The sequence below is a fragment of the Nomascus leucogenys genome, chromosome 3 (genome assembly GCF_006542625.1).
Source record: "Nomascus leucogenys isolate Asia chromosome 3, Asia_NLE_v1, whole genome shotgun sequence".
Classification (NCBI taxonomy): Eukaryota; Metazoa; Chordata; class Mammalia; order Primates; family Hylobatidae; genus Nomascus; species Nomascus leucogenys.
Genome location: NC_044383.1, coordinates 142673330 through 142745418, shown reverse-complemented (window position 1 = coordinate 142745418; position 72089 = coordinate 142673330).

Sequence of the window (72089 nt, the reverse complement as noted above, 5' to 3'; positions counted from 1 at the left end):
AAGAAGCCTGCCCAAAATTATGCATGGCAGAGCTGGGCTGTCTGACTCTAGAGTCCACGCTCCTGCCTCCTTCCATACAAGTGCAGTAGTTAGCACCATACAACGTATTACTGTGAAAAAACAAACAATACTTTTCAATGTTTAATAGAAAGAAAAATCTGAACGCTGAAAATGTTTAGATTGTGCTTGAACAATTGTTGCATTTTTCTAGAAAAGCCAAGACTATAATATTAGGGCAGCCTCCACCTTTCTATTTTAAACAGTGCTGGGCTCATGAACAGCAAGCGTTCATAGTACAATCACAATGTGGTGAAATTGTTCACCAAGAACAGAGCACTAGATAATATGCCAAAAGGACAGCTCTCTTGTGGAGCCAACAACAGACATTTGGGTGGAAACGAGAAAGGCAACGTGGACATGAGTTTAGAGATGGAAATATCAGAAGAGCTTAGATAATATACTGTGAGTAACTGACATCTCTATCATTAACTTTCGCAGTAAGAGTCTACTATGCATTTTTGAATGCAGAATGGCATCTCGATACACACAATGTAAAAAAGGCCTTTCAAATTTTCCTCTAATGTCAGAAACATGTGCTGTACACGTTTTTTGTCTTGTTTTATCCTGTAAAACGTATGGATTTTTGAAACAAGATGAACTGATAACCCCAGTTTCTCCACTCCTAAGAGAACACTGTCGTATGATTAAGTATAAACCTTTCCATAGCAACAGACGTTATATATCAGACATGAACCCTACGTATTTCCCTTGAAGAAAGCTTTAAGGTTGTAACAGACAAATTCAAAATAAAGTCTATGATCCCATCACCCTGAAGCCTGCTTCCCCAATGAGCTCCAGAAAGGATACATTGACAAATGACTCACCATGGCTTCCTAGAGCTCATTTCTTTGCCTTCCTTTTTCTTTAAATGGCACTTCAACCTTAATAGTTACAAAGGTTTCAAGAGGGAGGACTGGTGCCACCTGAAAAAGAAAGGCCAAAAATCCAATACAATTATGGTTTGCAAAAGTTCAGCATTGGGCTTACTGAATAGTATTGAGGCATAGTGGTTTTTCTACTCTGAGACTAAAGACCTTCATTCTTGCCACCCGTTACTGTTTTATTTTGTGTATTTCCACTCTATGAACATTATATGAACACTGGCTACCCGCTTAGCTATAAATCCAAAATAGGTATTTCATAGAGGGGAAAAGGTAGCTTTGGGGACAATATCTTGCGATGTTTTCATAAATACATATCAGGAACATGATAGCAGGCCACTGGAAGTAGTGGCTAACACAGGGGCAAAACCAGGCTCATACATATAGTTGCATATGCAAACTAGAATTAGATTCCCCAAACACTTGCCTGCGCAGAGTGGTTGCCTCCCTTTGCTTACGCCAATTAGGCAGGAGGCACTGCCTAGGGCTGGAGAGTGAGTCTGCCTGGTGAGTCTATTACGACTCACTATTGTTTCTGTGTGGGGAGAAGGGTGAGCTGCTCTGTGCGGCTAACATTGGGCTTTGTTTTTAACATGCAGAACTAGGCTTGCAGACGCTATTGATTATGCGTAGGAGAGAGGAAGTTAATGATATGTTGTGAGCGTGTGTACTGTATTTCATCCCTATTCAGGTTTTAAATAGCATCCTCTTCCAAATTTTCTACTCCAAAGGTTGCATGTTGAAAAGGGAAACAGATGGTCCAGTTTTATATTTCTTTTCCTTTCGAATTTCTTATGCAGCTCAGGGACCTTGGCCTTCTGGGATCTCAAATGATATTTCAGCTCATTATACGTATATCAGTTTTGAAACTAAGATAGTAGGCAAGAATGATTCAAAATCTACAAGGCCACAGCCTTGCTGGCTCTTAGTGTGCCGTGAGCTGTTCATTTTAATTGAAAATATTCTAAAAGCAAGATTGATGTGTTTTCTATCCCTCTAAAATAGGAACAGGTTCTGGGCTCATAATTGAGCACTCATAAGCCCCCTTTCCTTATTAACATGCCCTCTCTAATTTGTGCCTCTGTTTGCACAATATAAATGGCCTTTAACAGCCCTTCATTCATACAATGGTCTCAGTAACCCAAAGAAAATTAGTAGCAGGCAAAAGCCTATTTTAACTGACACAGAGACAAAAATGCTAATTACCTTAAAATATTCTCAAGTGTATATCTTTGGCATCCTTCCAGGTAAGGCTCAAAAGTTTTTTTTTTTTCTCGTTATTTACTTGTAATAGGGGAAGTTGTTTTTGTTTTACATTCAGGCTTATACATAAGTAAGTTTATATGTGTAATTTGAAATCTTTTATTTTGGGTCAAAAGTACCGGTGATAGGTGAGGTGTTTGGTTTGCTTTCTACTTAGTCTTTGGTATACTTGAGAGAGTTGCCCATTTTGATCAATTATGCGATTGCTGTTTTGTTAAGGTACGCAGGGATATTCGGATAAAAAGTAGAGTGCCTAAAATTTTGAATTTCCTTTATTTAAACATATTAATTACCATAAGGTTTAGAGTTTCCTTAGAATTTTTAAAAAATATTTCTCTGATAATTAAATCTGTTTGTCCCAGTTTACACTCCGATATACTCCTTCTCAAAACTGTTTATTTATTTATTTATTTACATTGGGTTTTGGTGTCACCAGGCTGGAGTGCAGTGGCACGAACATGACTCACTGCAGCCTCGACTTCCTGGCCTCAAGTGATCCTCCTGCCTTAGCCTCCCCTGTAGCTGGGAACACTATGGGAGGCATTTGCCACCATGCGTGGCTAATTTTTGTATTTTTTGTAGAGGTAGGTAGGCTCTCACTTTGTTGCCCAGGCTGGTCTCGAACTTCTGGGCTCAAGTGATCCTCCTGCCTCAGCCTCCCAAAGTGCTGAGGCTTCAAAAATGATTTTAAAACTAAAGACTCTGATGTACACAATAAGCAATAAGGAAACAAAATTCAAGGCAACTTATTAAATTATGATACCAGATAAGCTGACAATATTTACATAAAGACAATGAGCTTTTTATTATTTGTCACAAGTATTTATTGAAGATTTATTATTTTCAGGGTAATTTGTTAGATTTGCTATAGAAGAGAATGAATAAGGTAGAAGTGCTCTTCTTAAGGGGTTTGAAAATCAAGGTTGAGGAAAGAAAAAATATGTACACTAAAAGTTAAATAATAGTACAGAAGTTCAATAACAGTGGAAGACGACAGAATAAAAGAAGCCACAAGACAGTGTAGGGTGAAGTGGCAATTAATGGGAAAAAACAAGTAATGTCTGCTGTCCAGGCTGGAGGGCAGTGGTACGATCCCAACTCACTGCAGCCTTGACCTTCGGGACCCAAGCAATCCTCCAGCCTCAGCCTTAGCTGGAATTACCAGTGTGCGCCACAATGCCCAGCTAATTTTTAAATTTTTTTGTAGAGACAGCATCTCACTATGATGCCCAGGCTGGTCTTGAACTCCTGGACTCCAGTGATCCTCCTGCCTCAGCCCCCAAAGTGCTGGGATTGCAGGCATGAGCCACCACACCCAGCCTGACACAGTTTTAATAATGGTCAAAAGATTTGAGTAGATACTTCAACAGAAAAGATAAATGAATGTCTAATAACCACATAAGAAGATGCTCAACTCATTAGTCATCAGGGAGATGCAAATCAAAACCACAGCAAGATACCACGACATACCCACTAGGATGGCTATCATAAAAAAGCCAGACAGTATCAGGCGTTGGTGAGAATGTGGAGAAGCTGGAACCCGCGTACATTGCTGGTGGGAATGTAAAATGATATAGCCACTCGGGATAACAGACCGGCAGTTTCCCTCCCTCCTTCCTTCCTTTTGAGACAGGGTCTTGCCCTGTTGCCCAGGCTGGAGTGCAGTGGTGCCGTCATAGCTCACTGCATCCTCGAGCTCCTGGGCTCAAGCGATTTTCCTGTTTCAGCCTCCCATGTAGCTGGGACCACAGGAACATGCCACCATGCCCAGCTAATTTTATTTTTTGCAGATACAGGGTCTCATTACGTTGCCCAGCCCGGTCTCGAAGTGCTGGCCTCAAGTGATCCTCCTGCCTCAGCCTCCCAAAGCACTGGGATTACAGGCATGAACTACTGTGCCTGGCTACATTGGTAGTTTCTTAAAAAGTTAAACATCAATTTGCTGTAAACCCAGCAATTAACTGCTAAGAATCTATCCAAGGGAAATGAAAACATATGTTCAAACAAAGATATGTATGTAAATGTTCACAGCAGCATTATTCATTATTGGCCCAAACTCAAAATAACCCAAATGTCCATCAGCTGGTGAGTGGATAAACAAAGTGTAATATAGTCCTACAATGGAATACTATTCAGCAATAAAAAGAAACCAAGATTGAAACATGTTTCAATATAGATGAATCTTTAAAAAATATGTTAAATGAAGGCGGGGCGCGGTGGCTCACGCTTGTAATTCCAGCACTTTGGGAGGCCGAGGCAGGCGGATCACGAGGTCAGGAGATCGAGACCATGGTGAAACCCCGTCTCTACTAAAAATACAAAAAATTAGCAGGGCGTGGTGGCGGGCGCCTGTAGTCCCAGCTACTCGGAGAGGCTGAGGCAGGAGAATGGCGTGAACCCGGGAGGCGGAGCTTGCAGTGAGCCGAGATTGCGCCACTGCACTCCAGCCTGGGCGACAGAGCAAGACTCCATCTCAAAAAAAAAAAAAATATGTTAAATGAAAGATGCCAGATGCAAAAGACTATATTTATATGACCCTATTCATATGCAATGTCCAGGAAAGGCAAATCTATAGAGACAGAAAACACATCAGGAATTTCTTAGAGCTTAGAGTGAGCGCAGAGATTAGCTGCAAACGGGCATAAGAAAATTTTTAGGGTCTTAGAAATGTCCTGAAATAGAATCTAAAATGGATTCTAAGATAGCTGCACATCTGTATGCATTTACTAAAAATCCTTGCGTTGTAGCCTTACAATGAATGGATTTTATGTTATGTAAATTAAACTCCAATAAAGCTGCTGAAGAAAAAACGAACATCACATGTTCTCATAGGAGAGGGCTGACATGGTCATCTGAACTTTTCATGTTTATTTCAATGCCGAAACGTAATTCAAACATGTGTTTATATCAATAGATGTGAATAGTTTTTCACAGTTTGCAATGTCTTTTACCATTTTCAAGTTTATTTGATCCTGGCACTAATTCTGTGAGTAGGTTGAGCAAGTATTACATAACATACAATAAGCATTTTCTTTTTCCTTTTACCTATGTTCTTAGGAAACTTCAAATACTGTAGAGATCATATAATTTGAAAATAAAGGCCATCTTAGATAATACAATCTGAATAAATTGGATAGAAAATATTATCATTGCCCTAAGTAACTCAGATGCTTTTACAAAGACGAGTATCCTCCACTGGCCAAACTACATTGACGGTTGGGGAAGCTCCTAGCTGGAGCCTCATTACAAGACACTGTGGACAGGCTTGGCCAGGTGGCCACACCCACAGATCCACCCACTTGTCCATCTTCCTCATTTAAGCCTGTGGTGGTTTCTCACTCTAAAGCATTTGCATTTACAAACATCAAAATGCGTGCAATATAATTGTATATACAATTAGTTGCACAATGACTACAATTACAGGAGCTAATATTCCATGGAAGAAGCAAAGCTGCCAAAAACCAAAATGGAGATTAGTGTATTAATTTGGTTCACAGCAGATTCTTCTCTAGGATTTCTCTTGAAAGCCCTAAAAGAACTTAAACAATTCCAACTTAGCTTGAATCAGAGAATGACATGTTTAAAGAAATGCAGCATTAAGCATCCAATTTGAAAACGTATGTTGGCATACACATAAATAATCTTACAGTACATAAAAGTCACACAAACCTCTCTTATTTTAACTGTACATACGTAACAGGCCAAAATCACAGACCTTTCTATTCGGCCTAAGATTTAATGCTTTGGATTTATGAGAAGATCTGTTTCTGGATTTGTCTCTTCCACAATTTCTGCTTGAGTTTCATGAAAAAAGTATTGGCCATAGGTGGAAAATATCAAACTCAACTAAACCAAAGCTTCAGCCTTCCTATCTCAGCTTCATTTGTGTGCTTGCTTATTAATATCTGCTTTACAAGGAAAGCGTGAATATGTTGCGTCCTCATCACTCTTTGGTTCTCTGCACCACCTCCTATACCTTTGCTCCTGAAATCTTTTTGGCAGCACAGCTGTGCAAGGACGCTAACATCCTCTCCGGTCAGACACAATGTATTCTCTTGACCATCTAAACAAATGTAGGAAGATCCAGCTGATTTCAGCCAATAGCTAATTTTGATATTTTCAAGTTGTAAAAATTGTACATTAATGTAGACATTGCAATACATGGAGTGTGGGATGCACATTCCATGTGCACATTTTTTTTTTAAAAACTTTGTACTGCAGTTTTTTTAAAAATGGAATTTGAAACTTATAGACAAAGAATCCATTATCTGTGTATTGCACTATCCTAAAATGCCACAAAAGTTACAGCTTGAAAGTAACAATGATAGACATAAGAAATGGATATTAATTAAATGGTATTTCGCAAACACACACGCATACATGCATGCAGTTGCAAGGAAAAGATATGTCATCTCAAACAGCACCTTTCATTTATTTTCTTTTAAATAAGCCTTACTACATCGGCTTTCAAGTTCCTACAGGTCCGGTGTTCCTCTAAGGGGCATTTGTGGCCCTTCAGAGGGTGCGGATCACCAACGCCCCTCCACTGCTCCCTCAACAACTCTGTTCACATTTGTTTTATTTGCTTGGCTTTTACTTAATATTTTGTTTGGAAAAGAGTCTGTGGATAAATGCAGTCTGAAAACCACGGCACAACATAAGGTAAAAGCTTTTGCTTAAATGTTGTACTTTAAAGAAGTGTTTCCTTACACCTACCACATAAACATGTCATCTTACAAGTGTTACAGCAAAGACCAAAGGCCAGGGTCCAGGAGCGGTGGCTCACGCCTGTAATCTCAGAACTTTGGGAGGCTGAGGCAGGCGGATCACCTGAGGTCAGGAGTTTGAGACCAGCCTGGTTAACAGGCGAAATCCCCTCTCTACTAAAAATACAAAAATTATCCAGGCATGGGGATGCATGCCTGTAATCCCAGCTACTCAGGAGGCTGAGGCAGGAGAATCAGTTGAACCTGAGAGACGGAGGTTGCAGTGAGCTGAGATCGTACCACGGCACTCCAGCCTGGGCAACAGAGCAAGACTCCATCTCAAAAACAAAACAAAACACCAAAGGCTAGAACATAATTTTCTATTTATACTCTTTTCCAATACTATAAATGGCATGTGATATTTAATTTTACAGAGCCCCTGTACAAATTATCAAATATTTTAATAACTATATAAATGTTAACATTTGATACACCAGACCTCCTAGATTGCAGCATAATCCTAACTCTGGATTGACAGGGTGCTAAATGGGAAAATTCCTGTTTAGATAGTTGTAAGATAAGGGAAATGTTTAATGAAACAAGTTTTATGGTCTTGTCATCATAAAACTGATAGATACTTGGCATACTTTAATTTTTGCCAAAGAATTTTGAGAAAAGGAACAATCAGTAACTTAAATTAATTCCCCCTACTTCCCCATCAGTCCAATTCATCTATCTCTTATTCTATGAATGGTCCCTTGGTCTGCTGATTATAACAAATTCTTTTTTGCACCATTATTTAAGCAATTAAGAGTTGTTTGGTGGCCCACGCCTGCAATCCCAGCACTCTCGGAGGCCGGGGTGGGTGAATCACCTGAGGTCAGGGGTTTGAGACCAGCCTGAACAACATGGTGAAACCCCATCTCTACTAAAAATACAAAAATTAGCCAGGTGTGGTGGCACATGTGTGTAATCCCAGCTACTAGGGAGGCTGAGGCAGGAGAATCGCTTGAACCCAGGAGGCGGAGGATGCAGTGAGCTGACATCAGGCCATTGCACTCCAGACTGGGCAACAAGAGCGAAACTACATCTCAAAAAAAAAAAAAAAGTTGTTTTTATTTTATTTATTTATTTTAAGGGACAAGGTCTCACTCTGTTGCCTAGCCTGGAGTGCAGTGGTGTCATCATAGCTTACTGAGCCTCGAACTCCTGGGTTCAAGCAATCCTCCTGCCTCAACCTCCTGAGTAGCTGGGATGACAGGCACATGACATCATGCCTGGCTAATTTTTTTTTTTTTTTTTTTTTGAGACGGAGTCTCGCTCTGTCGCCCAGGCTGGAGTGCAGTGGTGCAATCTCGGCTCACTGCAAGCTCCGCCTCCCGGGTTCACGCCATTCTCCTGCCTCAGCCTCTCCAAGTAGCTGGGACTACAGGCGCCCGCCACCACGCCCGGCTAATTTTTTTGTATTTTTAGTAGAGACAGGGTTTCATCGTGGTCTCGATCTCCTGACCTCATGATCCGCCCGCCTTGGCCTCCCAAAGTGCTGGGATTACAAGCGTGAGCCACCGCGCCCGGCCTAATTTTTTTATTTTTATTGTAGAGATAGAGTCTTACCATGTGGCCCAGGCTGGTCTCTAACTCCTGGCCTCAGGTGATTCTTCCGCCTCAGCCTCCTGAAGCACTGGGATTACAGGTGTGAATCACCGTGCCTGGTTGGTTTTTAATTTTTAAGGACATATGTCTAGTTTATTTGTAAGGGTTTAAGTAAAGGCTATTTCACTTGGGGTATCATTGATTTTCTAAATTAACTCAGCATAACAAAAGAGTAAAAACAAAATATTTGGGTCATTTCCCCCATGACTTTGAATCTATTTACCACCCAGATAGGTTCACTATGTTACTGAGAGACTTAGTAAAATAAAGAACAAATTATTCCAGCCAAAGGATTTTCTTATCTCAGTTCCCTAAAAGTCTACACTCTTCCCATAATAACAGACGGATTTGATTCCTCAGCAAAATGCTGTGGAGGACACTGAGATAAAGTACTATAAGCATGACCATTCTCTTGAGTAAAGTGGAAAGTAAAGTAAGCAGAACGACGATGACATGGTTTGGCTGCGTCCCCACCCAAATCTCACCCCCTTTTTTTTTTTTTTGAGACAGAGTTTTGTTCTTATTGCCCAGGCTGGAGTGCAATGGCACAATCTCAGCTCACCACAACCTCCACCTCCCGGGCTCAAGCAATTCTCTTGCCTCAGCCTCCTAAGTAGCTGAGATTACAGGCATGCACCACCACACCTGGCTAATTTTGTATTTTTAGTAGAGATGGGGTTTCTCCATATTGGTCAGCCTGGTCTCGAACTCCCCACCTCAGGTGATCCATCCTCCTGGGACCCACAAAGTGCTGGGATTACAGGTGTGAATCACGGGGCCCCCAGCCCTTTTTTTTTTTTTTTTGTGAGACGGATTCTTGCTGTCGCCCAGGCTGGAGTGCAGTGGTGCGATCTCGCCTCACTGCAACCACTGCATACCAGGTTCAAGCAATTCTGCTGCCTCAGCCTCCTGAGTAGCTGGGATTACAGGCATGTGCCACCACGCCTGGCTAATTTTTGTATTTTTAGTAGAGACAGGGTTTCACCATGTTGGCCAGGCTGTTCTCCACCTCCTGACCTTGTGATCTGCCTATCTCGGCCTCCCAAAGTGCTGGGATTACAGGCGTGAGCCACTGGGCCCCTCCCCAAATCTCATGTTGAATTGTGGTTCCTGTAATCCCCACGTATTATGGGAGGGACCTGGTGGGAGTTAATTGAATCATGGGGGTGGTTATCCCCATGCTGTTTTTATGATAGTGAGTGAATTCTCATGAGATCTGATGGTTTTAGAAGGGGCTTTTCCTTGCTTTGCTTGACACTTCTCTCTCTTGTGAAGAAGATGGGTTTGCTTCCCCTTCCACCATGATTGTAAGTTTCTGAGGCCTCTCCAGCCATGTGGAACTGAGTCAATGAAACCTCTTTCCTTGATAAATTACCCAGTCTCGGGCAGTTCTTTAGAGCAGCGTGAGAACGGACTAATATCACCTACTAGTAAATAACATGAGAAGAGAAGCGGCTGGTGTCACCATGAAGATCACTGGAGATTGCCTTGGATGGTCATGAGCAATGGAGCCATTTCTCAGCTTCTTTCAAACTTCCTGGAGCTCACAGCATGCTAGCCTCATTCATCCATGTGAGCTTGTATGTCTCCTGGATGTCATTTCCAATAGGTTTAGATCACTTTATGAAGCACAATGAGAGGTATTTCCTCTATCTGTGGAAAGTGGTTCACTTTCTCTTTTAGTTTTCTTTCAGAAGAAAGTCTCTGTTTTTTTATTCTAATTTCCAGTCCATTCAAAAAGAAGATGTGAATGAAATCGATAAGCTCAATCTTTTTTTTTTTTTTTTTTTTGAGACGGAGTTTCGCTCTGTTGCTCAGGCTGGATTGCAATGGTGCAATCTTGGCTCCCTCTGCCTCCTGGGTTCAAGTGATTCTTCTGTCTCAACTGGGATTACAGGCACGCGCCACCATTCCCAGCTTTTTTTTTTTTTTTTTTTTTTTTTTTTTTTTGTATTTTTAGTAGAGACGAGGTTTCACCATGTTGGCCAGGCTGGTCTCGAACTCTCGACCTCAGGTGATCCACCTGCCTTGGTCTCCCAAACTGCTGGGATTACAGCAGGTGTGAGCCACAGCGCCCAGCCTGTTTTTTCTTTTCTTTTTTTTTTTGAGATGGAGTGTCACTCTGTCGCCCAGGCTGGAGTGCAGTGCACAATCTCGGCTCACTGCCATTTCCGCTTCTTGGGCTCATGTGATTCTCCTGCCTCAGCCTCCTGAGTAGTTGAGACTACAAGCGTGTGCCACAGGCCCGGCTAATTTTTTTTTTTTTGTATTTTTAGTAGAGATGGGGTTTCACCGCGTTAGCCAGGGTGGTCTCGATCTCCTGACATCGTGATCCGCCCACCTCGGCCTCCCAAAGTGCTGGGATTACAGGCGTGTTGGCCGCCTCAGCCAATAAGCTCACTCTTTAGGGGGCTGATCTCACCATAGTTTATACTCCCACCTCCTTTTGGAGGTCATGCATTTTATTGTTTGTTTTGGCCTTGGGAATCTGATTTGAGTGGGCAGATCTTTCAGAACAGAATTTTGGTGTAATTGTGGGGGCATCCCATGGGTCTGGAATGAAGCAACCTTAAGAGAACTTCCTTCTGTTGCTCTCCATTCCCGCCTGTGTCTCAGACCCTACATACAAAATCCCAGGGTCTCTGCATTGTCCCTGGGGAGACAGCACCACCTGGAAAATGACACCAAATGTCACCTCTGCAGCCAGAATTCAAAAGCATGTTAGTTGCTATAGCCGCAGGGGATATGCAGGCAGGCAGTGTTCAGGAAAAAAAAACAGTAATTCCCCTCTGTTAATATAATTTTTAAAATCTCAGAAACAACTCTTTTGCTGGAAATGTAAAAACCTGAGAGCCAGGACAAAACGTGATTCCACATATAGATGAGAGAAACAGAAAAGTAAGAATTAGGCCAGGCGCGGTGGTCTACGCCTGTAATCCCAGCACTTTGGGAGGCCGACATGGGTGAATCACTTGAGGTCAGGAGTTTGAGACCAGCCTGGCCAACATGGTGAAACCCCGTCTCTACTAAAAATACAAAAATTAGCCGGGCGTGGTGGCAGGCGCCTGTAATCGCAGCTACTTGGGAGTCTGAGGCAGGAGAATCGCTTGAACCCGGGAGGCGGAGGTTGCAGTGAGCCGAGATGGTGCCACTGCATTCCAGCCTGGGTGACAGAGCGAGACTCTGTCTCAGAAAACAAAAGAAAAAAAAAACAGCAACAACAACAGTAAGAATCAATTGTTTTTTAAAAGATCAACTTAGATTTGTTCAGAATGTTCGTCTGACTACATAGTACTGTATCACTTTAATCAACACAAAGCATTAGCTTCTCTTCGAGTATCAGCTATCTCAAGAAGATGGGGGTGCAGGGAAGGCAGGGGTGGGGAGGTGTTGCATTCCAATCCTGCTGCCCAGAATTCGTGTCGACCCATTTCCTCATTCATGCGCCGGCCAGGAACACTCTGCTGGAACACTGTGAATTCAGCAACTTGCATAATAAAGACAGGTCGACACCACCTAGCTCTGGTGGCAACCTTGCAGAATTGCTCCTGAGAGACGCTGGCATATGCCACAGAGGAGGAGAAAGTTCCACAAACAACCCCCGGATCTCTCCACCCAGGTCTCTCTACACCTGGTTTCTCAAGAGCAGATTGCTTAGCCAACCTTAACAATCCCAGAGGAACGCCAGGGCAAGAAGCTGGGTTCCAAGTACCTTTGCCCTAATTTATTGAGGGCTTTAAAAGTAGAAAATAAAACTTTGAACTCAACTCATCTGAAGCTTTATGATTCAGGTGTGCTACTTGCCTTCGGGGGCACCAGAGATCACTGAAGTTAAAGTGACAAAACAATTCTGTGAGCTGCAGAACAGAAAAGCGTGTCCAGACCCGACCCAGCTGCTTCTCCTAGCGTATTAACTTGGCAGGAGAAGCACGGAAGTCCCCTGTTCTGCCCTTGTCCTTTTCTAATGGATAGGATTTCCCCTGCTTACGGGCCTCTAATCCTCTCTCCTCTCTGGCCTTCCAGAGTGTGGAGAAAAAGTGCTCTGGTTCAAGAAGAGGGTAGAAAGATGAGGGTGAGAATGGTAGGAAAAGGAGGAAATGAAAATGGCTAGTGAGAAATACTTGGAGAGAAAAATAAATCAAGGGTGAAGTCAGTTCTCATTTACATTGCATTGAAACTTAAGTTCAAATAGCTAGTCCTGCAATGAGCTCATCGACACCACTTTATACAAATATCATAGCCCACATGGGCCTTTTTCCTAACTTACTAGGGAGATATTCACAGCAACCCTATTCAGTTCTGTTAAGATCCACTGTGTTAATTTTTGTGGCAGTGTCCATGTGGTGCTTCTGCGCAGTAGGTGTTGAATGTAGTTCTGAAACTAAGATTCCACTATGACCAACTGCAAAGCAATGTAGTAATATTTCAGCTTAGATGATATTTAAGGATAAATGTAGCCCTTTTAGTGACAGGGAAAGCCAGGCCTAAAAGGAAGGAGAGATCTTTGGCCTAGCCAAAGGGGAGGTGGGCTGCTGTCCCGCACCCTCAAGCGAGAGAAGGTTCCAGGCTTTTCCAGAGTGACCTCTCTCTTCTTCCTGGGGAGGGCTTAGAGCAAGGGTTACCTTTGGATGATTTCTTCTCGCTGAATTCAGCTACTAAGCACTTTGCCTGGAAAGGAAGGGCACCTCTGAGCTATTCCCACCGAGGCAGTGTGTGCATGTGTGTGTCTGTGTGCATGTGTGTGGGCGTGTGCATGTGCGTGTGTGTTGCTCCTGACAGGTCCTGAGTGCAGTGCAGAACCACGCAGCGCGCAGCGGGAGGCCTGCAGCCGCTGGGCGTTTTCCCAGGCTGGCCTGCGGCGCGGACGGCCTCCTGGGCCGGTGCTGGGCGGCTGACACATGCACCAGTTTCGCTGGGCCGGCGCCTCCCCGGGGAGCGGGTGCGGGGCGGGAGAGGTGAGTTGAGCAACAGGGCCCGCCCCGCCCCCGTCCCGGGCCGGCTCTGCGCAGAGGAAGCGTCTGGAACGCCGGCAATGGTGTGTAGCTCCCCCGGGGCGTGTGGTGTGTAAACAAAATTGTTGTCAATCAAGTCGCGTCTTAGAGGCTCCGAGGGAGCCTGTGAGTTCCAGAAGCCCCGCGGTGGATCCCTGTGTGGACGCAGAGGCTTTTTGCCGGGCACACACGGGCCCCCCACCCCCCACAACGTAGATCTTTACTAATTTCAGGGTTTGTGACCTTTCAGCTTTAGCCTTTAGTTTCTCTCCTCAGCCCTCCTTTTTGATGATGTTTACCGCCCTGTAACCCCACGTTTCCCAGTCGCCAGAGCTGCTGAGACTGCGTGGCCATGAGGTGGAATTTCCCAGCTTTTTAAACCGGAGCTTTTACCCCCAAGACTGTGGTAGGTGGGTCACAGAAAGGACGAGAACGTCCCCAAACCCTCCAGCCTTTGAGACAGAGTGTGTGCTTTAAGAGGCGTCAATGGCCGGGCGCGGTGGCTCACGCTTGTAATCCTAGCACTTTGGGAGGCCGAGGTGGGTGAATCACTCAGGACAGGGGTTCGAAGCCAGCCTGGCCAACATGGCGAATTTTTAGTCTCTACTAAAAGTACAAAAAATTAGCCGGGCCTGGTGGCGGGCACCTGTAATCCCAGCTACTCAGGAGGCTGAGGCAGGAGAGTCGCCTGAACCCGGGAGGCGGAGCTTGCAGTGAGCCAAGATCACAGCACACTCCAGCCTGGAGTGTGGAGACAGAGGGAGACTCCGTCTCAAAAAAAAAAAAAAAAAAAAAAAGAAGTTAATGCAAAGAAACCCCCCAAAAACAAACAAAAAAACAAAACAAAACCAGAGTGTGGATGCCTTGGAACACCCACCTGTGATCCTTGCGGAGCGGGCGTCTTCACCCAGGGGGTTGGGCCCTTTGTGGATTGGGTCGCCCCTTATTTCTCCGGAAGAGACAAATACATAATTTAAATAGTGTTTTGGAGGTCCTAGGCATGCAAAATGCAGCTTGACTTGAAGGTGTAATTCTCCTTAAGGGAAAATGTGGAATGCATCGAGTGTTTTCCTTACCTGCTTTTCAAGCTAGCTTGACTCTGTGTCACTAAGGAAGCTGTTGAACCACGTGCAGATGTGTAATCCAGCCCCTGGCGGAGTCGGCCACACTGTGCTGATCGGCTCTGCCAAGCCTGGAAGCTGGGGTGAGTCACCCAGGGGCTGCTCTAGCCATGGATTTCCCCCTAAATTTAGAATATGTTGGTAGAATAAAATGACTACCACTTTTTACAGATTCAGTGTCTTCACTATCTCCCTCTTTTAGACATGTATTTTTTTTTTAGGAAGGGAAGTGTTTTGTCTTAATTTTTCCCTCTGGTGGAGACACTTTGGGTTTTAAACAAAATTGAGTAATAATGACAATAAAATATTGTCATTAAAAATCATTTCTGTTTTGGAGAAATTATATGTTCTGGTTTGGAAATCCTGTTTTTGCGAAAAATAAAAATGTAAAAATATTTTTCCAAATTATTCCTAAAGTTTATGATTGTACCTTCCAACTAGTTACATTCTCAGAGACACATTTAAATTAAATTTTAATTTTAAAATTTCATTATATGACTACTACTTTTAAATTATGGAACATTTCAGGCATACAGACAAAAACCTACAGAGCATTTTATAATAAACGTATGTAGGCTGAGGTGGGAAGATCACTTGAGCCAGGGAGTTTGAAGCTGCCGTGAGCCAGCATTGCGCCACTGCACTCCAGCCTGGGCAGCAGAAAGAGACCTTCCCTGAAAAACAACCCAAAACAAACAAACAAACAAAAACCCATATGTAGTCCACTACGTAGCCCAAGAGATAAGGCTTTACAGATGTAATCGAAGCCCCCACCACTGTTTCCTCCTTCCTAATCTCATTTTCCTTCTTCAAATTCCAGAGATAAACATTACCTTACATTGGGTGTTTATCGTTCCCACGCGTTAAAAGCTTTACTACATATGCACAGGCGTATACACATACACAGTACACCATAAAGTGTTAGTTTGCATTTCAAACAATTTTTATGTGAACGGTATCATACTGCACTTACATTTCTACGGTTGGCAGCTGTATCGCTCCAGCTATATCACAATGTTTTTCTGATATATACACATTGATGACAGCAGCTCTGCTGCCGAAGCGTCCGTTGCCTAGAATGGCCATGCTTCTGTTGATGGATGTAAGTTGTTTATATCATTTTTTTTTTTTTTTTTTCCAGACAGGGTCTTGCTCTGTCATCCAGGCTGGAGTGCGGTGGCATGATCTTCACTCTTTGCAGCCTCAACCTCCAGGGCTCAGGTTATTCTGCTACCTCAGCCTCCCAAGCAGCTGGGACCACAGGTGTGTGCAATTACGCCAGGCTAATTATTTTTTATGTTTCTTAGGGAGGAGGTCTCATATGTTGTCCATACTGGTCTCAAACTCCTGGGCTCAGGCAATCCTCTGGCCTCAGCCTCCTGAGTGTTGGGATTATAAGCATGAGCCACTGTGCGTGGCCTTGTTTCCACTTTTTCTCTGTTATAAACCGTGTTGGTGTGAACCTTCTTATATGTGTTGCATTGTGCACATGTAAAGATTTTCATCCAGGAGTGGCAATGTTTGAGGATTTTAAGTATACAATCTACAACCTTATTAGATACTGCCAAATTGTTCTCCAGAGTCACTAGTTTTACATTTTTACTATAGAAACATAAGAAATACAGATTAGATGAGAAAAAAAAGGAAAAGTCACTCCCCATCTCTTCATTCAGAGAAACCCACTTCTAACTACTTCAAAATCTTTTTGGTATATAAACTTCCAGGTTTTTCTGTGCCACACACACACACACACACCCGCACACAGAATCCAGTATACCATATATGTTTCTATATATGTAGATATAAATGCAGCATATCATATATGTACACATAAATACATTATATGTCATATATGTATACATTCATATATAATATATACACAGAAACATGTATATATGTGTGCATCTGTAGCTCTATGTTATGTATCTATTTATAATTATTAATGTTTGGGGATCCTATATTTTTAAGTTTAATATAACAATGTATAATAATATAGTGAACATTTCATCGTGTCACTAAAAATTCATTTAAAAATACAATTTTAATGGCTGCAAATGAGTTCAGTGTAAGAATATTTCTTTGGTTTATTACTATTCACCTATTAAATATCTAGGTAGTAATTTCTCACTCCTATACAAAGTGCTGTGATAAAGTTCAACATGGTTTTAAACCACAACTTTTTTTTTTGAGACAGAGTCTTGCTCTGTTGCCCAGGGTGGAAGGCAATGGCGCGATCTTGGCTCACTGCAGTCTCTGCCCCCCAGGTTCAAGCGATTCTCCTGCCTCGGCCTACCAAGTAGCTGGGATTACAGGAGCATGCCGCCACACCCAGCTAATTTTTTTTTTTTGAGACGAGTCTCGCCCTTGTCCCCCAGGCTGGAGTGTAGTGGCGCAATCTCGGCTCACTGGAAGCTCCGCCTCCCGGGTTCACGCCATTCTCTTGCCTCAGCCTTCCCGAGTAGCTGGGACTACAGGCGCCCACCACCACGCCCTGCTAATTTTTTGTATTTCAGTAGAGATGGGGTTTCACCGTGTTGCCCAAGCTGGTCGTGAACTCCTGAGCTCAGGCAATCTGCCTGCCTCAGCCTCCCAGAGTGCAGGGATTATAGGCGTGAGCCACCGCGCCCTGCCTATACTTCACTTTTTTTGAGTCTCAACTTACATCATCTGCAGAATGGAACAGAAGCAATAACTAACATTTATTGAAGGCTTATGAGAAAGCAGCAACTGCTTGGAGTACTTCACATGAATTACTTTATTTAATGCCACATCTCTGTCAAGTATATACCACTATTACTCCTATTCTACAGATGACTAAGCCGAGATAGAGAGAGCTTCAATAAATTACCCAGATTACAATCAATAATTGGCAGAGCCATGATTTAAACGTGCAGACTCTGCCCTCAGAGCCTGCCACTCCCTTTTAAAGACATTTTATCACATTTGTTTTCTCTGTTTCTCTCTTTCTCCTTGTCTCTCTCCACGTTTTCTTTTTTTTTTTTTTGCTGAGCCATTTAAAAATTGTAGGCATCTTGACATTTCACTCCTAAATACTTCACAATTGTCACACAATAAAATTAACGCCAATATCACCTAACCCTAACGTACAGTCCATTGTGTGTGTGTGTGTGTGTGTGTGTGTGTATCTATGTCTCCCAGAAACAGAATACCTGGGATAAAGGGTGTGTGCACCACCTTTACTAGGTAATACACATTGCTTTCCAACATGCTTTACCCATTTAGACACCTCCCCCTATACCAATTTGTATGAGAGTTTCTGTAGTTTTACATCCTCATCAACACTTGGTATTGTCAGACTACAAATTTTTGCTAATCGGATGGGGTGTGAAATGGTGTCTCATTGTGGCTTTAATTTGCACTTTCCTGATTATTTATGAGGTTGAACTTATGAGACTATTCTCTTTTCCCTCTTATGTGAAATGCCTGTTCGTTTCTTTTACCCATTAAAAAAAATGGTTTGTTTGTCCTGAAGGCTTTTCTTTTTAAGATGGAAACTGGCATGACGAATTCTTACTGTAACCTCTGGTTACTCAATGGCTTGGCATCACAAATAAATAAATGGTCCATGGAGAATGAAGTTGAAAATAGAGGAATGCTTTCCTAAAAGTGATTACTTGGAAATTTGGATTTCAAAGGTGGAAATGAAGCATACAGCTTCATGCTGAATAGCAAAATATACCAATACTTACAAAATTTCACAAGATAAGTAACAGAAATAGCAGCAGTGCTATATTTAAGTAAGAGAGATGAGTTGAATCCCGTGTCCTATTTCCCACCTGTCCTATTTCCAGGCATTAAAATCTAAGTCATGAGGATGGTTGTAAGGATGAACTCCAAGTGCGTCTCCTGCCTTTGTACCTGTCCTTTAGACAGTGAGGGGACTTCAGTCATTAGAGCTGAAGGCGCTCCATTTTCACCAGTACTCAGCGCTGAAAATCAATAGTAGGATCGTTTAATAATGCTCCAAAGGCTTGAAAAGAGCCTGTTAAGAGAGGCTTAAGCCAAAATAAAGGAACTTCAGAGTGAGGTGTTCCTGTATTTGTTGTTATTTTCCTTTGACTTAAAGAGAACTATTTGTAGCCCTGTACCCCTGTGGCTAGAATAGAATTCAGCCAAGGCTGTTAATCCAGATTTTTCAGATAGGACAGAAGATAAGATATATCGCTTATTCATGTAAGGAAATTTGAAAGAAATAAAGTATGATGAATCGCTTTTCAGCATATAAATGTTAAGATTTGTACTTGAAAGTACAAATCACTTTACAGTGATTTATAGCATTTACTGTTGCTTATCTAAGTGACTACGGAAAATAGAACTGTTCTTACAGATGGGGTAAAATGCACTGTTTGCCACACTGTCTCTCATTAGCTGTTAAGTCTTCGATGCTGTTTCTACCATTTCAAATACAAGATCTGGAAATTGAAGAAGTTACTGTGCTTCATTGCTATTGGGTCTATCCAGGTAATAAACTCCCTTTAAAAATGACTTTACACTGTATCCTGATTGAGATGGGTATACAGTTTCATCAAAATTAACAGAATTGTATATTTAAAGTATGTACACTTTATAATATGTAAATTATACCTCAATAAGAAAAGAGTATTGGGGAAAAAAATGCCATTTCAGAATCTCCCTCTGGCTGGAATGGTTGATATCATATAGTCTGGTGGTCCCCAAAGTACTCATGGTACCTTTCTGCAGTCGTGAAGGGTCTTACAGGACTGACCCAAGATATGTCTGGTGGTCTTGGTGTCTGGGTAAAAATCTTTGTCATCACTTTGAAAGAAGACAGAAGAGCAGAAGGTACATTTTTAGCTGCCATAAACTTAATAAAAACCAGTAGCAAAGTTCCCGCTGATAATTGATTTGAAAGAGAAGTAATTCTATCCTTCTTTCTCTTGACTCTGGCCAAGGTAAGGAAGAGCCAATACCTGAAGAAGAATTGTGGGAGAGGAAATGTAGTAGAAAGCTATCAAATTTATTCAAATTCTCTTTGCATCCAACTCTTTGCCTTAGTGAGAAATGACAGAGAACAAGTAGGTGAAAGTAGCAATGTGTAGGTAAAAGTAGTGAGTGAGTTAGTTTTACTTTTGAGCTCTTCCTCTTCTTCCTCCCCTTCCTCCTCCCTCCTCCTTTTCCTCCTCCTCCTCCTCTTCAGAATACTGACAAATGGCAGTGGGTGGAGGAACCTCCTTAGCTTGAGGCTTTTAGAATTGGCTCACGCCTTTAATCCTAGCACTTGGGAGGCTGAGGTGGGAGGATCGTTGAGCCCAGGAGGTCAAGAGCAGCCTGGGCAACATAGTGAGATGCCCGTCTCTACAAAACATTTTTTAAAAAATTACTGAGGTGTGGTGGCATGCATCTGTAGTCCCAGCTACTCAGGAGGCCAAGGAGGGAGGATTTTTTGAGCCCAGGAGGTCTGTGCTGCAATGAGCCATGATCGTACTACTGCACTCTAGCCTTGGAGACAGAGAGACAAAAAAAGAAAAGAAAAAAAGAATTGGAAGCATCCTGAGGTTGCTTTTACTTGTTCAACACCGTTTGCAGTTTTTTACCCCCAAATTTTCAGATCACTAAGTTTGAGAACCAGTGATCTAGTAGTGTACCCTTTTGCTTTCAGAAAGAGGTCCTTATTAAATTAGTCAAATTATTCTTATTTGTAAATATTTCAAGGACACAAGACTTTTCTAAAATACATACACTAAACTCTGTCAAATATTAAAATATCCTAGAGTCACATAGTCGCCCTTCACTCTAATATCAATCTTTTTTTTTTTTTTCTGAGACAGAGTCTTGCTCTGTCATCCAGGCTCGAGTGCAGTGGTGTGATCTCGGCTCACTACAACCTCCACCTCCCGGGTTCAAGCAATTCTCTGCCTCAGCCTCCCGAGTAGCTGGGATTATAAGTGCCCGCCACCACGCCCAGCTAATTTTTTGTATTTTTAGTAGAGATGGGGTTTCACTATGTTGGTCAGGCTGGTCTTGAACTCCTGACCTCGTGATCCACCCACCTCAGCCTCCCAAAGTGCTGGGGTTATAGGCGTGAGCCACCGTGCCTGGCCTAGTATCAATCTTTTTTAGCAAATTAAATCCATTTTCCAGTTAGGAGGTCAAAGCCAATACCAGTAATGGAAGACAAATGGTTTTTAAATCATCCTTCGTAGGTCTTATTTTGTACTTACTCATGCCTTATCTGTTTTTCTGTGCTTTTTAATTTGTTGAGGGGGCAGTTTTCTTGAGTTGCCTGTTTGTGTACAATTATTTGTGTTGGTCTGAATGGCTCATCATTGATCTTCCTCCCTTCCTCCTCTTCCTCTTCCTCCTCCTTCTTCTCTTTCTTCCTTTTTTTGGTTTCTCATTATAAAAAAAATGTGAAGGTACTCTGAAACCCCTTTGTACCTGTCTTCAATCTTCCTTCCCTGCAGGAGGGAGCCACTATCTTTCCCATCTATGTTTTTATATTTTTCTTTTTCTTTCCTTTTTTTTTTTTTTTTTGATACAGTGTCTTGCTCTGTTGCTCAGGCTGGAGTGTGGTGGCGCAATTTTGGCTCAGTGCAACCTCCTGGGCTCAAGCAATCCTCCCGCCTCAGCCTCCTGAGTAGCTAGGATCACAGACATGCTCCACCACACCCAGCTAATTTTGTTTATTTTTTGTAGAGATGAGGTCTCACTATGTTGGCCAGGCTGGTCTCAAACTCCTGGACTCAAGTGATCCTCCTGCCTCAGCCTCCCTAAGTACTGGAATTATAGGCATGAGCCACTGTGCCTGGCCTGTTTTTATATTTTTCTTCATATATCTGTCCATGAACAATATTTTGTATTGATTTATTTTTAAAAATATGTATGTATTCATATAACTTATGTATCACTCAACATATTTTTTAGGCTGTTAATTCAGATTTATTTGGAATTGATATAGATTTTATATTTCTGGGTATTTTCCCATTCCTCTCATTCCCGCCTTTCATTGAATTGTCAATATCTCATTGTTATATTCTTTTATTTTCCTTCTTTTCCCCTCTTTTGGTTAAGAAATTATACATTATAATTCTATTCCTTTAATATTTATTTTTAAAAATTCTTAAGGAATGTAAAGTTAATTAGTATCTCTCTTCTCCTCCAGACTAATATAGGAAGCTTAGGAATTTTTCATTCAGATTTTCCTCTGCAGTCTTCCATGTTGTTGTTGGCTGGTACTCAGCATTATCTTATTTTTAAAGTCCTCTCAAGTTGGTTATCAGTATTTCTTATTGTTATTTGACAATGTATGTACAAATTTCTTTATTCACCCTTGGATTTTGTCCTTGACTTCTTCTGTCTGGATTCTGTGGTTTTCCTTACTGAAGTAAACCCTTTAGTAGGTATTTTATTTTATTTTATTTTATTTTATTTTATTGTTATTTTTGAGGTGGAGTCTGGCTCTGTCGCCCAGGCTAGAGTGCAGTGGCATGATCTCCACTCTCTGCTCACTGCAACCTCTGCCTCAGCCTCCTGTGTAGCTAGTATTACAGGTGAGAGCCACCATACGCAGCTAATTTTTGTATTTTTAGGAGAGACGGGGTTTCACCGTGTTGGCCAGGGTGTTCTCGAACGCCTGACCTCAGTTGATCTGCCCACCTGGGCCTCCCAAAGTGCTGGGATTACAGTCGCGAGCCACCGAGCCCAGCCTAGTAGCTCTTTTAGAAAGGGTTATTGTGTGGCTAACTCCCAAGATTGTTGATTTAAAATGTACTTGTTTCATTCTCAGTCTTGAATGAAAATTTAACTGGGTATGGAATGAGCGTGATCTAAGATGAGAATTATCTTCCGTTAGCACCATGGGATCCAAAGATGCCATTCATTTCCTACAAACATCTATTGAGACTGATGACAAATTTGATGATGGTTTAATTGGATTTTTTTTGCTTTTTGCTTTTAGGAGATTTGTTTTTGTCCTTTGTTAAGATTTTTCTTCTTATCATTGACATTCTGAAGTTTCATCATAGCGTAGCAAATTGTGACATTTTAATTTTTGATTTTTATACCTCTAGGGCCTTTGTACGCTCCTGAAATCTGAAGACTTGATTATGTTTTTCTTTAGTTCTGAAAAATTCTCAGCTGTATTATGTAATGTACATAATTGTATGGGTTAGACTTTTATACAACTGGCAGCACAGTAGGTTTGTTTACACCAGCATCACCACACACACACACACACACACACATGAGTAGTGCATTGTGCTGCAATGTTATGACAGCTATGACTTCAGTAGGCAATAGGAATATTTCAGCTCCATTATAATCTTATGAGACCACCATCATATATGCAGCTCATTGTTAACCGAAACGTCGTTACTTGGCTCATGACTGTGTGTAAACTGTAATTTGAATTCTACAAAACTGGGATTAAGCTGCATTGTCCCCTTGGCCAGTTCACTACAGAGCAGAATCTGGTATAAGGTAATTCATGTTTAGACCTAATGTAGAGAAATTATGTTACCTAAAAGAACAAAGTAGATTCAAAATTTTGGGATGGTACCTATAAGGTAATGTTTCTGCATTTTTTCTGCATTCTGAGAAATTTCCTGAAACCTATCTACTGATTTATGGATTCTTTCCTCACTTTTCTCTTATCTGTTCATTACCCTGTTCATTGAGGTTTTCTTTTTCTTTTCTTTTATTCTTTTTTTTTTTTTTCTTAAGACAGAGTCTCGCTCTGTCACCCAGGCTGGAGTTTGGTGGCGCAATCTTGGCTCATTGCAACCTCTGCCTCCTGGGTTCAAGCGATTCTCGTGCCTCAGCCTCCCGAGTAGCTGGGATTATAGGCGTGCATCACTATGCTGGGCTAATTTTTGGATTTTTTTTAGCAGAGACAAAGTTTCACCATGTTGGCCAGGCTTGTCTTGAACTCCTGACCTCAAGTGATCCGCCCATCTCAGCCTCCCAGAGTGCTGTGATTACAAGCTTGAGCCACTGCCCCCGGCCCTGTTCATTGAGTTTTTAATTTCAATGACCACATTTTTCATGTATAGAGACTCAATTTTTTTTTCAAAGTTGTTTGCTCTGTGTTTATATTATCATTTCCTTTCGTTATAGTTTATATGCCTTTGTGTATACCTTTAGTCACGTTAGAGTTACTTCATAGTCTCTTTTAGAGTGTGCTTGCTTTTATATGCAGCTCTCTGAGGGCTGTTTCTTCCATTTGCTGTGTCTGTTGACTCCACCTCATGGTAATTTATTTCTTCGTGGGCCCTGTAATTTTTGACTGTGAACTGCCCTTTATTATTTTTTTCTTTCCTAGGGGATGTGAAAGTGTTCTTGTGGAATGAGTGTACATTTTTACTGCAGGAGCTGTAGAAGTTTCTCACTTGATTTTTTTTTTTTTGAGATGGAGTCTCGCTCTGTCGCCCAGGCTGGAGTGCAGTGGTGTGATCTCGGGTTACTGCAACCTCTGCCTCCTGGGTTCAAGCAATTCTCCCACCTCAGCCTCCCCAGTAGCTGGGATTACAGGTGCTCACCACCATGCCTGACTAATATTTGTATTTTTAATACGGACAGGGTTTCACCATATTGGCCAGGCTGGTTTCGAACTCCTGACCTCAAATGATCCACTTGCCTGCCAAAGTGCTGGGATTACAGGCGTGGGCCACCATGCCTGGCCAGGTATTTCTTTACAGCAGTGCAAGAATGGCCTAATACACTTCCCTTCTCCACAGCAGCCCTCATCTGGACTTATTTCAGTTGTGATTTCCTCTGGTTCATTCATCAATGGGATTCCATCTGCCTTTGTGTCTTTCATACAGCTTTCAAATTTTCTAATTGTCTGTTGGCACCCTTTTGTGTTTAAGCACTCTCATGGAAGTATTATTTTTTGCTTATCATCATTTTAATGGGATTTTTGGGGAGTAGGCTGAATAAATGCTTATAAGCAATTTACAATCTCGAACCAGAAGCTCCCTATATGTGGTCATGCATCCTATTTGCTCAGCACTGTGCGTGGAACTAAGAAAGTTACAAGAGAATACAGCCCAAGATACAATCCTTAGTATCAGTGGTGTGCCACAGCCAGCTTGCACCAACTCACAAGAGCTAATTGTTAAAATCTCAGGAGCTTTGAGATGACTGACTTTACTTTGATATCTTGAAATTGGCTGTGGGAGGAATGTTTATACCACTAAAATCAGCAAACACATCACCCTCCCCTCCTGGAGAGCTGGTTGTTAAACATTCATCAGCACACCACTGATCTTTACTCTTGAGCAAATAGCAGCATAGTCATAGTGTTAAGACAACATATACTGAGCCAGGTGTGGTGGCTCACACCTGTAATCCCAGCACTTGGGGAGGTTGAGGCCGGCAGATCATTTGAGGTCAGGAGTTTGAGACCAGCCTGGCCAACATGGTGAAACTTTGTCTCTACTAAAAATACAAAAACTAGCCTGGCATAGTGGCGCATGCCTGTAATTCCAGCTACTCGGGAGGCTGAGGCAGGAGAATCACTTGAACCCGGGAGGCAGAGGTCGCAGTGAGCCAGGATCATGCCACTGCACTCCAGCCTGGGTGACACAGCAGGCCTCTGTCTCAAAAAACAAAACAAAAAACATATACTGAAGAAAAACTAAAAGTGCAAGTAACCTAGCCCTTGCGTGCAAAGCAGAATAGAACAGATACCCCAATGGCTAAAACATTCAAGAGTTGGGGAAGTTTGGTAAGGTGGGAGCTGTGCAAATAGAGCACTTTTGGCCCTTAGCAAGATAGAGGGTGGGCTCTGACGCCAGAATTGGAATTCCAGCTCTTTCACTTGCTGCTGAGTGATCTGGGAAAATGACTAAATTCCTCTAGTAAGCATAACGACAGCCAATGTTTATTGAATCTTTATTATGGGCAGGCACTGTTCTAGGTGCTTTACATAAATTAACTTAATCTCATCATTTGCAAAATGTTGCTTACCTTACAGGTCTATTCTGAGTACTAAATGAGATAATGCATGTAAAGAGCATGCATAGCAAAACCTCCATAAAGTTAGTTTTTTACTGGCAATTTTCTTGTAGAAGGTAAAGCAATTTCAACATTAGAGTTTTCCTACTGGACCTTGAAAGATGGGTGACATTTAACTTGGTGAAGGGACTAGCAGAGGATATTTCGGACAAAGGAGAGATAGGTACCAAAGCACAGAGGGAAGGGCAGAGAGGAATGTGGGGAGCTGGTTCTGATGCCAGCCCAGTGGAGGAGGAGGTAAAATGATTGAATGAATTAACGGGGCCAGATTGTGGAATGTTCTGTGGTCCTTATTTATTTATTTTTATTTTTTTAGAGACAGGGCCTTACTCTGTTGCCCAGGCTGGAAGGCTGGAGTGCAGTGGTGTGATCATAATTCACTGCAGCCTTGAACTCCCAGGATCAAGCCGTTCTCTCTCCTCAGCCCGCTGGGACTACGGGCACGCGCTACCACGCCCAGCTAATTTTTTTTTTTTTTTTTTTTTGTAGAGATGGGGTCTTGCTATGTTGCCAAGTCTTGCTATGTTGCCAGGCTGGTCTTGAACTCTTGGACTCAAGAGATGCTCCCACCTTGGCCTCCCAAAGTGCTGGGATTACAGTTGTGAGCCATTGCATGGGGCTTTGTTGTGCATTCTAAACAGAACATTACATTTTATGTGCTGAAAATAGGGAGCCATTGTAAGTTTTCGAAAAGAGAAATGATGAAAGCAGGATTTTAGGGATAGGATTCTGGCAGGCTAGTGCTTGTGCAAAATGAACTGGAGAAAGGCAGGGGACAGAGACAGAAGCATGAGGCAGGAACAGTTTGAGGTGGCGGATGTGGGTGAGCAAGAAAAAGCCAGGTCTGGGCTGGGCGCGGTTGGCTCACGCCTGTAATCCCAGCACTTTGGGAAGCCAAGGGAGGCGGATCACTTGAGGTCAGGAGTTCAAGACCAGCCTGGCCAACATGGTGAAGCCCTGTCTCTACTAAAAATATAAAATCTAGCTGGGCGTGGTGGTGCATACCTGTAGTTCCAGCTACTCAGGAGGCTGAGGCAGGAGAATAGCTTGGACCCAGGAGGTAGAGGTTGCAATGAGCCGAGATTGTGCCACTGTGTTCCAGCCTGGGTGACAGAGTAAGATTCTGTCTCACAAAGAAAAAAAAGAAAGAAAAGAAAAGAAAAAGCCATGTCTGCAAGATTGTTCAAAAGAGGGACTCATCCAACAAAGAATTCTGTAAAAGACAAAAAGAGTCAGATTCTGTTATAAATGAATAAGCTAGAAATATGTAGCCACAATATTTGTAAGAGCAACCTGAACCAGAAATTAAGAAAAACCAGATGGGAGTATTCTTTCCCCCTCCAAAAATAAAACTACTATAAATTGAAAGTAAGACTATGTACTTTTTTTTTTTAATCAGTGGAAAGTTTTCTTTTTCTTACTTTCCTTCTTTTTTACATTGCATATGGTTTCTTTTTTTGTTTTTTTTTTTTTTTGTTTTTTTTTTTGAGACAGAGTCTCTCTCTGTCACCCGGGCTAGAGTGCAGTGGCATAATCTTGGCTCACTGCAACCTCTGACTCCCAGGTTCAAGTAATTCTCCTGCCTCAGCCTCCCCAGTATCTGCGATTACAGGCACCCCTCACCACATCCGGCTAATTATTTGTATTTTTAGTAGAGTCGGGGTTTCACCATGTTGGCCAGGTTGGTCTCGAACTCCTGACCTCAAGTCATCTGCCCACCTCGGCCTCGCAAAGTGCTGGGATTACAGGCGTGAGCCACCATACCTGGTCTCTCATGCTTTCTTTTTATTAAACAGATATGAGTAAACTTGTTGAAGGTTTGTTTAGTTTTATAGCTGGATATCATGGCATCTGTGTTAGTATTTAATCCTATTTTCCTAACTATCTGCAAAATGGTGTTAAATAATTGTTTTATAATGACTTGAGGCTATAATTTCCTTTTAACTTCTGGAGAAGATAAAGAAGGGGACCAGGGCTCCTGTGTCCACATAGGCTGAGGCTCATGGTAGTGAGCCCCATCAGGAGGACTTGTGTGTAAGAGGGTGATCTTCCTGCGGGCATACCGTGCACTGAGCACGCAGACCTCTCACTCATTGGTGTCCTTGCCGCAGCTTGCAGGGACTCAGGAGAGCTGTGTGTGGCTCTGTACCCGTGGACTTCTGCCTCCTCATTGTGGCAACAACCACTGTGGCAAAGGCCACTGATGCCCTTCATGTTGCTAAATCCAATATAAGCTGTTTGCTCCTTGTCTTTCTTGAGGTTTGAGCAGTCTCGACACTGTTAAGACTGTTATTTGCTCTGTTTCTTGAAAAATACTCTTGTCTTTAGGGGCTTCTGAGACATCATATTCTCCTGATTCTCTGCTCTCCGTTCTGGCTAGCCCCTCTTAATATAAATAAGTTTGTTACCCAGATGTTAAATTTTGGAGCTTCTCAACATTAGTCATGAAATCTCTCCCCTTCACTTTTATACCCAGACAAACTCACCACCACCTATAGCTACCATTACACATCAGTGATTCCTAAATTTTTATATCTAACCCAGTCTTTTCTTTGAGTTCTAGATTTGTAGCCACCTTCCTGCTCAGCATCAGTTGGCTGTGTCAAAGCTACCTCAGATTCCACATGTTCTAAACTAACTTCATGTTCTTTTCTCTCAAATATTGTCCTCCTTTAATTTTAACCATTTCATCATAAGTCACCATCATCCTTGATACCTCCATTTTTCCATCTTCCCTGCCACCCACAAAAGATCCATATATATCAGCAAGCCCTAAAAACTACCTCCTAAACAGCTTTTGGATATATATACAGCTTTCTATCTCTATGTTCACCATTGTCCAATTTATCATTATCGTCTATTTGTAAATATAATAACTGCCTAACTGGTTTTCCAGAATCCACTTTAGTTTTCTTTCAGTCTACTTTCTGAATAGCAATTACTCATCTTTTTAAAACACAAATTTCATTATTGTCGTGGACTGAATACTTGTTTTCCCCCAAAATTCTTTTCTTAAAAGCTTAATATCCAATGTGATGGTATTTGGAGGTAGGGCCTTTGGGAGCTGATTAGGTCATGAGGGTGAAGCCTGCATGAATGGGATTAGTGCCCTTAGAAGAAGAGACAGGTGACTTCCACTCTCTTTGCTCTTCACCATGTGAGGACACAAGGAGAGAAGATAGCCATCTGCAAACCAACAAGCAGGTCCTTGCCAGACACGGGATCTGCTGGCACCCTGATCTTGGACTTCCCAGCCTCCAGAACTGTGAGAAACAAATTTCTCTTGTTTATAAGACACCTAGTCTATGCTATTTTGTTATAGCAGCCCAAATGGACCAAAACAGTCATGCTCCCTTAGGCCTTGTAAAACCCTTTGTATTTGTCAGAATAAGTGAGGTAACACTGTGGTAACAAACAACCTCAGAAATCTTATTAGTTTTCAACAAGAACAGTTTATTGCTCATTCATGGTATGTCTGTGGCCCTGCTCCATGGAAACTTTGGAATTCAGGCTGAGGAAGTTGCCTCTATGTAGAACATTGCCGGTCAAGGTAGAGGGAAAAGAGAAAGGGCAACCCACATGCAGGGTCTTAAAGCTTCTGCCCAGAAGGAATGCTCATCATTGCTGCCTACATTTCATTGGCTAAAGTAGGTCACATCTTCTGAGTGTGACAGGGAGGGGATGCGTGACCCTCCCATAGGGAGGTGCACTGGAGGAAGTGAGACCAGAGTATTTGGTGACCAGTAATACAATTTGTCACAGCTGTCAGTGACTTCCTATTGTTTTGAGGATAAAACCCAAAACTCTAACAGGCCTTTAGGGCTCCCAAAAATGTTATTTCTGCTGGACTGTCTAACTTTACCTCTCACCTTTCTATCCCTCATTCTCTGTACCCTAATCATGCTATTCTCTCATGCTTTGAGCATGTCATGCACCCTCTCTTTTCAGCATCCATGACATGCTGTTTCCTCTATCTGTTCTTTTGTCTGTCCTCCCTTCTCCCCATTTATTCTGCTATTTCTTCAAGTCTCAACTCAGTCATCTCTTTATCAGAGAAATATTTCCTGGATTCTCAGAGGCAGGTTCCTTTGTCTTACGCTTGCATAGAATGGTGGTCTTTTCCTTCTGAGTCCTTATCTGAGCTTTTAATGACCAATCCACTAGTGTGATTACGTGATAAATGTTTTCCCTGTCTCTGAGCTCCATGAGAATGGGAACCATGTCTGATTTTGCTCATCATTATATAGAGAGCGTGCAGCACAATGCTTTAAACATAGTGGATCTTCAGTAAAAGTTGATTGAATGAATGAAAGAGAAGAATGTTGAAATGCCTAAAAGAACCATTGGAAGAATCGAGGCCCTTTGACTTGGAGAAGAGAATATTCATGTGGAACAGTGAAAAAGCTATGCATTTATGAAGGGCTTTCTTGGAAAATTGGGGGTAGATTTTTTTTTTTAATTCCTTCAGAGAGCATATTTAGGAGCAAAGTTTAGAAGTTGGAGGTAATGGGTCCGGGCGCGGTGGCTCACGCCTGTATGCCTATAATCCCAATACTTTGGAAGGCCAAGACGGGTGGATCACCTGAGGTCAGGAGTTCAAGACAAACCTGGCCAACATGGTGAAACCCCATCTCTACTAAAAATACAAAAATTAGCTGGACGTGATGGTGGGCACCTGTAATCCCAGCTACTTGGGAGGCTGAGGCAGGAGAATCACTTGAAGCCAGGAGGCGGAGGTTGCAGTGAGCCGAGACCATGCCATTGGACTCTAGCCTGTGCAACAAGAGTGAAACACTGTCTCAAAAAAAAAAAAAAGAAGTTAGAGGTAATGGATCAAATTTTTGTTGACTATAAGAACAAACTTTTCTGACAATGTGGACGTCAATATTAGAAATGTTACATTCACATTTCTAATATTGATAGAAATATTCTATATCACATGTATTTGTTGAGGCAAAGACTAGATGATCAGATGTAGACAATGTCAATGGACATTCTAGGTAGCAGCAGTAGTGGAAGGAAGGCATGATACTTGATCCCTTCAAACATCAAAGGGGTATAATTCTATTACAAAAAATAGAGATAGTAAAACAAGGAGACAAGAAAACACAAGGCGTCAAATATGAGGCACTATAACTGTGTCTATAAAGTGGCCCAGCTGCTAGGTGCCATACTGATGATGCTCCTCTCTTGGCTGGTGATTTTAAAACTTGTTACAAAAAGAATAATTAAATAGGTTATCTCCTAATCTATGCCTTCATCTATTAATGTAATTGTGAAAACTGAATATAGATATATCTCTTTTAGAGGGTTATGGAAGTAGGCAAAGTAGTTTATAAACATGAACAGCCTCAGAAACTAAGACCTCCAACACTATAGCATGTTATGTTAAACAGTGCTTAAGTAATGGTCAACATTTATATACACTACATGAAAACATAAATATTAGAGCCACTGTCTAATGCCACAGCATACATATATATTTCTCAAAAAAACTTTCCCTTTTTGCACTTTTATAAAAATAACATGCATGATTTCCTTTACATGGTAAAATTGTAAAAATAATATGGATGAAGTGATTATATAATACCATAATATACTCAATAGTTGTAATCAACATTATAATAAGTATAAGACTATTTTTCACACTGCCAGTTCAGAAGGAAAGTCACACTACATTGGAATAGCTAAGGGAGTTTTCTTGAAGGAGGAATGCTCGGATGTGTCCCTAGTCAATGGGGTAGATTTTAATAGATGGATGGAGAGGAAGAAATGCTGTGAATAGGGCTATCTCATGTTCTAGATCTTCTGGGATAGTTTTGATTTCAAATATAATCCAGGTTATGCAAGTATGGTCATAATTGTTAGAGTGGGTGCCTCTCTTCTGAGTCTGAAATATGGTCAATATGAACACGAACAAGTGCATGGAAGCAGGAAGAAGATGGCCAAGCAATGAGTCACGCAGAGCAGTGAGTATGTGCCTTCTCCCACCCCCCAGTCTCCTACCATCCCTCCCTGTTATATTGTCCTTTCTTCCATTAATAAACCAATGTAACATCCTCCTGTCCCAGAGGTAGAAACATTTACAACTGCTGGAAATGTGATAGAATCAGAAATGTACAACGTCTATGCAATCAGCTGCACAGATTGTGAAAGAACAGCCATGGTTCTATTTGTTCCGAGACAGGATAAAAACTGCAAATCTTTTATAAGACAGGAACTGAAGCCTAAGAGAAGCCCCAGCAGCATTCCCTGTGCTGTGGTACCATTTGGCTTTTTGTAATCTCCTCCCTCCTCCCTCCCTGAGTCCCATTTTTTTCAGCCAGTGTCTGCCCAGGGACACAGGGCACAGGTTTTGGACGGGAGAGAAGTTTGGTGAGATTTTGCATACAAACACTGTAGGTGTGTAGGTGTTTTGTTTTTCTTTGTCTTTCTCCTTGTTTTTTTTTTTTTGAAACAGGGCCTCTGTCTGTTGCCCAGTCTGGAGTGCAGTGGTGTGGTCATAGTTCACTGCAGCCTCTATCTCCTGGGATCAAGCAATCCTCCCACTTCAGCCTCCCAAGTAGCTGGGACTAACAGTTGTGTGCTACCATAGCTGACTAATTTTAAAAAAATTACTTTTAGGCCAGGCACGGTGTCTCACGCCTGTAATCTCAGCACTTTGGGAGGCCGAGCTGGGCAGATCATTTGAGGTCAGGAGTTTGAGACCAGCCTGACCAACATGGTGAAACCCCATCTCTACTAAAAATACAAAATTAGCCAGGAGTGGTGACACATGCCTGTAATCCCAGTTACTTGGGAGGCTGAGGCAGGAGAATCACTTGAATCCAGGAGGTGGAGGTTGTAGTGAGCTGAGATCGTGCCATTGCACTCCAGCCTGGGCAATACGAGTGAAACTCCGTCTCAAAAACAAAAAATTACTTTTAGTAGAGTATTTGCTATGTTCCCCAGAAGACTGGTCTCCAAATTTTGGTTTCACATGTTCCTCCTGCTTTGGCCTCCCAAAGTGCTGGGATTACAGGCATGAGACACTGTGCCTGGTGGTCTTGTTTTTCTTTCCTGTTATAGTAGCAAGGGCATAGAAATACCATAGAAAGAGGGAGGGTGGGACTCCCATAAAGCAGGAGAAACTGAAAGCAAATAGGGATTTCAATTTTTTGTTTCTCCAGATGATGAATAAAATGCTTATGAACAAAGAAAAATGTGCCTGTAGAATACATAATAAATATTACGTATTTAATAATATTAGCCCATTCAGATCATTCAGAGGAAGGACATGCTTAGGATGAGAAGGTTATTTCATTTTTAACTTTTCTTGGGTATCAGGTCCAAATTTCTTAGTAATATCTGAAAAAATATCTGTACTTTTTGTAAAACAGGAATGTTTATGTGGAGCTACCTAAATGTTTGAATAGTAACATAAGATTCATTGTGTTCATGTTGCTTTTCTTTTGTTGATTCCTACTTAAATTCGCATCATTCTACTATTTTGATCTAAGCAGTCTTGCTTCGATTAAGAAAATTCAGTGTCTGGCATCTACATGGTAAAATCACAGCAAGAAATTGGAACTCTAGAGATTGGAACTGTAGCCATGACAGAGGGTGCCGACTCCTGTGGTCCCCATCACACCACAGAATACCATGAGTGGAACTTTATCCACAAACACACATTTCCTTCCCAGTGTTAGTATGTTTCATCTCCCTCAGGCCTCCCTTTTAGAATTTCCTAGATTCCTGAAGTCCTCCTAAGTCTGCAATATTACCACTACATGTATATCAAATTAAAATAAAGATCTGTGTAAAAGCTAAAAGTAGCTTTTCTCTCTCTCTGTCTCTTCTGTTGCTTCTGTTTCTTTTCAGTTGATTCAGCTGTCAACTTCAGTCAGGCACAGCTCTGAACACGTGGTCATATAATTCATTAGCAGTTAGAAAGGGGCTCCGCTCAGCCCTGAACACATTCATGTGAACAGCTTTTGGAAAAATGTTTAATAAACATCTTGTAGCATTGGTCTGTGCTCTTAGAAAGAGCAACCTGTAGGAAACTAATACATATAGCTAATATCTTAATAGATAAATACACTTATTAAGCGTATTTAATTTTATGTTTGACTTAGTACCCCCCAAAATGCTGTTTAAGTTGGTAAGAAAGTCAGATTCACCAAAGCAGAAGGGAAATGAGATGCATTTGGTCCCAGTAGTACTGGCTTTGGGTGAATGATTTTGTATTTGCTTTTGGATGAATTGTAGAAGTTAGTGGTTCTCCCAGTCACCTCTCTAATTTGATCATGAAGTCAAATGATATGAAGAAAGTGTTATAGAGATTGTACTAGTTCAAACAGTGAACACAGTCAATATAACTGGTGGAAATGATATTTTAGTGTAAACTCATGTGGCAAAGCTTGGCCTAAACAGAGAACATTTGTTGTTTCTATTTAGAAACATCAAACAACAGTCTAAACAATACATTTTGATTTATTACTCACTTTTTTACTACCTTTTTTCACTTAGTTAATCAAATTATATATTCAAAAACATTTATTGAGTGCCTGTATTGTGCCAGACAGTATTTATGTTTACTCAGTCTTATTTTCTTTGTTTGTTTCTTTTTTTTTTTTTTTTTGAGATGGGCTGGAGTGCCACAGTGACGCGACCTGGGCTCACTGCAACCTCCGCCTCCCAGGTTCAAGCGATTCTCCTACCTCAGCCTCTGGAGTAGCTGGGATTACAGGCATACGCCACCACACCCGGCTAATTTCTTTGTATTTTTAGTAGAGGCAGCGTTTCGCCATATTGGCTAGGCTGGTCTCACTCCTGACCTCAAGTGATCTGCTCGCCTTGGCCTCCCAAAGTGTTGGGATTACAGGCGTGAGCCACTGCGCCCAGCCAATCTTCTCATTTTCTAACTCATCCGTTTCTCATTCTCTTCTTCCTCCTCCTCTTCCTTTTTCTTCTTTCTTTAAAGCCTCAAGTTTTCCTACTCAGATTTGTCTTGATTTTTAAAGCTTTTCTTTCATCTCTTGGGTGTGGAATTTTCCTATAAAAATCTATTGTTTCCTTGTTTCATCCCTTTTGGAAAGGAATATCCTTCAACTGGAAAAGTGAAAAATATCCACCAATTTTAAACATTAAAAATAACTGCACAAATATATAACTATGTTTTATCTTCAGTTATTGTGAAATTATTAACTCGGTCATTGATTTGTTTATTTGGCATGAGACCATGCTGTTCAGGGAATTTCTGCCCATTTCAAGAACCATCTTTCTTGCATGTCTTACTTAATGGGACTAAGCAACTTAGCTACAACTGAAATAATTTTAGCAAATACGAAATTCTACAAAAAAGCATGGCCAACAGAAAGCCTTCATTCACTGTGTTTATGTTGGTACTGATCTTCACGGCATGCTGTTAACTCAACATGAAGCTATGCTTTTTAAAACAATTCAAGTTCAAGGGCATCCCATTTATAACCAGTCGTGTTCCAGGCCTATAAAGCACTTGCAGTAACAATCCAAACTGGCATATAAGTTGAAGCTCACCCTAGGCAGCTTAAATTTATACGATTAGCCTGGGACTTGCTCATCCTTTAGCATCGGGAAGCCCAACCTCATGATCAAGTGCAATTCACATCTCACAATTCTAGCAATCGATGTACATGGATACACCATTATATTATTATTAAATCCAATTGCTTTGCAATTAACCCAATATGACACCCATACAAATGATTCAAATAAAGAGCCTCACGTTTCACAGGGGACAATCAATACAGTGAAATCACAGCTACTGACAATGCCAGCAATTTGGCTTGTTACTATACTGCTACATTTTTCTCAGGTTGACACTCTATTCCCGCTTCTGAATTACAGCTACCATAACTTTCAACTATTGGCAATGCCCACGCCTCACAAAAGCAGAATATTCAAACATGCTTGGCCATTCCTAACCTATGTTAGCTGAGTCATGAAAAGTTACACCCAGCCTAAGACGTGTTAAATCATAATTTTTTAAAATTTTCTTTCTTTCTTCCCAAAATGAAATTTGGACTTTTTTTTCTCCAGGAAAAGATCCTTAATGATGGAAAAGAAAATTATGAGACTTATCAATAGATTAAATAAGTTCTTAGGAAAAATGATTCTTGCCCTTCCCCTTGCACAAAACCCTTACAAGGAGATGCCTGAAGGCAAAACCAATCACAACAGTATCTTTCCCAATTACTATTATTGTTATTCTGTAGCTTTATCATCTCTATTTTAATTAAATGAAAGCACTTTACAGTTATAACCTGATCAAAAGCAACCTTTTGGAAACATTACAACCTTCATTTTATGTCACCCTCTTTTGGCAGATTTTGCCAGTTTATGTGTTTGTCAGACAACGTGGCTTTCAGCAGCATTTTCTTTCAGCCATCTCTACAGAGTTGCGTGCTGACATTCAATAGATATTTATTGACAGACTATTTGAGCGCTACTTTGTAAAGACCCCATAACTCCTTAGTTCAAGTTGACTGAACTTGACCTTATGGAGCATTTAGGACAGGCACTGACCAAGAAATGTATCTTTTCTGTGTCTCTTTCTATATTGTTTCCAAACAGAGACCGGTTGAGTCAGATATGTTTCTATGAGGCCATTTGCATCTACTAAATGGGGAGAATAGAACATTAAGTATGCAGTAAAATGCCTCTGTTTTTTAACATACAGTGTGGACGATTGAAAATAACGACTTACTTAATACTCTAATAGAGTCTCCATGAATCATACTATATACATAAAGGTGATGAAAATGTTCAGGTTTGAAATTTCTCCCTTGCCAGGGAGGAAACCATGGGGGTGAGTCATGGTTTTAGTGATGACTGGCCTGGGGAAGTGAAATTGGAAAGCCACAGGTTAAAAAAGGAGTGAGGAGTGATTCCTTAACAGGAATGCCATGGTCATAAACTCCAAGAAGGCAAGAGACAGTTCCTTATGCTGCGCACACCTAGGCAGGAACCTGCAGAAGAAGAGCTCCTGGCAGTTCACCTGCTGGAGAGAAATCCCGAAAGCCCAGGAAACCAAACATTTAAAGTCACCTATGGATTGGGAAAATAAACAGGACTTCTTGCTGGGGGAAGAGTGATAAATGACTGCCTGTAAAGGGGAACACAACTGAATGCAGTCACTCAAGTGAACGAAATTCATTTAAGAGCAATTGGATTAGAGATGGAGATTTACATGGATGACTTTAAAGAAGAGAAGCGTGCAAGAGACAGGAAAGATGCACATCAGTCATTTGCTACAAAACTGTAAACAGCATTGTTAAGTGGGAAAATGGGCCACTAAATTGTAATTAAACTATGACGATAATGATGTAAAATGTGTGCTATGGGCAAAGACTGATTGGGATTACATAGAAATTAACCTAGTTACTGTGCTCGTGGTAAAGTATTGATGTTATTTGTTTTCCATTGTTAAATTTTGTGGTGTGAACATGAGGGTGGGGGTGGGGAGAGACTATATATAGAGAGTTTAGTGATAAGACCATGGCACGAGGAACCAGGAAGCCGTCTTTAAGTTTCACACGGCCACGCCAGCTGCGATTGTAACCTCTCTGAGTCTCAGGGTCCATATATAGAAAGTGAGAATAAGAACACCTGCCCTGCACTAATAGGGTAGTGAAAGCACTTTGTAAATTTGAAAGTATTGTAGGAGATTGTGTAAGGAATGAAGGTCTGGGTGCTATCTAGATGAGAAACTTAAGAAGTCCAGACCTTGGCCGGGCACAGTGGCTCACGCCTGTAATCTCAGAACTTTGGGAGGCCGAGGCGGGCGGATCACGAGATCAGGAGATCGAGACCATCCTGGCTAACACAGTGAAACTCCGTCTCTACTAAAAATACAAAAAATTAGCCGGGCCAGGTGGCAGGCTCCTGTAGTCCCAGCTACTCGGGAGGCTGAGGCAGGAGAATGGCATGAACCCCGGGGGGCGGAGCCTGCAGTGAGCGAAGATCGCGCCACTGCACTCCAGCCTGGGCGACAGCGAGACTCTGTCTCAAAAAAAAAAAAAAAGAAATCCAGACCTCAAAAAGTTACACTGACTCTCTTTTCTTAGCAGTCACTGCAGAAGCTGGAGAACATGTGTTATCTCATTTAATTTTACAGTAAAACAAATTACAAACACTTATTGGGCATCTACTAATTGTTTCACTAACCAGGTTTTCCAATACCATTTATAGAACAATCTTCTTTTCCTCCATTGATCTGAAATGCTCCTTTTATCACACACCTGAGTTTATATTTGAACTCTGCTATTTTACTGCCCACCATTCTGCTTTAATTATTGTAGACTGGTGACATTTTTTAATCTGGTAGGGTAACTTTTTATACTTGTTGTTTTTTAAAAATAGGATCCAGGGCAGAGAGGGAGCTATTAAGGAAGATAACCAAGCTTGGATTCAAGGGAGTAACTAACCAGCCCAAAGGCACGTTGCAGTGTAGCAGATTCTTAGAAGACATTCTGGAATCAGAGGAAGCTTACTTCAAATCCTGGTGTATGATTTATCATCCACATGACCCAACGTATATCACTTAATTTCTTTAATCGTTTTCCTCATCTGCAAATTGAAGACAATATCAGCTACCTTGAAGTGTCCTGATGTGGATTAAAGTACAAAACGGATGTCAATTTCTTTAGGACCATGCCTGGCACCCAGCTGTCACATCCTTCCCTTCTTTTGAAAGTGTTCCTACTGGAAGGGACATGGCTTCCCTTTCTTAGGTTTTCTTACATCTGCAAAAAAGGAAGAAGAACAAAGAATGCTCACAGCATTCTGCAGGCTTGTTTCACTGAACGGAGATAGATACATGGTAACTGTCTAGGGGATTTCAGCTGTGCATGTGTATACGCTCCTCCCTGAACATGGCAGAGCAGAAGATACTGCATGTCATAGAATTCATGAAGGGCTCTGTCATCATCCAGCTGTGAACATGGGATGTCAAACCAGGTAGGAGTGCTTGGCGGTACATTCCCCTTGAGGGGAAGTGAAAGGGGAAATTGCCCTGGGCCGTGAGAACTGGCTAGGGAACAGGTGCAGAGTGATGGGGCCTCTCTTCTCTGCCAAGTTTGGACTTTAAGTGATTTTGGGGGCAGAACTCACATTGATGACCTCCCTTTTTGTAGTTTCTTAGAGATTATTGAGTAATATTTAAAAATATTTGATGATTAGAGTGAAGACATGTCACATTGGGCCTCAGAGCAACCTTCCACCTCCAGGAGTGGCCAGGATGACTTTGGAGGGACACCTCTGTCATCTTTTCTCCCTAAGTGATGGATGGATAGAGTCTGATCATAATTAATTTTAATAGAGACCTGATGTGCTGTGAGAGAATCTTGGCCATTCAAATGAAATAGAACTGATAGCCAGCCACGACAAAAATAATCTCAGTTCTATCTCACCATTGGCTTTAGAACATATTAAGTCTAGTTAGGAATTACTTATGGAGGGCTTCTGTGCCTAGTGCTATAGAAAGGGATACAAAAGAAGGACCTTGTCTGACATTCTCTGTCTGAATTGGACAGACAAGAAATATAATAAAATAATAACGTACTATCTGTGAGGCCCTGACATATGGTATACACTGAGTTATATGCTCAGTGTGCATTAGCCCTAATTCATTAATTCTTTCCACAGATGTTTCTGGAGTGCCTAGTATGTGCCAGGGATTCTAGTTGCTGGGAGAACCATAAGGCAGAAGGCAGAGCAAGTCCCTGCCTTTGGGGAACATTCTAGTACTCATAAGCAAATGAGTATGCATGAATCATTTCAGGGAATGATCAATGCTATAAAGAGCCAGGGGCAGTAGCTCATGCCTGTAATCCCCGTACTTTGGGAGGCTGAGGTGGATCACGAGGTCAGGAAATTGAGACCATCTTGGCCAACATGGTGAAACCTGGTCTCCACTAAAAAAAAAAAAAAAAAAAAAGAAACAAAAGAAAAAAAAATTAGCCAGGCGTGGTGGCATGTGCCTGTAATCCCAGCTACTCGGGAGGTTGAGGCACGAGAATAGCTTGAACCTGGGAAGTGGTTCAAGTGAGCCGAGATCACAGCACTGCACTCCAGCCTGGTGACAGAGCGAGACTCCGTCTCAAAAAAGAAAAAGAAAAGAAAAGAAAAAGACAAAAGAAAAGAAAAAGAAAAACAAGTAGGGTACAGGGATAGAGGGGCATTGGGGCCCAGCTAGGGGATATTTTAGACAGGGCTCTCTGACGGGGTGACCTGGAAGAAAGAAGTGAGCCCCAGAGGACGAGGGTCCAGGCAGAGAGAACAGCAAGTATAGAGGCGCCCTGGGAATTCCTGAGGCCAGGGCAGCTGGAATGGGGTGAGGCAGGAGGAGGGGCAGAAGAAGAAACAGGAGAGACAGTAAGTGACTCTGCCGTGTCAGGTCTTGCAGGAAATGACAATCATTGCAGGTTTCATTCTGAGGCCAATGGGCAGCTCTTGGAACATTTTGAAGCAGGAGAGGGTTACCTGGAAACAGACCCTGAGCTGGCGATGCACAGGCAGAAGCCCTGTTCTCCCACCACCAGAAGAACGAGAGAGAAGCAGGGCTGGGAAGAGGGAGAACGTGGGGTATCTCGACACAGACCCCAACTGATCCCTCCAAAGCTGTGGGGTTGGGAGGACCCTTCAGAATTTCCTCCAGTTGAGGCAAGAGGGCTGGACCTTATAAACCAGCATCAACCAGTTGCTGTCTCCCAGGAGGGGTTATAGACTTGGGCTAGGCAGCTCCTTGTGGGAGCGGATGCCTGGAGAGCGATGCAGCTGTAGGCTGCCCGCAGTCAATACCTCCAGCAGCTAGGGCAGTGGCACCTGAGTCCTGAAGAGTGGCTCTCCACAGAAACCGCTACAGATCTGTTTATGTTTTCATTCTTATAAAAATCCTCTAAGTCAGGTGTTTTTATTCCCGTTAGACAGGAGGAAACTGAGGCTCATGGAGTTTAGGCAACCTGTTCAAGGTCATACCTAGGAGATGTTGGATTTGAGATTAGATCTCTCCAAATGCAAAGACCATATCCTTTAAAAAATTGTTATAAAATATACATAAGTGAAATTTACCCTCTTAACCATATTTCAGTATAAAGTTGGTAGCATTAAGTACATTCACATTGTTGTGCAGCCACCCCACTATCCTTCTCCAGAACATTTTTTTTTAATATATGGAGTCTTGCTATGTTGTCCAGGCTAGTCTCGAACTCCTGAGATCAAGTCATCCTGCCGCCTCAGCCTCCTGAGTAGTGAGGATTATTGGAGTGCACCACCACACCCAACTAATTTTTATTTTTTGTGTAGACAGGGTCTCACTATGTTGCCCAGACTGGTCTCAGACTCTTGGGCTCAAGCAATCCTCCTGCCTCAGCCTTTGAGTAGGCGAGACTACAGATGTATGCTATCTCACTTGGTTTCATCTCCAAAACTTTTTCATCTTGCATAACTGAAACTCTGAATCCGTAAAATAATAACTTCTCATTCTCCTCCCATCTCTCTAGTCCCTGGTAACCAGCATTCTACTTTCTGTCTTTATGAGTTTGACTATTCTAGATATAAGTGACATCACATAGTATTTGTCCTTCTGTGTCTGGCTTATTTTACTTAGCATATTGCCTTCAAGGCTCATCCATATTGTAGCATGTATGCGAATTTCGTTCCTCTTTAAGGCTGAATCATATTCCATTGTATGGATATTCCACCATTTACCTGTTTATTCATCTCCCGTGGGCATATGGGTTGTTTCCCCCTTTTGGCTATTGTGAATAATGTTGCTATCAACATGGGTGTACAAATATCTCTTCATGGCCCTGCTTTCAATTATTTGGGGTATATATACCCAGAAGTGGGATTGCTGGATCCTATGGTAGTGCTGCTTTCAGAAAGTTTTTTGAGGAATCATCATAGTGCTTTCCTGGTGGCTGCACCATTTTCCATTTCCACCAGTATTGCACCAGGGTTCCGGTTTTCTACATTTGTGCCAACACTTATTTTCTTCTCTCTCTCTCTAATAATAGCCATCCCAATGGGTGTGAAGTAGTATCTCACTGTGGTTTTGAGACCATGTACTTTTCATGCCACCATGCTACCTCTCTGAAGGGAATCAAAGATTTCAAGCTTGCATCCAATCCCACCATTCCACTTGTGGGTGAAAATGGTGACAATGCTTAGTCAAGACAAAAGCTCGCTGAGCGAGGTGGCTCACGCCTGTAATCCCAGCACTTTGAGAGACTGAGGTGGGCATATCACCTGAGCTCAGGAGTTCAAGACCACCCTAGGCAACACGGTGAAACCCTGTCTCTACTAAAATACAAAACATTAGCTGGGCGTGGTGCCATGCGCCTGTAGTCCCAGCTACTAGAGAGGCTGAGGCACAAGAATCGCTTGAGCCCGGGAGGTGGAGGTTGCAGTGAGCCAAGATCACGCCACTGCACTCCAGCTTGGGCTACAGAGTGAGACTCTGTCTCAAAAAAAAAAAGACAAAAGCTCAGTTAATCTCCCTGGATTAAACAGCTATGGAAGACTACATTCTAAATATCCCCGGAGGCACCCAGACCACTAAAGAACAATACAAAATTTGTCACTGTATGCTGAATTAGTCTTTAAAGTTTTTGCTCAAGAACCCTAAAATAGTTTAGAAAACAATGCTCTTCTTTGCATATTTTTAAAGTGATACCTATAATTTTATCATACATTTGAATAGTTATAAACATGTGAATTCTAGCATATTGTAAATGTTGACATTTTAAAAGAAAACTGTGACATCACTCTTTTAAATGCATCTCAGTGGAATTCAGATTCCATCATAGTTTGTTACCCACCATCATCTATTTAAGAAATACACATGCAAGCTCATCTTCAGCAAGCACAAATTGTATTCCATTTTCTCTTTGAAATTTTATTTCCATTCTACTTCCCCTTCAGAATTTTATGCTAATGTAATATAATGATAGAAAGTCTTTTACTGAATATCTCATTGTACTTTTATCCATCAAACATATGTATACAAACTAAAATTTATACACTTTGAAATTCTTGTGACCATAGGCTCTAAGTGTTCTCTGAATTGAGTTATCATTGCAATGACTAGTGTTACACAACTGATCCAAACAACCTAAAGGAATACCAAATTTTCATAAATGCTAACATGAAAAGTAAAGTTTTATTGGAAGTTTGCATTTCTTTTCTTTTCTTTTTTTTTTTTTTTGAGACAGAGTCTCGCTCTTGTTGCCTAGGCTGGAGTGCAATGGCGCCATATCGGCTCACTGCAACGTCCTCCTCCCGGGTTCAAGCGATTCTCCCGCCTCAGTCTCCCGACTTGCTACTCATTGCTAGATTGCTAGGATGACAGTGTGTGGCATCAATTCTATTTCTATTTCTCATTTCTTAGAGATAAGAAATCCTTGTTCTTATAAATAAGGAGAGGGGAATGGAAAAAGTTTTGTTGTAAAAATGTCTTTCGAGTTTTGTCTTTTGGGGCAAATAAGTCAAAAATTGTCTTTCAATCACATGGTAATGTATGATCAAAGATGATTTTCTAATGATCTGTCAGCTGACAACTCTACTAGATCCTCTCCTTCAGTTTTGTTGAAATCAAAATATTGGAAACCGTGTGGTTTGCAAAGGCTTTGTTACCCAGTCTGTGAAGGACTGAACTGTGTTCCCACACACGCATATGTTGATGTCCTAACCCCTAGTACCTCAGAATGGGCCCATATTTGGAAATAGGGTCATCACAGATATAATTGGTTAAGATGGGGTGATTAGGGTAGGCCCTAATCCACTATGACTGGTGTTCTTATAAAAAGAGGAAATTTGAACATAGGGACAGACACATCTAGAGGGAAGATGATGTGCAGAGACACAGGAGGAAGACAGCCATCTACAAGCCAAGGAGAGAGGCCTGGCACAGCTCCTTCCTTAGGGGCCTCAGAAGGAACCAACTCTGCCAACACCTTGATTTTGGACTTCTGGCCTCAGAACTGCAAGACCATAAGTTTCTGTTGTTTAAGTCCTGCCGCTTGTGGTCCTTTGTTAAGGCAAACTTAGAGCCACTCACTCCCTTACACCTACACCAATATTTTCCATGTTTCTTTTATTTGGTGTCCAGGAGGGTTTTTTAAACCCCAAAGCAAGGCATCCCAGGAAGACCGGAAATGCAGGAGAGGGACGCTTCTCTTTTGTAAGTGGAATAGGAGCCACTGTGAAAGGGACATGGGTGTTTAATAAAAAGCAGATATTGAATTTGAAGGTCTGCATGTTGCTTTCCTTCAAAATATCCTTGTCTATGGGCCCCTTTGGAAAGTCTCAGGCCCAGAGGACTAGGTGTGGTGCCTTGTTTGAAGACGGCTGTGCTGAGCCATAAAATACCTACCGAAATTCAGGGGTATGGAAAAGCCTTTGTCCGTGGAGAGGTCAATGACATTTTCATGGAGGCTATAACATCTAACTGGCCTTGTGTAGAATTTTGATTTGTGGCAGAGAGAAGGAAGGACATTCCAGCCAGGGTGGAAGCAACTTGGAAATGGACGTTTGACTGAAGTAGGAGTTGGTAGGGTGGGACCAGTCTTCAGGGGTCCATCAACGATGGGCCTAGGAGCTTGTACTTAGGCACTAGAAAGCGTTTCATGAGCACTGCCACGACGACAGTGGTGCTTAGGAAGATGAGTCGGGCTGCAATGCAGAGGATGGGTGGGTGTGTGCAGAGCTGGGGCAGGAGCAATCCAGGGGTGTGGCTCTCCAAGCATGGATCCGTGCAATGGAGCTAGAAAGGGGGAGGCAGCTGTGTGTTGGTTGTGACAGAAACAGAAGTCGAATGCCCATGTCACAGTCAAATTATGTGCCCACTGCTTAATGATCTTCATTTGCGAGGGGCTGCCAAGTCCCTGAACTAACTCCCTGTCTTTCCTCTGCTTTTCTGCTGTCTTCTGTAGTGGTGGAGGGCTTAAAAGTCTAGAAAGACTAACGATTTCCAGCGAGTCAAGTAGAGGCACAATGGGGCAAAACTTCTCTGTTACGTGACAGATCCTTTCATTGTCAGGATGAAATGAGTCAATGTGTGTGAAGCCACTTGGTTAACTAGAAAGTGCCCTGAAATGTAAAGCTATGGCTCCTCATTACTCACTGTTGCACGCTACTCTTTCTCAGAGGTAGTGAAGAGGTTTTCTCAGTGCCTCACTTCCCATGAGGCTTTAGTAACTGAAATCCAGGTAATAGAGACTCCACTGTGCATTGCCTGAGAATTTCTCTGGGCTTATATCCCTCTCCAAATTGGGAAGGTGTGACAATACCCCCTGCTGAGCCCCGCTGGGGAGAAGAGCCACGCATTGCACTCCTGGATTCTCTGAGGTGTCTGTCCTCATGCCAAACACCCTCAGAGGACTGTTCATTTGCTGTCAGAATTGCAAGCCTTCCTGATTAGGTAATAATGGATACAAAGCTTTCCTATGCCCTGAAAACCAGATTTTTTTTTTAAATGGCCACATGCTCTCCACTCCCTAAGCAGGGGAGTCCACAGAGCATCAGAACAACCTGACACACAACTCTCATTCACACACACACACACACACACACTCAATACCACTTGCATTTTTATGACCCAGAGAGGATAAGAAAACTGGTTTATTCTAGAAGAAACTGGTGGTCACCATCCTTATAGCCATCTCTCTAAATCTCATTCATGTTCTCTGTGACCCTGAGGGTCACTGGAACCTTCTGGTGTTCTTAGTTCTCCAGAGGACTCCCTTGGCCATCATGGTAGAGACCTGTCCTACTGGCCATGTGGCTGCTAGGACATGAACATTTGGAATTTCTTCCAAGGATGAAAAGGACATGGTAAATAATGTCTGAATGAGTTTTCTTACCTACATTGCCTCTGCCATCTCTTATTCAGAGGTAGTATCTCCATTCATATGGCTGCCATAAAGCAAATCCAATGGCAGGAAGACAAGGTGGAAGCATCAGATGATCTCCTCGGCATTGACACCTGCTCCCATTTAAGAGATGGGGAGAGAAGCCAGCGTGTGAAGTGGTAACAGTTCCTGTCATTCCACATATACTTACCAGGTGCCAGGATGTGCCAAGCACTTTGGACATGGAACTCATTTTGCCCTCCAACCCTATGGAATAGGAATGCTAACACCTAGATTTTACAGGGGAAGAGATGGCAAACTGGAGCAGGTGGGTCACTTTCTCAAGGTCACGAAACTAGTAAGTAGCTGTGTCAGTCAGGATGACTTAAACTGGGCTTTGATAACAAAGAGCTCCCAAATCTTAGTGGCTTACAATATCAAAGATTTATTCCTCCCTCCTGCTAAATGTCTACCAAGGTCTCTGGAGGCTTCTTCCTCAATCTAGGACCTCGGCAGACACTACCGGGACACTGCTGGTTGTCATGCAAGTGGAAAAGGAGAAGACGGCAAAGTGCTCAATGCTGGCATATGTTACTTCTGTTTATTTTGTTGGCCAGAGGCTGTCACATGGTACCTGTAACTTCAGAGGGCCAAGGAAGTACACTCTTATTATCTCAAAGGGAGAGGAGGCATTTTTGCAAACAGCTCTAATGACCACCACAGTGGTAGAGGAAGGATCCTAGAAGAAAGGCATTTTCTAAAGTCTATGCTCTTCGCTCCTATAAGAGCTTCCACTCACGGAGCCCTGGGCGCCTCGTGGGGGTCTGAGCACTAAGCGTTTTACAGGTATCATTTCTGGTCTTCACAGACACTTGTTAGGTAGATGCTAATATTCCCTTCATTTCGAGATCAGATTACTGAGGCCCAGACAGGTCTTGAAGTAGCTTGAACCAGATGGTACAGAGAGTAACAAAGAGCACGTGTGCAGGCCTCTAATTAGTGTGACGCGGGAGGCTCTCTTCTTTCCTTTTTTGCCTTGAGGATTTCCAATGCCACAGACAGCATTTCAGTTTCACAACAGAAAACCCACATACATTTTCACAAGATTAAAACTTTGCTTAATCGTGTGTTCATTTATTTATTGTTTTATTAATTGCTCATTGTAAAAATTTAGGTAATACTTACAGGCATGAAGGAGAAAGCGAAAAATCACTAACAATCAAAACATCAAGAGAGAGCCGCTGCTAACATTTTAAGTATGTGCCTCCAGATCTGCTCATCTGTAACTTGTTTCTTCACATAACAATAGATTGTGAACATCCTTCCAACAAATACACTGCAGTTTTAATGACTGCATAATACTCTATGGAGTGACTGTGCTACAATTTATTTAAAATTCCTTGATGATCCACATTTATCTTCTGTTTAATCTCTCCCTCTTCTCTTAATTCTGAGTTCCAGCTCTTTCTTAACAATGATGTCTAAAATCTCCTGTGTCTCTTATGCTTTCGCATTGTTATGGTCAAAGATCTTTAATTAAAACACTAGTTCCTCTTTGTTACCTCTTTTCTTTCTCCCTCTTTCATAAAGACCCCCCACAAATGGGATTAAATATTTTGTTCTGGGAGTTTCAGGCCAGGGATTTTCCTTGACATTTCTTTTTTGTTTCATGTACTTTTTCTGAAATTCCCCAATACACTGTCCCGTTTTTCTTTTTACTTTTGTTTTTGTATATCCACTTTGCTTATTTTATTATATATTTGCATGTCCATATTCCAGAACCACCAAACAGCATGTTTTGTGCTTTTCCTGGCTGTTACCTGTGTGGCAAGGTATTCAGTGGCTTCCTGGCTTCCTCCCCTATGCCCCGAGTAACCCCCTATGCAGATTCACCACTTTCCTACTCATTGTACGTTCCCTGCTTTGCTCATGCTGTTCCCTCAACCTGGAGTGGCCTTTACTGTCATCTAGCGTTGGTCATCAGAATCCAGCTCAAATGCCTGGCCTTTCACAAAGCACCGTCTGACCCTTTAACTGTTCTTTCCTCTGTGCTTGGCAGCATTTTACTATCACCTCCAATATATACTCACTTAGGAGGCATCTACTGAGCACCTATGGTGTACCCTGGAGGGCTGGGGCAGAACAGACAACAATTAGCCTTGGTATCCACCCTCTAGGAGTCCGGGGAAATAGGAAAACAGAACTGGAACCCAGTGTAGTCCAGGCTGAAATGGAGGTCAGCAGAGACGCCAAGAGAATGACACGGCCACGCCAGCGCTCGCTGGCTTTTCTTTAAGGCACGTTTTCCCTTAGTAAAAGTCAAGATCCTGAGGGAGAAGTGATCCTTTTTAATTCGCCTTTTCGGGACTTTGTTTGTGGCAGCGCTTAACGCGCCTAATGCTAATGGCACACGTCGGGGGGCTCCCGGGAGAGGACGGGTGGGCGGACCCCAGGCGCAGGTCCAGTCCCATTACCCACATTTCCCGGAGCCCAGTCTACTTTTCACATCTTTCATTCTCCCTGAAATAGATGCACATTCGCCTCCAGATTTAGAATAGGAGCAATGACTATTTCACGAAAGCCTGGAAAATATGACTTTTCCAGAAATGGCTTAAGTCGGTCATAGATCTTCAGGCTCCTGGCAACTGCGGGACGGGGGTGTGCCCTAATTGCATCCATTTCCTCCCAGGCCTGATTGGGAATCTTGCACCGGCATCGCGAGCCCCGCTCCTCGGCCTCCACGAGCGAGGGACGCGGGAGTGGGGCTTTTCTTCGGGGTGCGAGTCCCACTGCCGCCGGCTTCTCCAGCTCCTCGCCGGGCCGCGCTGCCGCCCAAACTCCGCAGCGCCGCCCGCTCCGCGCCCGGCTCCGGCCCAGGTTTTGCGGCCCGCCCGCCGCCGCGCTCGCCGAGCCGGAGGCTGGCGCCGCCGAGGCCGCCGCGGCCGGGGCGTGGGGGCCGCACCGCGCACGCGCGCCCGCGGCGTCTGCGGCTCCCTGCGCCCCGACTCCGCGCGGCCGGAACCCTCGCGCCGCCGCCCCGCCCGGAGCCGCCCGGGACACGGACCCCGCGCGCCCCGCGCCGGGCGGGGACTATTTTCTCTGCCCGTGTCCTCTCCTCTCCCCACGCCGGGAGGAACATTCCTGGCTCTCCCCGCCCGGTTGCGTCTGTTCCCGCTCCTCCCCCGCCGCGTGTTTTCCGCCCCAGTAAAGATCGTGCCACACAAATAAGCCTCGAATGCCCTTTGCCGAGCAGGCGGGAGGGCAGCAAGCGCAGAGCCCGAGCGGGCCATTTTCAGGGCGCGTCTCTGGAGCCGCTAAAAGTCTTGTTTTCTCCCAAAAGTGGAAGGTGGGAGGTGGGGCGGGCGTGGGGCCGCTTCCAACTGCTACACACGCTCGAATAGTTGTCAGTAAAATCAAACTGACGTCAGCCCCGAGGAAAAAGATAGGTCTCTTTTGTTCTCATGTTCTCCCCCCGCCCCTTGCGATCAAAGGCAAAAAACATTTTTTGGAGGTGGGGGGAAAGACAAAAGGGGGAAAAAATTGCAATGCAGAGAGATAGCTTCCATTAGAGCTCCTGCCCGGGCGATGGGAATGTTTAATGAATGCATCAAGCCTTTTGATCACCCTCGCTCGGTTGGGTTCAGTAGTGCCGGAAGGTTAGTTGCATCTCCTGTGGCTGATCTGAAATTCGATCAGCAGAGGGGGCAAAGAAAAGAAAAGCATTTTAATGGGAATCAATAGAGGATCATAGGTCTTGGAAGGAAATACGTGTTAATTAAAAATGCCACAAGATTAAAAAATGTCCACGACTTGTTTAAAAAGAGAAAAAGGAAAAAACAGGAGAGAAAGGAGAGAGAGAGGAGAGGGGGAGGAGGAGGGAAAAAAACCCTTAGCAATCTATTTTCTCTGTGTGTTGCTGCCAGAGAGGCAGTCAGCAGACCAACAGTTTGTGTAATGCTTCAAGCTACAGCGGGCAAATTTAAAGCTGTATGCTCAGAACAACATAATAAATACTTATTGAAAATGCATTTCTATTTCTAAGCGGGGTTCACTCATGCATTATACAAAGCACCTAGGGCTGCAGTAGAGAGACGCAAGGGGACAAATAAGGTGTACTGTGGCTCAAGTTCTTAAAACTAAACTCTCCAGCTTTTAACAGTTGACAGCAAGAACATAGACACTTAAAAAATGTATAAAAAACTAAACGAATAGCTTGAAAGATACCACGGACTTAAATTGTCTGAAACTTAAAGTTGTAATTTAAAAAAATCTGATAACTGAGGTTGAGGAGAAGGGTAGCAAGGGGAGTTAGTGGTAGATAGCATATTGATTGGGTTACAGAGTGGAAAATTATTGCCCTGTAGGTAGAGAAAGTGATCAACAGTGTGATAAAAACGGTGGAAGGTTTTATGACTATCCATCTACTACAGTGGGAAAGGGAAAAAGGTTTTTTAAACCCATTCTTTGACAGAAAAACACAAATATACACCCTGTTTGCATAGCCTTTTAGAAAGAAATCAATTTACATTTTTACATTTTTGCATGTTAAACAAAGTTTCTTCATTATTGCAGTGGTGGAGCCTTCCTTTCAATAGCCTTTTAGGGGCTCCTCCAGAGCTCCTGCATTCTAGTCCTACCCTTTACTCATCTTCCTTATTTTTACCTTTTCTTTCAATCTCTTTGAAGGACATAAAAATCGTCAAAGAGGTTTCTCAGGGCAATTTCCCTTGGGTGTTCCTAATATTTAATTTCAGTAGTTTGGATAAAGGGGGATCTGTTATAAAGGAGGTTTCCTTGTTGAGCCACGAATTATCTTACTTCAATATTTTTGGTCTCTACTAGATTATAAAATCCTTGAAGGCAGGGGATATATCTCGTCTATCATTCATATTTCCAACAATGCCCCTTAGAACAAAACCTTGCACCTGGGAAATAGTAGAGATAGCTCATTGAGCACTTTGGGTTAATAGTGGTAGATGGCCCATTGGATTTTAGAGAGGAAAAGTCATTGCTGGGTAAACTCAGAGAAGTGACTTAGCTTCTCTGAGCTTCAGGTTCGTCATCTGTAAAGTTTGAATGCTTATATCTAGCTACCAGGACTCACTTTGGTGAATGAAATGTTCGTAAAGCACACTGTGTAATGTGTAATATCTGGCTATATATACATATATATCTAAATATATATACATATATAATGTGTCTAAATATATCTATAAATTTTATGTTCTATCTATCTATCTATCTACCTATCTTGTTCCTTCTAAGATTTCTCCCACCCAGAAGCCCTGACTCCTTTATTCACACTCTGGTGTGTCCCCTCCTTGAATCTGGACTGTAGCTGGATTGATGCTTTATGACGTTCAAGGCTAGATTATAAGAATCTTGCTGCTTCTACTGGGGACTCTTGGAGTGCTCACTCTTGGGACATTCCTTCCCAGGACCCAGCTGCAATTTTCAGGAATCAGGGATCTTGTGTAGGTGAGATCAGGTGGACAGGTTGATAGTGTGCAGCGAACTCCCAGCCAACAGGTAACATCAACTGCCAGCCATTCACTGCCAGCCAAGTGAATAGGCCATTTTGGATGGCCAGGCCTGTGGAAACTTCTGATGACTCCAGCCCCAGCTGTTGTCTGACTGCAATTGTATGAAAGACCCCAAGCAAGAACTGCCCAGCTGAGCTTAGCCCATAGAACCATGAGAGATAATATATAAAATGTGCAAATAAAAAAAATTTTTACAGTAGGTACTAAACCTGCTTGTTGAATAAACAGAAATGAAATAAGCTAGCTGCTTGGCAATCTCTTCCTTACCTCTTCCCTCCTGCCCCTGTTATTCTTTGACACCCCCAGTGGCATGCCAGCCCTTATTCCTGAGGTTATTAAGCTAGCTGTGACTACATTAAAATGGAATTTGGTAAGCCCTTTCCTCAGGAGGCTTAGAGTCCAACTGGGCAAGAAGAAACCTTTTTCAAAAGGGGAAGCCATTTATGCACTGCTAGATCCTGGCATGGAATAATGATTGTTAAACTATCTGTTGTTAAATGAAAACATTATTTATTTTCTGTAACATGCTGATTGGAGGGAGGAAAATTTATCTAGGGTTTGAGCTGGCCTGTGCTTATAGGGATTTTTTTTTTCTTTCAGCTTCTTTCTGATGTAGTTCTACCTTTCCTGGGAAACTCTGAACAAATTTCTACTAGTTCAGAAGCCACCAAAATGAGAAGATATAGTATCTTGTTTTATTAATTTTGATATTTAGGCACTAGCTAATTACTTGGAAGATACATCTTCTTGTTCGTAATACAGTCAGTGCCATTTGGCCCTTGATCAAGTGTAAACAATGATTTTCATGTGGAAGGGCTAGAGCTTGGGCTGCATCTGCCGTGCACTTCATTTGCTAGGGCTACAGTGGTCACCAGAGATTTTTCTTCCATCACAGGTGATTCTACCCAAGAATGATTCGAGGAAAGGGGAGGTGTGGGCAGGAAACCAATTGGGGTTCACAAATAAATAAAGTGCAACTCAATTTTTTTTAAATTTTTGAAAGAAATTCTAAACTTACTGACTTGCTTTAAAAATTAAATAAATAGGCTGGGCGCAGTGGCTCATGCCTGTAATCCCACTTTGGGAGGCCAAGATGGGTGGTTTGCTTGAGTCCAGAGGTTTGAGACCAGCCTGGCCAACATGGTGAAACCCTGTCTTTACTAAAAATACAAAAAAATTAGCCGGGCATGGTGGCACACGCCTGTAATCCCAGCTACTTTGGTGGCTGAGGCACAAGAATTGCTTGAACCCGGGAGGTGGAGGTTGCAGTGAGCCGAGATAGTGCCATTGCACTCCGGCATAGGCAACAGAGTGAAACTTCATCTAAAAAAAAAAAAATTAAATATTATACATGTAAAAAAAAACCCCCAAAATCTCAACAATGACAATTTAAAGGCAGAGATGGACAAGGAGAAGAGAAAGGTGGGTGCTTTGAGTGTGGAGAGAAGAGGGATAAGTGGCTTGGTGGATCCCAGGATGAGTCTGCGTCACTTGGATATTTACTTGAATTAGGGGTGTAGAGATTCTGGGAATATCTTGAGTTGCATGTTTTTGTGTTTTTTCTTACTTTTACAGTAAAATGTTTACATAGATGAAACACAAAGCCTTTTCTGATTTTGTCGATACGGGTATACATACACATAATAAGCCCAGTGAAAAATATTTTTCATGAGCAAATGGGACAGCTACTCTACATAACTCTTCATAGGACTTTCAAAGATTATATTCTGAATGCGACAATTACAACGACGTTCCAGAACAGAAATTGCATTCTGGAATGCACCAGTTGGGAAGTGTAATATCTTCTGATGAGCTACTGGCTAAAGTTGCATTCCAACCTCTTGCTGCTATGTCTTGGTTTGTATCATCTCCATGGTGGCTTTTAATACTTCATTCCAATTGGATGGATTGTGTCCCCAGATCTGTCTTTGGCTTTGAGCCTGTCTCTTGCAATTGACCCCTCTTCAAGAAGCTTGATCCATGTGTTCCATTCATTTAATCATTCATTCCTTCAACAAACATGTATTATCTGTCTACTATGGGCCAAACACTGTATTAGGGGCCGGGGATACACTGATGAACAAGGCACCATTGTAGCCTTCCAACAGCTTCCAGGCTTGTGGGAAAGACCCACAGGTACTCAGGGGAACACTGGTAGGGAAACTGGAGTGATTTTGAACACTACGGAAGCCATCAGAGAAGGGAAAAGTGGGGAGCGTCCTCAGAGAGTCTGAGTTGAGACCTAGATAAATGAATCAGCCAGGTGAAGGCCAGGGCATGGGGAAACATAGTAAGAAGAGATATTGGAATTGCAAGTATTTGAGATGTTGTATGGAGGTTCCTGATTTTGCCCTGGGATCTGTAAAGACAACTAGGTGTAGTGATGCTTAAGCTAGTCCTGATTAAAAAAAATAATAACGTAAGTGGAGTGATTAATTCAAGACTTAGTCACCTTTTAAGCTATGAGCTTTTTTGCAGACTAAATGTGCTCTGCTTGCACTTATGTCTGTCAGCAATGCTTATCCTGAATCTGACTGACCCTCTGAAGCCAAGTTTCATCTGTATTGGTGGTGGTAGTAGCTGCCATTTTGGAAAAGGGATTTTTTTTCCTTCACTTTTATGGTGCATCTCAGTGCCATTGTTGATGTTGATTATGTTCTGTAATCTTAGTTGCTTCCTTTTGTACCTACAAACATTCCAAGATGTTAGCATTTATTTCTAGTTGCAGTATTTTCATTTCATTTTAAATTTTTTTTATTGTGGTGAAATATACACAACATAAAATTGACCATTTTAACCATTTTAAAGAGTATAGTTCCGGGACGTTAAGTACATTTGCATTGTTGTGCAAGCAATAGTCACCATCCATCTCCAGTAATTCCCCATTTTCCCTTCCCCCATCCCCTGGCAACCAGAATTCTACTTTCTGTCTCTATTAATTTGACTACTCTGGGTATCTCATATAATCATTTTACATTTTAAACTTTTCGGCAGAATGGCTGTCAGACTTGAAATGTTATTGGAGAAAGATTGTACAGGATGAATTACTGAAAATTTTAATGTACTTAAGTGTTCTACATACAGTTTTAAAATTTTCTGTGGGCCGGGCGCGGTGGCTCACGCTTGTAATCCCAGCGCTTTGGGAGGCCGAGGCGGGCGGATCACGAGGTCAGGAGATCGAGACCACGATGAAACCCTGTCTCTACTAAAAATACAAAAAATTAGCCGGGCGTGGTGGCGGGCGCCTGTAGTCCCAGCTACTCGGAGAGGCTGAGGCAGGAGAATGGCGTGAACCCGGGAGGCGGAGCTTGCAGTGAGCTGAGATTGCGCCACTGCACTCCAGCCTGGGCGACAGAGCGAGACTCCGTCTCCAAAAAAAAAAAAAAAAAAAAAAAAAATTTTCTGTGGCTGTGTAATTTATTCTGAAGCTGACTATAGCAGTGTGTCTTAAGTCAGCGTTGATGGGAGAGGTCAAAACTTTTTGCCTGATAAAGACTATTAAACAATTAAGATGACATAATAGCACTACAGGTATAAATTATGTCATGAGATTCTATCTGATTTGATTGGATCCTTCTCCCATACGTAAAATTAAATGTCCTCCAACTGAAACAGTCTTATTCAATATCCCTCAGTGCAACTTTGTTAGTAGCTCCCTTAATGCATGAAAGAAGATGGTAAACGTTATGATGTTTTTTTGTAATCACTCATTTTACACATTTCTGAAATAGTAAAAATAATATTTTGTTTCAGTTACAGATATCTGGGAAACAACACTTTATACTCTACTGTATAAAAATTTCTTAATGGTAAAAGTGGCTGAGAAATAAAGATAGAAAACTATAGCTCACATTGTCTCAAACCTTTGTAAAAAATATTTCATAGTAAAATTACAGACAGATTATAAATAATTTTATTGCCAAGTTATCCATGTGAAAATTTAATTAACATAAATTACACGTTGCAGTAAAAATGATCTCTATAATGGCCAAATTTCGGCTTTTACAGTCTTTTGCTTTCAATATGATGTCATCTTTGCCAGAATGATCTGAAAAAGGGCCTTCACTCTTAGAGCTAATTTCTTTATAGGAGTTCTAGTTCTTAGGTTGTAGTAAAGATAGAGGAACCTCATTAATTCTCACTTTGCTAATCCATAAACTCTGTAATTTCCACAAAAATTCCTCAGCAATATCATTTTACTTTACAGGAAACATTTTATAGCCAGGAGCTCTAGACAAATCTCCAATCACTAAGAATCCATTATTTTTGCCAAATATACTACAGGCCATTCACTAGCTGTCATAAAATATTATGACTCAACTACATTTATCTAAGTAAACTAATAAAGCAAATATCACGATTCCAAATTCAGATGTGAAAAAATCATGTGCACATATTCACATATTTCCCTACATTATGTGTGTGTATGTGTGTGTGAGATTGTTACAATGATAACCCCTAATTGTGAATTACACTTCCCTGTATTCATGTCTCTTTGCTACACCTTCAAACATAAGGAGAATTACATTTTTTCCTATCCTTTGACTGCAAGCTGCTCTTGTGACTTGATTTGACCAATGGAATCTGGCAGAAGTGACACTGGATGTCTTCTGAGGCCAGGCTTATAGAGGCTAGGGAGCTTCTGCTTTTGGTCTCTTGTAACCCTAAGACTCCCATGCTGTGAACAATTATGCTCACGAAGAAAGACTTCTGCAGAGAAAGGCCCAGGTAAGCTCAGTCCTAGTCAACTGCCAGTGGACTATACCCAGGCAAGTCCAGAAAAGAATTCCTCAGCCAACCTATAGAATCATGACAAATAATAAATTGCGGTTGTTAGAAACCATGAAGTTTTAGGGTGTTTTGTATGAGGATGTCCAATTGTTCCAGCACCATTTTTGGAAAAGGCTATTTTTGCTCCATTGTGTTGCCTTTGCTTTTTGTCAGAGAAACTGATGTAGAAATTGTTATCTGACACTAGATGCAAGTGTAGCAAAATCCTAAAACATGTGATAATGGTTTGGTGACTGGGCGTCAGGTAGAGGCTGCAATAGAAGCAAGAAGTTTGTTAGCAGATGCTGGAAGAACAATGAGGAAATGGCTATTGTTAAGACTTCAGAAAAATTTAAGGAGGTACCTGACAGACTCTCTCACCAGACAAAGAATCTTAAGGGCATTGTTTCATAGCAACTCAACATGTTCAAAGTAGAGGTATGTCTTGAAAATAATTATACATATACCTTTTGGGCTTGGAGAGAAACTATAAAATTAATAGGAAACCCACAGAGTTTTTCGAGAGTATTGTATTTATGAGAGCACTGTCAGCTTGGACTGAAAGGGAAAGAGGGAATTCAAAATTAAAAAGACGCCTCTGGACTCCCAACTTTCCACCGGCGGAAAGAAGACTAAGAAAGTTTCTTAGCTGCAAACGTGGGCCATTGTTGGAGATAAATGAAAGGTGTCTCAGAAGGTAATGCCACAAGGCTAGGGCAGAACCAAGAGCTGGGAAGAATAAGAATGGAGAGAACCAATCTTAGTGAGCAGAATTGGCCCCCAGTAAAGGAACATTCTTTATTCCCAGAAGAGAAGGTCTGAAACATGTGCCCAGCTGGATTTCAAGAGTGTTATGGGCCAGTGACAGTTCCGTGCCTCCCATCCCCTTGTTTTTGAGTGGAAGTATCCAATTGCTGTTATCTTATCCCTGTCTTTCCATTGTATATTGGGTGTCTGTGGGGCAGATAACTGTTTTTAGTTCACAGAGCTCTAGATTAAGTGTTGCTGCATCAAAGAGCCATTCTTTGGTAGCCTCATCTGTATTGGTACTTGATGATCTGCATGAGATCATGGGCTCTGAGCCTGATGCTGGGATTGGATGAGACTTTGGGGATTTGCATGTGAAGGAGACATGAATCAATGGGACCAAAGGAAGCTGTGGCACAACAATATTTAAAATAATGGCCCCTGATGAATCATGTCTTTTTGTGTTCATGCCTTTTGGCAATGTGACTTTGCTGCTCCTCTCATCAAGAGGTGGCATCTAGTTTCTCACTCCTTCAATATGGGCTGGGTGAATGGACTGGCTCTGACTAGTGGAACATAACAGTAGCACACTGTCCAGCTTCTGAGGCTAGAGCCTAAAAGGCTTGGAGCCTCTGCTTTTATGGCTCGGACTTTGGAGGTCACCGTGCCGTGAAAAACTCAACATAAAAGACTGTATGGAGAGAGAGAGGCGCAGCTCTTTCAGCTGACTCAGCAGAGCACAGTATCCAGCTGGTCCACCAGCAGAATATGGTTGGATAAGTCAGCCCAGTGGGAGCAACGGAACTTCTTGGCCAAGCCCTAGAATCACAAGTAATAATAAACTGTTGTTATTTTAAACCACTAGATTTTGGGTGTTGCTTGTTATATAGCAATAGATACCTGGTACGAATTACAATTTAGAACTGGTTGTTGTGAATAAAGATTTCCTTAATTATTTTATTTATTAACGTTTAATTTAATTTAATTTTTTTGAGATGGGGTCTCTCTCTGTTGACCAGGCTAGAGTGCAGTGATCTCGGCTCACTGCAACCTCTGCCTCCTGGGTTCAAGCAATTATTGTGCCTCAGCCTCCTGAGTAGCTGGGATTACAGGTGCCCGCCACCATGCCCGGGTAAATTTTGTATTTTTAGTAGAGACAGGGTTTCATCATGTTGGCCAGGCTGGTCTCGAACTCCTGAGCTCAGGCAATCCACCCGCCCCGACCTCCCAAAGTGCTGGGATTATAGGCGCCCCTGGCCTCCTTAATTATTTTTGCCTGCTTGTAGTAATATAGCTCCTTGATGTGTGGCTTGGTTGATAGTGTGATGCCCTTGGCTGCTGGAAGTTAAGTTAAAGCTGGAAAACCTTAAGAAGAAAGGGTCAAAGAAACGTAAAGTGTTACAGGGTCCAAATTTAGTTGCTCGGGAGCTGCAACTATAATCTCGGAGACCTGCTGGCATTGCCAAATTAAGCCACAATTTTAGAGTTGACTCCATCTGAAATAAAATCCTAGCTCTGGCACTCATTAACTTTTTAAACAAATTGGTAAATTTTATATTTTAGGGCAGTTTTAGGTTCACAGAAAAATTGAGCTTAAAGTACAAAGAGTTTCCATATACCCCATCCCCATACACGCATACCTTCCCCACTGTTGACATCTCCCAACACAGTGGTACATTTGTCACAGTTTGTAAACCTACAATGACATGTTAATATCACCCAAAGTCCATATTTTACATTAGGCTTCACTCTTGGTGTTGTACATCCTATGGGTTTTGACGTGTATAATGACATGCATCCACCATGGTAGTGTTATACAGAAGAGTTTCACTGCTCTAGAATTCCTGTGTGCTCTCCTTGTTCATCTCTCCCTTCTTCCTAATCCCTGGAAACCATTTGTCTTTTTACTCCATTGTTTTTCCTTTTCCAGAATATTATGTAGCTGGAATCACACAACTTGTGGCCTTTTCAGATTGACTTCTTTCACTTGTAAAATGCATTCAAGATGGGGCGCGGTGGCTCACGCCTGTAATCTCAGCACTTTGGGTGGCTGAGGCGGGCGGATCATGAGGTGAGGAGATTGAGACCATCCTGGCCAGCCTGGTGAAACCCCGTCTCTACTAAAATACAAAAAATTAGCCGGCATGGTGGTGAGCCCCTGTAGTCCCAGGTACTCAGGAGGCTGAGGCAGGGGAATTGCTTGAACCCGGGAGGCAGAGATTGCAGTGAGCTGAGATCATGCCACTGCACTCCAGCCTGGTGACAGAGCGAGACTCCGTCTCAAAAAAAAAATGCATTCAGGCTTCCTTCATATATTTGCATGGCTTGATAGCTCTTTTTGTTGTTGTTGTTGCAAAATAATATTCCACTGTCTGGATGCACCTCAGTTTATTTATTTATTTATCTATTGAAGGACATCTTGGTTGCTTCCAAGTTTTGGCAATTGTGAATAAAGCTGCTATAAACATTCATGTGCATAAACATAAGTTTTCACTTAATTTGGGGAAATACTAAAGATTGCCAGATCATATGATAAGAGTGTATTTAGTTTTGTAAGAAACTGCCAAACTGTCTTCCAAAGTGGCTATTTTGCATTCCCACGAGCAAAGAAGGAGAGTTCTTTTTGCTCCACATCGTCACCAGCATTTGGTGGTGTCAGTGTTTTGGATTTTGGCCATTTTAATAGGTATATAGTGGTATCTCATTTTTATTTTAACTTGCAATTTGTCCTAATGACATGTGGTGTTGAACGTATTTCCATATGCTTATTTGCCATCTGTGTATTTTCTCTTGTGAGTTATCTGTTCAGGCTTTTCACCCATTTTTTAATTAGGTTCTTCTTTTTTTATTGTTTAATTTTAAGAGTTCTTTGTGTATTTTGGATAACAGTCCTTCATCATATGTGTCTTTTGCAGGCCAGGTGTGATGGCTCACACCTGTAATCCTAGCATTTTGTAATCCACCTGCCAAGGTGGGCAGATTGCCTGAGCTCAAAAGTTGAAGGCCAGCCTGGGCAACATGGTGAAACCCTGTCTCTGCTAAAATACAAAAAATTAGCTGGGCGTGGTTGCATGTGCCTGTAGTCCCAGCTACTCAGGAGGCTGAGGCATGAGGATTGCTTGAATCCGGGAGGCAGAGGTTGCAGTGAGACGAGATTGCACCACTGCACTCCAGCCTGGTCGACAGAGCAAGACTCTGTCTCAAAAAAAAAAAAAAAAAAGATTTGTCTTTTGCAAATTTTTTCACCTAGTGTGTGGCTTGTCTTTTTATTCTCTTGACATTGTCCTTCCCAGAGCAGGAGTTTTACCTATTTAAAATTGATATATCATAGTTGTATACATTTTGGGATACATGTGATATTTTGATACATATACACAATGTCAGGGCAATTAGGCAATTGGGATATCCATCACCTCAAACACGTAACTCTTCTCTGTGTTGGGAGCATTACAATTCTTCTCTTCTCACTATTTTGAAATATATAATAAATTATTGTTAACTATACTTTTCCTAGTATACTATCAAATACTAGAACTTATTCCTTCTATCTAACTATATTTTTGTACTCGTTAACCAACTTCCCTTCATTCCTCCCACCCCATTACCCTTCCCAGCCTCTGGTAAACACCATTCTACTCTCTACCTCCATGAGATCTGCTTTTATGGCTCCCACATTTGAGTGAGAACATGTGATATTTGTCTTTCTGTACCTGGCTTACTTCACTTAACATAATGACTTCCATTCCATCCATGTTGTTGCAAAAGACAGGACTTCATTCTTTTTTATGGCTGAATAATATTCCAATGTGTATATGTACCACATTTTCTTTATCCTTTCATCTGTTGATTGACACTTAGGTTGATTCCATATCTTGGCTATTGTGAATAGTGCTGCAAGAAACATGCAAGTGCAGATATCGCTTTGATTTACTGATTTCCTTTCTTTTGGATGCATACCTAGCAGTGGGATTGCTGGGTTGTATGGTAGCTCTATTTTTAGTGTTTTGAGAAACCTCTATATTGTTCTCCATAGTGGCTGTACTTTACATTCCCACCTACAGTGCATGATGGTTACCCTTTCTGCACATCCTCCCCAGCATGTTATGCCTTCTTGATAAAAGACATTTTAACAAGCAAGATGATATCTCATTGTACTTTTGATTTGCATTTCTGTAATGGTTAGTGATGCTGAGCATTTTCTCATATACCCAGTGGCCATTTTTATGTCTTCTTTTGAGAAATACCTATTCAAATCTTTTGCCCATGTTTTAATTGGATTATTTGTTTTTTTTCCTATTGATTTGTGTGAGCTCCTTATGTATACTGGTTATTAATTCCGTGTCAGATAGGTAGTGTGCAAATATTTTCTCCCATTTGGTGGGCTGTCGCTTCACTTTATTGATTGTTTCCTTTGCTGTGTGGAAGCTTTTCAGCTTGGCGTGATCCCATTTACTTATTTTTCCTTTTGTTGCCTATGCATTTGAGCTCTTTCACAAGAAATCTTTGCCCAAACCAACATCCTGGAGGGTTTCCCCAATGTTTTCTTCTAGTAGTTTCATAGTTTTAGGTTTTGGAGTTAAGTCTTTAATCCATTTTGATTTGATTTTTTTCTATGGTGAGAGATAGATAGGGGTCTAGTTTCACTCTTCTTCCTATGGATATCCAGTTTTCCCAGGACCATTTATTAAAGAAACTGCCCCTCCCTTAGTGTATGTTCTTGGCATTTTGGCTGAAAATAAGTTGGCTGTAAGTGCATGGATTAATTTCTAGGTTCTCTATTCTGTTCCATTGGTCTATGTGTCTGTTTTTATTGCAGTATCATGTGGTTTTGGTTACTGTAGCTTTGTAGCATAATTTGAAGTCAGGCAGAGTGATAGCTCTAGCTTTGTTCTTTTTGCTCTAGATTGCTTTAACTGTTTGGGGTCTTTTGTGGCTTCATATGAATTTTAGGATTGTTTTCCTATTTCTGTAAAGAATGTCATTGGTATTTTGGTAGAGATTGCATTGAATCTGTAGATTGCTTTGGGTAGTATGGATATTTTAACAGTGTTGATTCTTGCGATCCATAAACGTGTCATATCTTTCCATTTTTTGGTGTCTTCCTCAATTTCTGCTTTTTTTTTTTTTTGAGACGGAGTCTCACTCTGTCTCCCAGGCTGGAGTGCAGTGGCATGATCTCGGCTCACTGCAAGCTCTGCCTCCCGGGTCCATGCCATTCTTCTGCCTCAGCCTCCCGAGTAGCTGGGACTACAGGTGCCCGCCACCACACCCAGCTAATTTTTTGTATTTTTAGTAGAGACAGGGTTTCACTGTGTTAGCCAGGATGATCTCGATCTCCTGACCTTGTCATCCACCTGCCTTGGCATCCCAAAGTGCTCGGATCTTCCTCAATTTCTTTCATCAGCATTTTATGGTTTTCATTGATGAGAACTTTCACTTCTTGAGTTAAGTTTATTTCTAGGGATGAGGACTTTCTTAGTTAAGTTTATTTCTTCAGTTAAGTTTATTTTTAGATATTTTATTTGTAGCTATTGAAAATGGAATTACTTTCTTAGTTTCTTTTTCAGACTGTTTGCTACTGGCATATAGAAATGCTACTGATTCTCGTATGTTGATTTTGTATCCTGCAACTTTACTGAATTTGTTTATTGGTGCTAATAGTTTTGGGTGGATGCAGTCTTTAGGTTCTTCTAAATATAAGAGCCCATCATCTGCAAACAAAGATAACTTGACTTCTTCCTTTCCAGTTTGGATTCCCTTTATATTTTTTTTTCTTGTCTAATTGCTCTGGCTAAGACTTCTAGTGCTGTGTTGAGTAAAATTGGTGAAAGGGGGCATCCTTGTCTTGTTCCAGATTTTAGAGTAAAGGCTTTCAGTTTTTCCTCATTCAGTATGACAACAACTGTGGGTTTGTCATATATGGCTTTTATTGTGTTGGAGTATGTTCTTTCTATACGGAGTTTGTTGAGAGTTTTTATCATGGAAGGATGTTGAATTTTATTGAATGTCTTTTCAGCATCTATCAAAATGGTCATGTGGTTTTTGTCATTCATTCTGTTGATATGATTGATTTGCATATGTTGAACCATCTATGCATCCCTGGGATAAATCCCAATTGATCATGATGAATGATCTTTTTAATGTGTTGAATTCAGTTTGCTAGTATTTTGTTGAAGATTTTTTTTTTACTTTTTAATATTCACCTTTATCCAGCAACCTCACTATAATCACGTTTTAGTTCTAGAAGGGGTTTTTTTTGGTCTTTAAAAATTTTTTTCTAGACAGTCATGTAATCTGTGAATGAATACAGTTTTATTTCTTCCTTCCCAATCTGCATACACTTTATTTCCTTTTATTGTCTTGTTGCATTAGGTAGGGCTTCCAGTATAGCGTTGAAAATCAGTGACGAGAGGGGACATCCTTGCCTGTTTGTGATCTTAGTGGGAAAGTTCTGAGTTTCTCATTATTAAGTATGATGTTAGCTGTAGGTTTTTGGTAGATGTTCTTTATCATGTTGAGGAGCTTCTCTCTATTCCTAGTTTGCTGAGAGTTTTAATCATAAATGGGTATTGGATTTTGTCAAATGCTTTTCCTGCATCTATTGATATGATTACGTGATTTTTCTTCTTTAGCCTGTTGATGTGATGGATTACATTAACAGATTTTTTGAATAGTAAACTGGTCTTGCATACTTGGGATAAATTCCACTTGGTTGTGCATGATTCTTTTTGTACATTGTTGGATTTGATTTGCTAATATTTCGTTGAGGAGTTTTGCTTCTGTGCTCTTGAGAGATGTTGGTCTGTAGATTTCTTTTCTTGTAATGTCTTTGTCTGATTTTGGTATTGGGGTAATACTGACCTCATAGAATGAGTTAGGAAGTATTGTCTCTGTCTCCACCTTCTGGAAGAGGGTATGTCTATATTATAAATTATATAGGTATAATTTCTAATTTAACTATTTGGTAGAATTCATCAGTGAACCCATCTGGGTTTGATGGTTTCACTCTTACAAGGTGCTTTATACAAGGAAATTTTAAATTATTGATTCAATTTCTTTAATAAGTATAGGTCTATACAGATTGTCTATTTATTCTTGTGTGAGTTTTGGCAGATTGTGCCTTTTAAGAAATTAGTAAATTTCATCTAGGTTATAAAATTCGTGGGTGGGGATTGATCATAATATTCCTTTATTATCCTTTTAATGTCCATGGGATCTGTAGTGACATTCTCTCTTTCATTTGCAATACTAGTAATTTGTGTTTTCTCTCTCTCTTTTTAAAAAAATTTAGTCTGTCTAGAGGTTTATCAATTTTATTGATCTCTCCAAAGGACAAGATTTTACTACTGGTTGCTTTTCTTTGTGATGATGATTTTATTATTATTTTGAGATGGAGTCTCACTCTGTAGCCCAGGATGGAGTGCAGTGGCATGATCTCGGCTCACTGCAACCTCTGCCTCCTGGGTTAAGCGATTCTCCTGCCTCAGCCTCCCAAGTAGCTGGGATTACAGGTGCCCACCATCATGCCCAGCTAATTTTTTTTATTTTTAGTAGAGACAGGGTTTCACCATCCTGGCCAGGCTGGTCTCAAACTCCTGACCTCGTAATCCACTTGCCTCGGCCTCCCAAAGTGCTGGGATTACAGGCGTGAGCACTGTCCCTGGCCATAGTTTCCATTCTTTTAAATTTGTTAAGATATATTTTATGGCCTAAGATAGAACACAATGTGGCCTATCTTGAAGAATGTTCCCTGTGAATTTGAGAAAAATGTATAATTTGCTGTTGTTGGATGAAGTAGTCTATAGATGTAAATTATATCCAGTTGATTGATGGTGCTGTTGAGTTCAGCTATGTCCTTACTGATTTTATTTTTATGCCTGTTGGATCTGTCCATTTCTGATAAAGGTGTGTTAAAGTGTCCAAATATAATAGTGCTTTTATCTATTCTGCTTTGCAGTTTGATCAGTTTTTGCTGCATGTATTTTGGCACTCCGTTAGGTGCATGTACATTAAGGATTGTTATGTCTTCTCTGAGTATTGACTTCTCAATTATCATTACATTATGTAATGTCCCTCTTTATTCCTGATAACTTTCTTTGTGCTGAAATCTGTTCTGTTGAAATTAATGTAACTACTCTCACTTTCCCTTGATTAGTGTTGGAATGGTAAATCTTTCTTCATCCCCTTACTTTTAATCTACTTATGTATTTATGTTTAAAGTGGGTTTCTTGTATACAACATGTAGTTGGGTCATATTTTATTCTATTTTATTATACTTTAAGTTCTAGGGTACATGTGCACAATGTGCAGGTTTGTTACATAGGTATACATGTGCTATGTTGGTTTGCTGCACCCATTAACTCGTCATTTACATTAGGTATTTCTCCTAATGCTATCCCTCCCCTAGCCCCCCACCCCACGACTGGCCCGGTGTGTGACGTTCCCTGCCCTGTGTCCAAGTGTTCTCATTGTTCAGTTCCCACCTATGAGTGAGAACATGTGGTGTTTGGTTTTCTGTCCTTGCGATAGTTTGCTGAGAATGATGGTATCCAGCTTCATCCATGTCCCTGAAAAGGGCATGAACTCATCCTTTTTTATGGCTGCATAGTATTTCATGATGTATATGTACCACATTTTCTTAATCCAGTCTATCATTGATGGACATTTGGGTTGGTTCCAAGTCTTTGCTATTGTGAATAGTGCCGCAATAAACATATGTGTGCATGTGTCTTTATAGTAGCATGATTTATAATCCTTTGCATATATACCCAGTAATGGGATGGCTGGGTCAAATGGTATTTCTAGTTCTAGATCCTTGAGGAATTGCCACCCTGTCTTCCACAATGGTTGAACTAGTTTACACTCCCACCAACGGTGTAAAAGTGTTCCTATTTCTCCACATCCTCTCCAGCATCTCTTGTTTCCTGACTTTTTAATGATCGCCATTCTAACTGGTGTGAGATGGTATGGTTTTGATTTGCATTTCTCTGATGACCAGTGATGATGAGCATTTTTTCATGTGTCTGTTGGCTGCATAAATGTCTTCTTTTGAGAAGCATCTGTTCATATCCTTTGCCCACTTTTTGATGGGGTTTTTTTTTTCTTGTAAATTTAAGTTCTTTGTAGATTCTGGATATTAGCCCTTTGTCAGATGGGTAGATTGCAAAAATTTTCTCCCACTCTGTAGGTTGCCTGTTCACTCTGATGGTAGTTTCTTTTGCTATGCAGAAGCTCTTTAGTTTAATTAGATCCCATTTGTCGATTTTGGCTTTTGTTGCCATTGCTTTTGGTGTTTTAGTCTTGAAGTCCTTGTGCATGCCTATGTCCTGAATGGTATTGCCTAGGTTTTCTTCTAGGATTTTTATGGTTTTAGGTCTAACATTTAAGTCTTTAATCCATCTTGAATTAATTTTTGTATAAGGCGTAAGGAAGGGATCCAGTTTCAGCTTTCTACATATGACTAGCCAGTTTTCCCAGCACCATTTATTAAATAGGGAATCCTTTTCCCATATCTTGTTTTTGTCAGGTTTGTGAAAGATCAGATGGTTGTAGATGTGTGGTGTTATTTCTGAGGCTTCTGGTCTGTTCCATTGGTCTATATCTCTGTTTTGGTACCAGCACCATGCTGTTTTGGTTACTATAGCCTTGTAGTATGGTTTGAAGTCAGGTAGTGTGATGCCTCCAGCTTTGTTCTTTTTACTTAGGATTGTCTTGGCAACGTGGGCTCTTTTTTAGTTCCGTATGAACTTTGAAGTAGTTTTATCCAATTCTGTGAAGAAAGTCATTGGTAGCTTCATGGGGATGGCATTGAATCTATAAATCACCTTGGGGAGTATGGCCATTTTCATGATATTGATTCTTCCTATCTATGAGCATGGAATGTTCTTCCATTTGTTTGTGTCCTCTTGTATTTTGTTAAGCAGTGGTTTGTAGTTTTCCTTAAGGTCCTTCACATCCCTTGTATGTTGGATTCCAAGGTATTTTATTCTCTTTGAAGCAATTGTGAATGGGAGTTCACTCATGATTTGGCTCTCTGTTTGTTTGTTATTGGTGTTTAGGAATGCTTGTGATTTTTGCACAATGATTTTGTATTCTGAGACTTTTCTCAAGTTGCTTATCAGCTTAAGGAGATTTTGGGCTGAGACGATGGGGTTTTCTAAATATACAATCATGTCATCTGCAAACAGGGACAATTTGACTTCCTTTTATCCTAATTGAATACCCTTTATTTCTTTCTCTTGCCTGATTGCCCTGGTCAGACCTTCCAACACTATGCTGAACAGGAATGGTGAGAGAAGGCATCTCTGTCTTGTGCCAGTTTTCAAAGGGAATGCTTCCAGTTTTTGCCTATTCAGTATGATATTGGCTGTAGATTTGTTATAAATAGCTCTTATTGTTTTGAGATACATTCCATCAACACCTAGTTTTTTGAGAGTTTTTAGCATGAAGGGCTGCTGAATTTTGTCAAAGGCCTTTTCTGCATCTATTGAGATAATCATGTTGTTTTTCTCTTTGGTTCTGTTTATGTGATGGATTACGTTTATTGATTTGCATTTGTTGAACCAGCCTTGCATCCCAGGGATGAAGAGGACTTGATCGTGGTGGATAAGCTTTTTGATGTGCTGCTGGATTCAGTGTGCCAGTATTTTACTCAGAAGTTTTGCATTGATGTTCATCAGGGATATTGGTCTAAAATTCTCTTTTTTTTTGTTGTGTCTCTGCCAGGCTTTGGTATCAGGATGATGCTGGCCTCATCAAATGAGTTAGGGAGGATTCCCTCTTTTTCTATTGATTGGAATAGTGATTGGAATAGTTTCAGAAGAAATGGTACCAGCTCCTCTTTGTACCTCTGGTAGAATTTGGCTGTGAATCCATCTGGTCCTGGACTTTTTTTGGTTGGTAAGCTATTAATTATTGCCTCAATTTCAGAGCCTGTTATTGGTCTATTCAGAGATTCAACTTCTTCCTGATTTAGCCTTGGGATGGTGTATATGTTGAAGAATTTGTCCATTTCTTCTAGATTTTTCTAGTTTATTTGCATTGAGGTGTTTATAGTATTCTCTGATGGTAGTTTGTATTTCTGTGGGATCAGTGGTGATATCTCCTTTACCATTTTTTATTTTTTATTTATTTTTCTTTTTGAGATGGAGTCTAGCTCTGTTGCCCAGGCTGGAGAGCAGTGGCACAATATCGGCTCACTGCAAGCTCCGCCTCCTGGGTTCATGCCATTCTCCTGCCTCAGCCTCCCGAGTAGCTGGGACTACAGATGCCCACCACCACACTCCACTAATTTTTTTGTATTTTTAGTAGAGATGGGGTTTCACCATGTTAGCCAGGTTGGTCTCGATCTCCTGACCTCATGATCCACCTGCCTCGGCCTCCCAAAGTGCTGGGATTACGGGCGTGAGCCACCGCACCCAGCCGCCTTTGTCATTTTTTATTGCTTCTATTTGATTCTTCTCTCTTTTCTTCTTTATTAGTCTTGCTAGCAGTCTATGAAGTTTGTTGATCTTTTCCAAAAACCAGCTCCTGGATTCATTGATTGTTTGAAGGGTTTCTTTGTGTCTCTATCTCCTTCAGTTCTGCTCTGATCTTAGTTATTTCTTGCCTTCTGCTAGCTTTTGTATTTGTTTGCTCTTGCTTCTCTAGTTCATTTAATTGTGATGTTGGGGTGTCAAGTTTAGATCTTTCCTGCTTTCTCTTGTGGGCCTTTAGTGCTATAAATTTCCCTCTACAAACTGCTTTAAATGTGTCCCAGAGATTCTGGTACATTGTGTCTTTGTTCTCATTGGTTTCAAAGAACATCTTTATTTCTGCCTTCATTTTGTTATTTACCCAGTAGTCATTCAGGAGCAGGTTGTTCAGTTTCCATGTAGTTGTGCGATTTTGAGTAAATTTCTTAATCCCGAGTTCTAATTTGATTGCACTGTGGTCTGAGAGACAGTTTGTTGTGATTTCTGTTCTTTTACATTTGCTCAGGAGTGCTTTACTATCATCTATGTGGTCAATTTTGGAATAAGTGCGATGTGGTGCTGAGAAGAAGGTATATTCTGCTGATTTGGGATGGATAGTTCTGTAGATGTCTATTAGGTCTGCTTGGTGCGGAGCTGAGTTCAAGTCCTGGATATCCTTGTTAACCTTCTGTCTCATTGATCTGTCTAATATTGACAGTGGGGTGTTAAAGTCTCCCATTATTATTGTGTGGGAGTCTAAGTCTCTTTGTAGGTCTCTAAGGACTTGCTTTATGACTCTGCGTGCTCCTGTATTGGGTGCATATATATTTAGGATAGTTAGCTCTTCTTGTTGAATTGATCCCTTTACCATTATGTAATGGCCTTCTTTGTCTCTTTTGATCTTTGTTGGTTTAAAGTCTGTTTTATCAGAGACTAGGATTGCAACCCCTGCTTTTTTTTGCTTTCCATTTGCTTGGTAGATCTTCCTCCATCCCTTTATTTTGAGCCTATGTGTGTCTCTGCATATGAGATGGGTCTACTGAATACAGCACACTGATGGGTCTTGACTCTTTATCCAATTTGCCAGTCTGTGTCTTTTAATTGTGGCATTTAGCCCATTTAAATTTAAAGTTAGTATTGTTATGTGTGAATTTGATCCTGTCATTATGATGTTAACTGGTTATTTTGCCTGGTAGTTGATGCAGTTTCTTCCTAGCATCGATGGTCTTTACAATTTGGCATGTTTTTTCAGTAGATGGTACTGGTTGTTCCTTTCCATGTTTAGTGCTTCCTTCAGGAGCTCTTGTAAGGCAGGCCTGGTGGTGACAAAATCTCTCAGCATTTGCTTCTCTGTAAAGGATTTTATTTCTCCGTCACTTATGAAGCTTAGTTTGGCTGGATATGAAATTCTGGGTTGAAAATTCTTTTCTTTAAGAATGTTGACTATGGGCCCCCACTCTCTTCTGGCTTGTGGAGCTTCTGCCAAGAGATCTGCTGTTAGTCTGATGGGCTTCCCTTTGTGGATAACCTGACCTTTCTCTCTGGCTGCACTTAACATTTTTTTCCTTCATTTCAACCTTGGTGAATCTGACAATTATGTGTCTTGGAGTTGCTCTTCTCAAGGAGTATCTTTGTGGTGTTCTCTGTATTTCCTGAATTTGAATGTTGGCCTGCCTTGCTAGGTTGGGGAAGTTCTCCTGGATAATATCCTGAAGAGTGTTTTCCAGCTTGGTTCCATTCTCCCCATCACTTTCAGGTACACCAATCAAACATAAATTTGGTCTTTTCACATAGTCCCATATTTCTTGGAGGCTTTGTTCATTTCTTTTTACTCTTTTTTCTCTATACTTCTCTTCTCAGTTTATTTCATTCATTTGATCTTCAATCACTGATACCCTTTCTTCCACTTGATCGAATTGGCTACTGAAGCTTGTGCAGGCATCACGTAGTTCTCGTGCCGTGGTCTTCAGCTCCATCAGGTCATTTAAGATCTTCTCTATACTGTTTATTTTAGCTAGCCATCCTTCTAATCTTTTCTCAAGGTTTTCAGCTTCCTCGTGATGGTTTTGAACATCCTCCTTTAGCTCGGAGAAGTTTGGTATTTCCGACCTTCTGAAGCCTACTTCTGTCAACTCGTCAAATCATTCTCTGTCCTGCTTTGTTCCATTGCTGGCGAGGAGCTGCGATCCTTTGGAGGAGAAGAGGCACTCTGATTTTTAGAATTTTCAGCTTTTCTGCTCTGGTTTCTCCCCATCTTTGTGGTTTTATCTACCTTTGGTCTTTGAAGTTGGTGACCTACAGATGGGGTTTTGGTGTGGATGTTTTTTTGTTGATGTTGATGCTATTCTTTTATGTTTGTTAGTTTTCCTTCTAACAGGTATTTAAGCTCCAGGTCTGTTGGAGTTTGCTGGAGGTCCACTCCAGACCCTGTTTGTCTGGGTATCACCAGTGGCGGCTGCAGAACAGCAAATATTGCTGCCTGATCCTTCCTCTGGAAGCTTTGTCCCAGAGGGGCACCCACCTCTACGAGGTGTCAGTTGGCCCCTACTGGGAGGTGTCTCCCAGTTAGTCTACACGGGGGTCAGGGACCCACTTGAGGAGGCAGTCTGTCCGTTCTTAGAGATCAAACACCATGCTGAGAGAACCACTGCTCTTTTCAGAGCTGTCAGACAGGGATGTTTAAGTCTGAAGAAATTTCTGCTGCCTTTCGTTCAGCTATGCCCTGCCCCCAGAGGTGGGGTCTACAGAGGCAGTAGGCCTTGTTGAGCTGTGGTGGCCTCCGCCCCATTCTAGCTTCCCTTCCGCTTTGTTTACCTACTCAAGCCTCAGCAATGGCAGATGCCCTTCCCCCTGCCAGGCTGCTGCCTTGCAGGTTGATCTCAGACTGCTGCGCTAGCAATGAGCAAGGCTCCATGGGCGTGGGACTCACTGAGCTAGGCACAGGATATGATCTCCTGGTATGCCATTTGCTAAGACCGTTGGAAAAGCGCAGTATTTGGGCAGAATTGCCCCATTTTTCCAGGTACAGGCTGTCACAGCTTCCCTTGGCTAGGAAAGGGAAATCTCCTGACTCCTTGCACTTCCCAGCTGAGGCAACAGCCTGCCCTGCTTCAGCTTGCCCTCTGTGGGCTGCACCCACTGTCCAACCAGTCCCAATGAGATGAACCAGGTACCTCAGTTGGAAATGCAGAAATCACCCATCTTCTGTGTTGATTATGCTGGGAACTGGAGACTGGAGCTGTTCCTATTCAGCCATCTTGGAACAGTCCTGGGTCATGTGTTTTGATGACTTTGAATATCTATCTTTTTCTTTTTCTTTTTTCTTTTTTTGAGACAGGGTCTGGCTCTGTCACCCAGGCTGGAGTGCGGTGCTATGAACTTGGCTCACTGCAGCCTTGACCTCCTAGGCTCAAGTGATCCTCCCATCTCACCCTCCAGAGAAGTTGGGACTACAGGTGTGTACCACCATGCTTGGCTAGTTTTTGTATTTTTTTGTAGAGATGAGATTTTTGCCATGTTGCCCAGGATGATCTTGAATTCCTGGGCTTAAGAGATCTGCTTGGCTTGGTCTCCCAATATGCTGGGATTACAGGCATAAGCCACCACACCCAGCTCTTTATTAATCTTTTAAGTGGTGTAGGTAGACCATTGACATTTGAAGTGATTATTGATATAGTTGAATTGATGTCTGCCGTATTTGTTATTGTTTTCTATTGGTTGCTCTTGTTCTTTGTTCCTGTTTTTGTCTTCCATACTTTTTTTGCCTTTTGTAGTTTGTTTTTTAAATTTCTATTTTAATTTTTTAAAGAATTTAATGCATTTTAAAACTTACAGGAACAGCACAGAAAACAGACAATATTAGAAACCTGTACTGTCGTGTAGGATAACTGAGAATAGTGAATGAATGGGGTCTACTGTATGATAAAAGTGCTACAAACCCCATTTGCTTGCTGTCCATAGAAGCTGAATTGTTTTAAAATATCCAAATGCTGGCATTATCCAGAAAAATTTAACAGGTTTGTTTATAATTAT